Here is a 70,027-nt window from a genome sequence, read left to right as displayed (position 1 = left end):
TTAAAGTGCCAGAAACCCAGTCCGAAATTCCACAGAAACACTCTATTTCTCTCTCCTCGTGAAATAAGGCACTATAATGGTGAGTATAGCTGCCTTCCAAACAGTTAATTCCAACAGGTTTGAATCCCAGCACGCTGAATTCAGAAACACCAGGACTGGAACCAAATTTGATGATGTTCAGAGCGATAATGTTTCCAAACGCGTCTAATTTATATTTAAAAAATACTTCTAAAATTCATTTCTTCTCTCATAACGATGAATTTAACTCTGTTCCTTTGTATTGTTATTTGCCCTGATCTGTACGGTGGATACAGGACACAATTGCCCGGATTAGTGAAATTAATTGATTTTCTGAAGTTTTTCCCTCTGCCGATTCCCGTTCCTTATTTAAATTATGTCGGATTAACCTTTCTGATCTTTCGAAGGGTCATTGACCTGAACCGTTAACCCGAGCTTCCATGCTCCACAGATGCTGCCGGACCTGCTGAGTCTTTCCAGCATTTTCGGTTTTCATTTTTTTCTATATTTTATCCCTTTCACTTTTGACGGTCGCCATTGAAACTTCCAGATTTGCGCTCGGTTTTTATTTGTGTTTCAGTTCGGTTTATTTGAATTAATATAAATCGTGTCCTGAGAAATCAGACAGAAATATTGAGCAATGTGTACTGAAATATACTGGGGCAACTTTCAAACGATCAAAACAAAAACTTTATTATGAATCAATTGTCTAATTTTTCACTGACAAAATATGAAAAAATACGAGAGTAGAAGTTGCAGAGAGAAACTATTTCCTCACATTGCGCATTGTCCTGAATCTGTAACAACGAAGATAATGTGAATTTGTTCCACTCTGTTACAGTTCTCACTTATGGCCAGTAGATGTCAGACTGTATGAGAGTGTGGGATTAATTCTGTCTGTCAGTCAGCATTTGAGTGTGATATTCATTCTTTATCGGTCCGTCTCCAGTACAGTCTGTGAGTGCGGGATTCATTCTGTATCTGTCACTCTCTGGTGCTATCTGTGAGTGTGATATTAATTCTGTATCCGTCAGTCTCCAGTACAGTCTGTGAGTGTGGGATTAATTCTGTATCTGTCAGTCTCTGGTACTGTGTGTGAGTGTGGGATTCATTCTGTATCTGTCAGTCTCTGGTGCTGCATGTGAGTGTGGGTTTCATTCTGTATCTGTCAGACTCTGGTACTGTATGTGAGTGTGAGATTCATTCTGTATCTGTCATTCTCTGGTACTGTATGTGAGTGTGAGATTCATTCTGTATCTGTCACTCTCTGGTACTGTGTGTGAGTTTGGGATTCATTCTGTATCTGTCAGTCTCTGATACTGTCTGTGAATTTGAGATACATTCAGTATCTGTCAGTCACTGTTACATTGTGTGAGTGCTGGTTTCATTCTGTGTGTCACTCTCTGGCCCTCTATCTGAGTGTGAGATTCATTCCTTATCTGTATGTAATTTGTATCTCCGTTTACAGTATGGTGTTCAAAACTTTATCTTTAATACCTCAATGAATGCATATTTTTCCCAGTGTTTAATTGGTTGATAATGAAATGCTTTAGAATATATTCAGAGAATGTGGGCACTTTTTGGACTACTATTAAATCTGTATCGATGGGAACACAATTGTGAATTAGTTTATCTTCCAAACTGATATGGTGACATTTTTGAACTAGTATATGATGTGTAGCTCAGTCTGCATGAATGGAATACTGTATATTTCAGTCTGAATCTGCATCAGTTTTTGTAGTGGTATATAATGTGTAGATCAGTCTGCACTAATGGAATTGATACTGTATTTTTCAATCTGATACTTCTTGGACTGGTAAATAATGTTACTCAGCCTGCACTAATGTGTGATTCATTTTGTATCTCTCAGTATCTGGAACAGTTTGTCAGTGTCGGATTCATTCTGTATCTTGTCAGTAGTGTGTGTGAGTTTGCGATTTAATCTATATATGCAGTCTCTGATACTGTGAGTGTGGGGTTTATTCTGTGTCTTTCAGTCTCCAGTGTTGTATGTGGGTGTTGAATTCTTTCTGTATATGCAGCCTCTCAGACTGCATGTTGGTGTGGGATGCATTCTCTATCTGTCAGTCGCTGGTACTGTGTGTGAGTGTGTGATTCATTCTGTATCTCTCAGGCTCTGGTACTGTGTGAATGTGGGAGTCATTATCTTTCTGTCAGTCTCTAGTACTTTATGAGAGTGAGTAATTAACTAGATATCTATCAGCCCTTGGTACTGTATGCCAGTGTGGGATTCATTCGATATCTGTCATCTCTGGTACCATATGTGAGTGTAGGATTCGCTCTGTGTCTGTCAGTCTCTATTATTGTATGTGAGTTTGGGATTCCTTCTGCATCTGTCAGTCTCTGGTACTATATCTGAGTGTGAGATTCATTCTGTATCTGTATGTAATTATTCTCTCAGATTGCATTACGGCATAAAAAATTTTAGCTTTAATATCTTCATGTTTCGATCATATTTCTCATTATTTAATTGGTAAATGTGGATACACTTTAGGATTTGACACTGTAGGTTTTAATCAGATAATTTGTGTGCTTTTTGAACTACTATTAAATCTGTATCTCTGTGAGTACTATTGTGAAAGATAATGTATCTTTCAAATTGATATGGTGACACTTTTCAAATGGCGTATAATGTACAGCTCAGTCTGTACTAATAGAATTGATACTGTATCGTTACATCTCACAATATGAGTCCATTATAAACTGATATCTAATTTGTTTCTCAGATTACACTCTCACAGCATTTTTAATCTGATACTGTACATGAGTTTTGGACTCGTATGCAATTTGTATCACATGATACATGCAATATCCATTCGCATAGTGTATAAACTCACATGTGTGTGAGAGTTCTGGGCGAGTAATCAATTCGAATCTCAGGGTACATTATTGGGATTCATTCTGCACCTTTAAATCGGGTACCATGTGTGATTTCGATCTGGTATTTAATTCGTAGCTAATGTTGCCCTATTGTGAGATTGACACAGTGCCTTTCCATCTGATAGTGTGATCTTGGACTGGGATTTTTGTATCCACCTGTCAGCGGGACTCAGCTCGGGGGAAATGGAACAGTGTCTGCCTCACCTGCTCTGTTTGACTGTTGGATTGAAAATGTGTCTCTGGATCTTGGGATCAGTGTGGGACTGACGACTTCTGCTGTCTGAGACTGTGGAACTGATGACCTGTCTGTGTCTCTGTGCGCTGTGTGTGATAATGTACTCACTGTGTGAGAGAAGGAGCTGGCTGCACTGTTCCTTGTGCCTCGAGTGGAGGAAACATAACACTGATTCTGGGTCCATCAAGGATTTGCCTGCAGGAAGAAATTTATCTCTTGTAACTCAAGAACCAGTGAGGTAGAAAATACAAAAGTGTTCGAATTAATATCCATATCAATGATTATTTTGAATATCCACAAATGAGAACCAGTGATACAAACAGTGTCAGTGTCTGACTCCACTGCAGTACTGCAGCACTCAGCTTCTGCACACCAGGTGTGTTGGGCAATTTTACAACGATTTAGTGACATCCAGACACAACCCAACCTCTGCACTGATCCATGAATGGGACGACCCGATGGGGCGGGGACCTTTGCACACGTCAGGTTTCTAATCCCCTCTCCCATGGGACTAACCGTTCAACCGAAATCAAACAGCCGCTGTTTAAAATGTGCCCTTCACACTTCTCACCTGGTGCCTGCAATAGATGCTCTTTGTCTCACTCCCCACATCCTTACTGTCCGGCTCTGTTTCCACTCTTCACTGTCCAATAACAATAAACAGGGTGAGACTGGAACTAAACCAGGAACATTCACTACTGGTTTGGGGAGAGAAAGCAGCAATGATTTTAAATAGCAGGTTATTCCCATTCTGTCTCCCTTCCCCTGGACACACCCTGTACACACACAGCCCGAGAATGACCTCTCCCTTCCCCCGCTCACTCCATGTTCCGGGACCAGTTCCTGATCCACTCCGCCTCTTACAAACAGCCCTCGGACTCAATGCCGATCTCTGAGCCCATCTGCGGACACGGTCCCGAAGCGATGAGCTGCTGTAACGAGGCTGCTCTTTGCTCCCTTCCCCCGGGGGCCGTGATCTCTCCATTCCCGGCTGTTTTAAACCATCTTCTTCCGCTCACTGAGGGAATGGTGCCCACAGGCCCAGCTGGGGGAGGGGAGAGCGCATGCGCTCTTCCGCTCACCAACAACCAGCGCTGGGGGCGGGGCTGAGTCGCGCATGCGCAGAAATCTGGTTTAATTCTCAATACAAAAATCGATGGAAACTTTCCCCAATTGGAATTTTTCAGAGTCTGAGCAAAGGAAGTGGGTCTGGGGGAAAGGTCAGAGGGAATGGGGTCCACAGGCAGTGCAGGAACAGGCACCAGAATGGAAAACAAATGGGATTCCACCAGTGCCTAACGCTGGAATCCAGACTGACTTTACAATCTCTTACTATTAAACTAGATGTTTCCATCCCTGCTGTTTCTCTCGGTATCTTTTGATCGAAAAGAGTCTTTCAGAGATAAAGTGGGCGGCTGTGAAATGAGCCAATTGGTTCTGTTCATTCTTGGTCCCTTTACTGATAAAGAAACTTGTGACTCCGTAACTGGAGGCCGGATTCCTCGAACCAATTCTGGAGAAACATGGGAGGAAAGTGGGAGTCGGTGTATTTGCTGGGACCGTGTAGGATTAATATTTGACGGCTACAGTCCCAGTTTATTTCAATCGGAGTGAAACTCTCGGTCACTGAGAGAAATACAGAAGGGCCCTGAGCTGCAAAATTGCAGAGGGTACAACATTCAAGAGAGGGTTAAATGCGTGACCCTGTCACTGAGAGTGGGATTAATAATGTGTCTGTCTCTGAAATAATATCAGTGAGAGATGAGACTGCATCTTCCGTCACTCCAGCTTGGAATGGCAATTGGAATGGAGAATTTTCCAATTTGTTACTGGGTGAAAACGGGACATTGCAGGTCAGTTTCTCTCTCTCTTATGTACAACATATGAAGGTGGAATACTGCTGCTGAGCGTGATACAGAGAGACTGATGGGAAGCGTATGGCTGATACTCTGCCTGTCTGTATCTCTCTAGCGCTTTACACGAAGGTGGGATACTGTTTGCTGAGTGTGAAACGGACACACTGAGAGGAAGTGTGAGAATGATACTTTGTCTGTGTGCCTGTCTCTGTCTGTCTCTTTATCTGTCCGTCTGTATTTCTCTCCCTCCAGCGCTGTACATGAAAGCGGGATAGTGTTATTGAGCGTAATATGAACACCCTGTTGGAAGGTAAAGACTGATTCTGTGTCTGTGAACAGACCTCCGGTGCTGTTGATGAGACGGTCACTGTCCCTTCTATTATGTATGAGCCGGTCTGACGGTGCATTTATCAGTCTCCAGTCCAATAAGGAAAGGTGGGGAGAAACAGCCTGTAACGGCCTGACACTGGACTGCCTATGAATGTTGAATTTATTCAGCAACTGGCCGTCTCTGGGTGTTGAGAATGGGACGGATAGAACACCAGTTACTGTTTTCTGTCAGTCAGTTTAGGAGGAGGGAGAGAAAGACAGAGAGACTGGAGGAGCCCAGAGAGGAGAATTTGTATTATCGTCTCAACCAAACATATTGCTGAGTGTGAATAATATAATCATGTAAAACAAGATATGGATAATCACATCCACAGCTGTGATTGGCTGCTGCCCCTGAATCTGGGGACAAGACACTGTGAGGAGCGCCGGCCTCAGAGTGTTTAACAGTTACTGAGCTGGGAAACGACAACTCACCTCCGAGAATCTGCAGCACAGGCCGAGCGGGATGGAAAGCCTGTCACGGGAATTGTCAATCTGGCGAACACTTTGTCCTGTGAATGTGAAGATGTGAACATTGTGTCAGAGAGAGTGTGTTAAAGGGGCGGATGGGTTAGATTAATGTCACTGTGTTTGTGTGGCCGGTCTCATCGCCAGATTTCCGAGTCCCTTTTGAGTAAAATTTTAAAAAATCCCTGTCAAAGGATCGCCCTCCTCCCCTGCCGAGCTCCGAAGTGGAAATTTAAGGTAAAATTTCAGATCAATTCAAGATTTCAGGTGAAAAACGGAGATCATGTCAGCGATCGGGTGAGAGAGCGCGATCAGTGCAGCAATGAAACTGGTTTAAATCGAAACTGGAGCTTTTAATTCCGGTGAAAGTTTTTCGACAGCAAACATTCCGGTGTGAGATATAGGAAGGGGCTAGTCTGGGACTCTGGAGTGCCCGATTTGAATTGGAATCGGGGAGTTTAAGAGGAGAGAGAAACACAGAGAGGCTGGAGGGGCCGGGAGCTGACAGCAGGATGTCTCCGCCCCGTCCGCTCTGTGCCTTTAAGTTGCTCTGTGCCGCCGCCTCTCGTTTCATTTCTGACCCAGCTCTGACTGTCAGAGAGATTTTCGACAGAGTCCCGGACATGACAGACACTGCAGCCGCCGAAACGGCTCCTCCTGCCGACGCCGCCGCTCCACCCAAGGCTCCGAAGAAGAAGAAGGCGGTTCCCCGACCCAAGACCACCGGTCCCCCGTTGGGCGAACAGATCCTCAAGATTGTGGGGGATTGCAAGGATCGCAAGGGGATATCCCTGGCCGCGATAAAGAAGGTTCTGGCTGCCAAAGGCCTGGATGTGGAGAAGCACCGGTCCCAGATCAAATTAAGTATCAAGAGAAATGTGGAAAAAGGCTCCCTGGTGCAGATCAAGGGCACGGGCGCCTCGGGCTCCTTCAGAGTCGCTAAGAAGGAAACCCAGGCAAAAATGGTAAAGAAGGTGAAGAAACAAGTGACCAAGAAATCTCCCGAAAAGAAACCAGCGGCCAAAAAAACAGCCCTCAAGAAGTTAACGGCCAAGAAACCAGCGGTCAAGAAATCGACCACGAAAAAGGCGGCGAAATCACCAATTAAAAAGAAAGCGGCGGCTAAGAAGCCCAAGACCCCCAAGCCAGTTAAGGCGAAGGCGAAGAAGGTGGAAAAACCGAGGGCCAAGCCCAAGCCGAAGTCAGCAAAGCCTAAGAAAGCAGCGGGCAAAAAGAAGTAAAAAATCAAGTGCAACTTGTGACCATCTGAACCCAACGGCTCTTCTCAGAGCCACCCACGTCTCTCAGAAAAGAGCTGATCCCGGAATCAGATGATTCCTGTCCCGGGGCCGGGCTCAGATTTCAGATAGAAATCATTTCAAATAAACCCAGGGTCCTGGTGACTCGCTGACATTCGCTATCCCCGCCCGACCCCCAATGTCTGTAATAAAATAGAGAGAATGGGATATCCGGGCCGGGCCTCACTGGAACTGGCGTGTGTTCGGCTCCAGTCCCAGTTCATTTTTTCTCACAGATTCAGGGCGACAGTCCGTAACAGGGTAAAACTGGCGGAGATCGGCAGCGATCACAATTCAAACCCCAACACATGAGATTCTTCAAATCAGCTGGAATAAGGTGTTTATAAACTGCTGAACCCGTCTGGGAGGGAATGTGCGGGGAGATAGAATCGGGTCTGGGACTGAAATGGAAGGAGGCGGGTTGACTTGTTATGGAAGGGACTGTATTTTGGCAGGAATATTGCTGACTGTTAATTGTAATGGGGCTTATTGAAAAGCTCCGGGATTCTATGAAGCCCGAGTCTGTAAGGGTTTGTGCGGAGCGCTGTGTTTCGGTTCTATTATCGATAAACGGTTTGAAATTGGCGGGTGGAGAAAGCTGGAGGTGGAGCTGGAAGATCAGAAGCCGCTCTCCGCTTTGTCCGTCACTCTGACTGTCTCCTCCCCTCCCTGTTTAATATCACACTCTGTCTCCTCCCCTCCCTGTTTAATATCACACTCTGTCTCCTCCCCTCCCTGTTTAATATTTATCTCTATCTCCTCCCCTCCCTCTCTCACCCTGTGTGTGTTTCAGTCAGGTCAGGGCAGGCTGCATAAAAACGGAACCAACATCAGTTTGCTGTTCATTCAGCAGCGATTTGAGTGAAGAATAATCATGTCTGGCAGAGGTAAAGGAGGCAAAGGACTGGGGAAAGGCGGAGCCAAGCGGCACCGGAAAGTGCTTCGTGATAACATCCAGGGGATCACCAAACCAGCCATCCGCCGCCTGGCTCGGCGTGGCGGTGTCAAGCGGATCTCGGGTCTGATCTACGAGGAAACCCGCGGGGTGCTGAAGGTTTTCCTGGAGAATGTGATCAGGGACGCGGTCACCTACACTGAACACGCCAAGCGCAAGACGGTCACTGCCATGGATGTGGTGTACGCTCTGAAACGGCAGGGCCGCACTCTCTATGGATTCGGCGGCTGAACAATTCGACCCTTTCTAACCGGAAACAAAACAAAGGCTCTTCTAAGAGCCACCCACCGCCTCACAGAGAGAGCACTGACCTGGGAACGGGGAGAGGAAAGATCTCGGGGTGGGGAATCAGTTTCTGATATTTAATTAGTATGGGGAGATTCCCCAACACTCGGTACAGGGAGATCAGAAACAACGGCCGGGGTTCTCGGCCATCCCGAGAGAAGGAGCGGAATTCCCGGTTTCACGGTATAAATGAACAGGCGGTGATAGAGTCTTTCCCCAGACATTACATTCTCCGCTCAAATTAAAATCCCTCCTCACTCCCTCTGTCCTCTCTGCTCGGTGTTTATTTCCTGCCCTCATTCAATTATCAGTTCGATGTGAAGTTTCTGTTTGAGGAGCGGTTCACCGGGCTGGAACTGGCGGGATTTTTGAAATTGAAGCTGGACTTTGTCCCGTTACGTAAAGCAATGACCGGGAATTTATTCCCGCCCGTTTACAGACAGATCAGAGAATGAATCGGAATGTGAAACAGCCTGAGATTTGAGCTGAGGAGAAGGAAATAATGGAGATTATGAAGAGAGAGATTCTTAAATTGCTGGAGGGAAATTAGATTTTCTTGAAACTTATTTGATGCTCTGAAATTGGCGGGCTTTTTGAAATTGAAAATTAATTTCAGCTCAGCCAATTGGGACCCAATACCTCCCGCCGTTTTGGTCTGACTGACAGATCTCGGATCAAACCTGCCAATCGCAGTCCCTCCTTGTCTGGGGGTGAAACCTCAGCCAATCACAGGCCAGGGGCGGATACCCTGAGACGCTTTAAAAGGCGGCCCCAGAGCGCACTCCGTATTCACAGTCTCTGTGTCTCAGGTTGTGTTGAGATCTGTTCAGAAAATGGCCAGGACCAAGCAGACAGCGCGCAAATCGACCGGCGGGAAAGCTCCTCGCAAACAGTTGGCGACCAAAGCGGCCAGGAAGAGCGCTCCAGCCACGGGCGGAGTGAAGAAGCCTCATCGCTACAGACCCGGCACTGTGGCTCTGAGGGAGATCCGCCGCTACCAGAAATCCACCGAGCTGCTGATCCGCAAACTGCCCTTCCAGCGCCTGGTGCGAGAGATCGCTCAGGATTTCAAGACAGACCTGCGCTTCCAGAGCTCGGCCGTCATGGCCCTGCAGGAGGCCAGCGAGGCTTACCTGGTGGGGCTGTTTGAGGACACCAACCTGTGCGCCATCCACGCCAAGCGAGTCACCATCATGCCCAAAGACATCCAGCTGGCCCGCCGAATCCGCGGGGAACGCGCCTAAACCCGACCCGGCTTCAGCACCAAGTGCAACAAAGGCTCTTTTCAGAGCCACCAAATCGGCGATGGAAAGAGCTGTGATCTCCTGCGTTGAAATGGCAGGGTCGTGAGAAATTTGCTTAAATGGGAAACGTATAAAGGGGAGGGAGCAGATATCAGACGGACAGGGACAGAATAAATACCTCACTCACATCCAAACACAAATTTCACTCACATTCTTAATTCAGTAATCGCTGATACAATAACAGCACATCAGTCAGCATCCGTTGTACAAATCTGGGAAAAATAACACAGACTGAGCCAGTGTTGTCCGAGGATGGGACGGTAAATAATATTAAGCGTCCCTGGTATTTCTGTATCCCACCCGCCCAGTTGGCAATTCTAACGGTTCTGGTATTTTGTCTCATTCACCAGACAAACTGCAAATTATAATCGATTGGAGGTTGGCGACATCTGCGGTCCGGAAGCGATTACTGCAACAGACCGATATGGATGATTTGTGCATAACAAGTTATTGTTAGTTTCTCGAATCGGAATCAAGTCCTTTTGAAGTTAATACCTGAGCCCACAGACAGTGACCAGCCCTTTCATTGATACCGTGGGTGGCTCTGAAAAGAGCCTTTGGGTTATCAGGTTAAATCTTGGCCGATTTACTTGCTCTTGGTGCTCACACTGCTGGTTTTCTTCGGCAGCAGCACGGCCTGGATATTAGGCAGCACCCCGCCCTGAGCGATGGTCACCCGTCCCAGCAGCTTGTTGAGCTCCTCGTCGTTGCGGATGGCCAGCTGCAGGTGTCTGGGGATGATGCGGGTCTTCTTATTGTCGCGGGCCGCGTTGCCGGCCAGCTCGAGGATTTCAGCCGTCAGATACTCGAGCACAGCAGCCAGATAGACCGGTGCTCCGGCACCCACACGTTCAGCGTAGTTCCCCTTTCGCAGGAGCCTGTGAACACGGCCCACAGGGAACTGCAGTCCGGCCCGGGATGAGCGAGACTTGGCCTTGGCCCGAGCTTTACCGCCGGTTTTTCCTCTTCCAGACATTTCCACAATCTCACAAACACTTTCACAAAGAATGAATAAATCCTCCCGCACTCGCCCTTCTTATACCTTCTGGAGGAGTGCAGTGGGGGCACTTGTGATTGGTCCATCTGTTCTCAATCTCATTGCTTCAACGAACAGCCCATTCAGAGAGCTGTTTTATTCACCAATCAATAGCCGAATGAGAAAAGGACGGAAAATACCGAACTGAACCGTTTTTTTGAAATTTGAAAAGCCCGCCAATATATCTGTAACACAAGAAGCGGATTTAGTAAATAATGTCGCGAAAGACAAAAATTTAAATATCTCTCTCCTTTTACTCTGTTGTTCCACATTTCCCGTCACAACTTCCAGAACCTTATACATTCCGGTTAAAATCCGGCTTCATTAACCGTTCATTTTCAATCGGGCGGGAATAAAGACCCATTTTGTAACGAGACAGATTCCAGCTCAATCTTTGTGAAAGGAACAAACGACAGATTGTGGATTGATCCCTGTTCGCAGGAGCTGCATCGCGATCGAAACCGGAGCCGGGACTCCTGGTGTCAGGAGTCGAACAGTAACAGATCCTTTAGACTGTTCTGTACTCGGTGTGAAGTCTCTTTCAAGGCTGTTGCTTTACAAAGGATTGCGGTTCTGATAGCGATATTCCCGAATAATGAACAAACAAACGTGAAAAGGAGAAAGAAATGACTGAAGTCTAATCCACCCCCTTAAAACGGCTCTTAATGGGCAGTAGCGGCGGATGGGTCGGAATATGAACGAGAACGAGAGGATCAGTGACACGTTTTTGGTTATTGGGACTAAATAAAAAAAGCAACACACAGATTATAACCGGCAGTGATGACGAGAATCTACTAGATTTCAAGAGAAATTAGAAAAGCACAAGAGTTACAGAAAAACAGTTAGTATCAAACATTCTACAGTAAAATGATTCCATGCAGAGGGGTCGGTACAGCGTCTTCAGAGAGACTGTGGGTGGCTCTTAAAAGAGCCGTTGTGTTCATTTTTTTCAGTGCATTGTGGAGTTTTACTTCGAGCTGGTGTACTTGGTCACCGCCTTCGTCCCTTCCGATACGGCGTGTTTGGCCAGTTCCCCGGGCAGCAGCAGGCGCACGGCGGTCTGGATCTCCCGGGAGCTGATGGTCGCCCGCTTGTTGTAATGGGCCAGGCGGGAAGCCTCACCAGCGATGCGCTCGAAAATATCGTTCACAAAGGAGTTCATGATGCTCATGGCCTTGGAGGAGATGCCGGTGTCGGGGTGAACCTGCTTCATCACTTTGTAGATGTAGATGGAGTAACTCTCCTTCCTCGACTTTCTCCGCTTCTTGCCGCCCTTGGCTGGTGCTTTATTCAAGGTTTTCTTGGCGCCCTTCTTGGGAGCTGCTTTCTTGTCCTCAGGCATTTTCAAACTCAATTTCAGACCCAGAAATGACCCAAATCCGCTCCGAACTCGGATGAAATAGGCAGCCCCACAGCCCTATGCTAATGAGGGATGGAGGAAGGCAATGATTGTGATTGGGTCATTCGGAGTGATACAACGTCACCTTTTCCATTCACTCTCTGATTGGATATCTGAAGAAACCAATCAGATTTAATACCTGCCACCAACCACAAACACGCTCACACTGCACATTGTCCGGTTTGAGCAATTTGTTCCGAACTGTTGCAGTTCTGCTTTCGGCCAGTAGATGTCCCCAAACCCCGGGACATTGAAGTTTGCAGGTGAGAGAGGGACAGAAGATAAACTCATTCTTCACATTATGTTGCACGAGTGGGATTTAGAAAAACTGGGAATTGGAAACATTTGGTTGGACCAAATGTTGGTTGCATGCTGTATTAAATTCTTGTAATTAATTTAGGGTGTATAGTCTATACTGACGAAGAATCCAACAAAATACAAGAAGACTTTAATAAGCTTGATGAAAGGCGGTGGAAATGGCCATTGAATTTCAATATAGAAAGGTGTGAGATGGTGCATTTTGCTCGCAGGAATAAGAAGGCCTCATACTGCTTGGAAAATAAGAGTCTAAATGTGGTAGAAGAGCGAAGGGATTTCGGGGTACAGATTGACAAATCATTAAAAGTAGCAACACAGGTTGATGATGCCACAGAAAGCAAACACAGCACTGGGGTTTATTTCTAGAGGAATAGAATTGAAAAGCAGATAAGTTATGTTGAACTGTAATTTAAACTTTCAAACCTTCTGTCAAACTGTTAAACATTCCCTTTCTGAAATCCGTGCTGACTATTCTTTATTATATTTTCGGTTTCTAGATGTTTTTCGATTGCTTCATTGAGTAAAAGATTCCATGATCATTCCTACCACCGACCTTTTGTTAACTGGCCTATAGTTCCCTGGACTTGTTCTATCTCCTGTTTCAAAATATATGAATCACATTAACTATCATCCTGCCCTTTGGCACTATTCGTTTTTGTGATGATTTTTTTTCTATATATGTAACAGTGCCTCTGCTATCTCTTCCCTTGCTTCATTTAATATGTGCGGATGCAATCCATCTGGACCAGTTTAACCACCCTTTCTAACTTAAATGTCTTGATATCTTTATTGACCTCTTCCTCTATATCATATTTACCCTGTTAATCTCCCTGGTAAATACTGAGGCAAAGTAACAATTCAATATTTCTGCCATTTCGCTGACATTACCTGTGAGTTTATCTTGTGCATCCCTTAGTGGCACTCAAACTATTCTGGTTTTCCTTTTGTTATTTTTGTGTCTGTGGAATAATTTACTATTTCTTTTTATATTCCTTGATAATTTGATTTCGTAGTTCCTGTTTGCTTCCCTAATTGTTTTTGTGACTTCTTCCTAACCTCTTCCTATTCGCTTTTGCCATCCTCTTATTTAATATCTATGAATGAGAAATTCTACCAGCTTTTTGTGTCTGTTCAGGGGCTGATGTTTGGAAACTATTTATTGTCTATGATTAAAGTACCAGAAACCCCAAACCCAAACTCCACAGAAACACTCGATTTTTCCCTCCTAGTGAAATAAGGCGCTATAATGGTGAGCAGAGCTCCCTTCCAAACAGTTCATTCCAACAGGTTTGAATCCCAGCACGCTGAATTCAGAATCACCAAGACTGGAACCGAATTTGATGATGTTCAGAGGGATAGTGTTTCCAAAACACAAACGGGTCTTATTTATATTTTTAAAATACTTTGAAAGGTCATTTCTTTCCACCATAACTTTGAATTTAACTCTTTCCCTTTGTATTATTATTTACACTGATCTGTACAGTGGACACGGGAAACAATTGCCCGGATTCAGTGAAATTAATAGATTTTCTGAAGTTTTTTCTCTCTGCTGATTCCCGTCCCTTATTTAAACTATGCCGGATTAACCTTTCTGATCTATTGAAGGGTCATAGTCCTGAACCGTTAACCCGAGCTTCCCTTCTCCACATATGCTGCCGGACCTGCTGAGTCTTTCCAGCATTTTTGGTATTTTTTTCTCTCTATTTTATCCCTTTCACTTTTGACGGTCGCCATTAAAACTTCCAGCTTTGTGCTCAGTTTTTATTTGTGTTTTAGTTCGATTTATTTGAATTAATCTAATTCATGTCCTGAGAAATCAGACAGAAATATTGCGCAATGTACAGTGAAATATAATGGGGCAAATTCACAACTTTTGAATCAACAAAACAAAAACTTTATTATGGGTCAGTTGTCTTAATTTTTCACTGTCAAAATATTTTAAAAAAACAGAGTAGAAGTTAAAGAGAGAAACTATTTCCTCACATTGCACTTTGTCCTGTTTCTGTAACGACAGACAATGTGAATTTGTTCCACTCTGTTCGAGGTCTCGCTTACGGCCAGTCGATGTCAGACTGTATATTCATTCTGTATCTGTCAGCCTCCAGTACTGTCTGTGAGTGTGAGATTAATTCTCTATCTGTCATTCTCTGGTACTGTATGTGAGTGTTTGATTCATTCTGAATTTGTCAGTCTCTGGTACTTTGTGTGAGTGTGGGATCCATTCTGTATCTGTCAGTCTCTGGTACTTTGTGTGAGTGTGGGATTCGTTCTGTAGCTGTCAGTCTCTGGTACTTTGTGTGAGTGTGGGATTAATACTGAATTTGTCAGTCTCCGGTACTTTGTGTGAGTGTGGGATCAATTCTGAATTTGTCAGTCTCTGGTACTGTGTGTGAGTGTGGGATTCATTCTGTATCTGTCAGTCTCTGGTGCTGTCTGTGAGTGTTGGATTCATTCTGTGACTGGAAGTCTCTGGAATTTTATCTCAGTGTGGGATTCATTCTGTAACTCAGTCTCTGGGACAAAGTGCAAGTCTGGATTCGTTCTGTATTCTTATTTCAGGATACAGCATGTTACTTGAAACTGTATCTTTACTTCATTAATGTTTGCACGGTCCTTTGTCCAGCATTATTTTTTAAATATGGATACACTTCTGTATTTTGTTTCAATCAAACAATGTGTGAGGTTTGGTGTAGGATTACATCTTAATCTCTTGAAAGACTATTGCAAATGATAATGTATATTTCGATATTTTACCGTGAAATTATTGATCTGGTATTTATTGTGTAGCTCAGTCTGCGCTAATGGAATTGATACTTTATCTTTCAGGCTGACACTTTGTGCTATATTTGGACTGGTATGTCAGGAATAACTCAGTCCGCAATAATGGAATTGATGCCATACCTTTCAGCATGAGTTTGAAGTAATTATTGGAATCGTTTGCAATGTGTAGCTTCGTCTACACTAATAGGATTCAGACTGTATGTTTCAATATGATAATATGTATATACGAATTTTGGACTGCATACAATATGTAGCTGGGTCTGTACTAATGGAATTCGTACTGTGCCTTTCAGTCTAATACCGTGTAATATATTTTGATTGGTTTGTAAGGTGTGGCTCAGTCTGCAATACTGGGATTGATACTGTATCTTTCAGCATGACCCTGAATGTGATTTTTGGACTCTATGTAATGTGTAGCTCAGTCTGCACTAATGGAATTGATAATGCATCTTTCAATCTGATACTGTATGAGAATTTTGGACTGGTAACAAATGTGTACCTCAGTCTGCAGTAATGAAATTGATACTGTATCTTTCATTACGATACTGTATTCGAATTTTGGACCATATATAATGTGTCGCTCAATCTGCACTGTTGGAATTAATACTGTATCTTTCAACCTGTCACTGAGATTTTTAGACCAGTATATGATGTGTCGCTCAGTCTGCACTAATGGGATTGATACTGTATCTTTCAGTCTGATACTGTGTGAGATTTGTATACTGGCATGTAACGTGTGGGTCAGTCGATACGAGTCAAATCGACACTGTGTCTTTCAGTCTGACACTGAATGTGATTTCTGGACTGGCATCTACTGTGTACCTCAGTCTGCTGTAAAGGAATTGAAACTGTATATTTCAGTACGATACTGCATGTGAATTTTGCACTGGTATATAATGAGCAGCTCAATCTGTATTAATGGAATTGATATTGTATCTTTCAATCTGATACTGTATGAGAATTTTGGACTGGTATCTAATGTGTACCTCAGTCTGCAGTAAAGGAATTGACACTGTACATTTCATTCTGACACTATGAAGTCTGTGGACATATATGTGAGTCAAATATGGGTAACATCTGAACTGGTATCTAATTTGTATCTCAGTGTACACTATTGGCATGAATACTGCATCTTTAAACTCATAATGTGTGTGAGTTGTGGGCTGGTATTTAATTTGAATCTCGGGGTACACTATTGTGATTCATTCTGTATCTATCAATCGGTCCCATGTGTCAGTTCTAACTGGTATTTAATTTGTAGCTAAGGCTGAACTAATGTGAGATTAACACAATGCCTTTCAATCTGATACTGGGTGTGATTTTGGACTGGGAATTATTTATCTGCGGGTCAGCGGTACTGAGTTGTTTAGAAATGGAAATTCCGTCTGTCTCTCCTGCTCTGTTTGACTGTTGGATTGGGATCATTGTGGGACTGACTATTTCTGCTGTGTGAGAATGTGGAACTGATGACTTGACTGTGTCTCTGTGCTCTGTGAGTGATAATGTACATACTGTGTGTGAGAAGGAGCAGGCTGCACTGTTCCTTGCGGAGGAAACATCACACTGATTCTGGGTCCTTCAAGTATTTGCCTGTAGAAAGAGAAATTAAGTCTTGTAACTCAAGAACAGGTGAGGTAGAAAATACAAAAGTGATCAATTGAATCTCTCTGTTAATAATCATTGTAATATCCACAAATGAAAACCAGTGATACAAACAGTGTCAGTGTCTGACTCCACTGCAGTACTGCAGCACTCAGCTTCTGTACACCAGGTGTGTTGGGCTGTTTTACAACAATTTAGTGACATCCAGACACAATCCAACACCTTCGCTGATCCATGAATGGGACGACCCGATGGGGCGGGGACCTTTGCACAGGTCAGGCTTCTAATCCCCTCTCCATGATGGGGCTAACAGTTCAACCAAAACCACAGAGCCGCTGTTTAAAATGTGTCCTTCATATTTCTCACATGATGCCTGCAATAGATGCTCTTTGTATAACTCCCCACATCCTTACTGTCCGGCTCTGTTTACTGTTCAATCACAAACAGGGCAGGTAGAAAAAAAATCTGATTTAGTACCTGGCACCAATCACAAACACGCTCACACTGCACATTGTCCGGTTTCAGCAATTTGTTCCGAACTGTTGCAGTTCTGCTTCCGGCCAGTAGATGTTCCCAAATCCCGGATCATTGAAGTTTGCAGATGAGAGAGGGACAGAAGATCAACTCATTCTTCACATTATATTGCACGAGTGGGATTTAGAAAAACTGGGAATGGAGACGAGCTGTTGGACCAAACACTACTTGCAACGCTGTTTTAAATTCTTGTAATTAATTTCGGGTATATTGTCTATATCGAGGAAGACTACGACAAAATCAGCTTGCAGAACGGCCGTGTAAATGGCCATTGAATTTCAATATAGAAAGGTGTGAGCTGGTGCATTTTGCCAGGGGGATTAAGGAGGCCACATACTGCTTGGAAATTAAGAGTCTAAACGGGACAGAGGAGCAATGTAAATCATCCTGAGAAATTAGAGAGAAATACTGCACAATGTAAGTGAAAAATAATGGGTCAAATTCACAACTATCGAATGAGTAAAACAAAAAAATTATTATGAATCAATTGACTTCATTTTTCACTATCAAAATGTGCAAAAATACGAGAATAAAAGTTACAGACAGAAACTTTCCTCACATTGCACATTGTCCTGTTTCTGTAACCACGACAGGAAATGTGAATTGGTTCCGCTCTTTTACAGTTCTCGCTTACGTCCAGTAGAGGTCAGTCTCTGGTACTGTGTCTGGTGGGGTTTATTCTGTATCTGTCAGACTCTGTTTTTGAGTGTGAGCATGGGGTATATTCTGCATCTGTCAGTTTCAGGTACTGCATATAAGTGATGGGTTCATTCTGTATCAGTCAGTCTCTGGTACTATGTGTGAGTGTGGAATTAACTCTGCAACTGTCAATCTCTGGTGTTGTATCTGAGTGTGGGATACATTCTGTATCTGTAAATCTCTGCTGCTTTATCTCAGTTTGGGATTCATTCTGTAATTCAGTCTCTGAGACAATGTGCAAGTCTGGATTCATTCTGTATTCTTATTTCAGTTTACAGCATTGTATTTGAAACTGTATCTTTAACACTTTAAATGATATAGTTCTTCATCGTGTATTTAATCTGTAAATATTAATTTTCTTCAATCAAACAACGTGTGTGAGTTTTGGAGTGGGATCACATCTTAATCTCTGAACTCTATTGTGAATGATAATGTACCTTTCAATCTGTTCACAGTGAAATTATTGGACTGGTATGTAGTGTGCAGCTCAGTCTGCACTGATGGAATTAATTCTGTATCTGAGTCGAACACTGTATGAGATTTTTGAACTGGTATTAAATGTAGCTCATCCTGCACTAAAGGAGTGGATACTGTCTCTATCGGTCTGATACTGTATGAGATTTTTGGCCTGGAATGTGAGATGTAGCTCAGTCTGCACTAATGGAAGTGATACTGAATCTTTCAATGTGATATTCTATGAGATTTTTGGACTGGTGTGTCACATGTACCTCAGTCTGTGCTAATGGAATTGATATTGTATCTTTGAGTCTGATACTCTTTGAGATTCTTGGACTGCTATATCATGTGTGGTTCAGTCTGCACTAATGAAATTAATACTGTATCTTTCAGCCTAATATTGTATGAGATTTTCGGACTGATATGTAATGTGTAGTTCAGTCTGTGCTAATAGAATTGATACTGAATCTTCCAGTCATCATTTATGAGATTGTTGGACTGCCATGTAATCTGTGTCTCAGTCTGTGATAATAGAATTGAAACTACATCTTCCAGTCTGATCATTTATGAGGTTTTTGGACTTGTGTGTAACGTGTAGCTCAGTCTGTACCAATGGTATTGATACTGTATGTTTCAGTATAATACTGTATGAGTATTTTGCAATGTATATAAAATGTAGCTCAGTCTGCACTAATGGAATTGATACTGCATCTTTCAATCAGGCACTATGAGGTTTTTGGACTGGTATCTGATGTGCAACTCAGTCTGCAGTAACATGACTGTGAGATTAATTCTGTGTCTGTCAATCGGTGGTACTGTGTGTGAGTGTGTGATTAATTCTTTATCTCTCAGTCCCTGGTATTGTGTGTGAGTGTGGGATTCAGTCTGTATCTGTCAATCTCTGGTACTGTGTGTGGGTGTGGGGTTCATTCTGTATCTGTCAGTCTCTGGTTCTGTGTTTGAGTGTGGGATTCATTCTGTATCTGTCAGTCTCTGGTACTGTGTGCGAGTGTGGGATTCATTCTGTATCTCTCAATCACTGGTACTGTATGTGAGTGTGGGATTAATTGTGTTCCTATCGGTCTCTGGTTGTGTGTGTGTGTGTGTGTGTGTGTGTGCGCGCGCGCGCGCGTGTATGAGTGATTCATTCTGTTTCTGTTTGTATCTGGTGCTGTAAGTGAGTGAGATATTCATTCCATACCTCTTAATTTCTGATACAGTATGTGAGTGATATAAATTCTGTATCTGTCAGTCTGTACCACAGTGTGTGAGTGCGGCATTCACTCTGGATCTGCCAGTCACTGGTACATTGAGTGAGCATGGGATTCATTGTACATGTCAGTCTCTGGCACTGTATCTGAGTGTGAGATTCATTCATTATATTTAAGTAAATTGTATCTCCGTTTATTGTACGGCATTCAAAACTGTACTTTAATAACTTAATGTATGAATATGTTCCCCAATCTGTTATTGGTAGATACTGATACACTTCAAAATGTAATGTTGCAGGTTATAATCAGAGAATGTGGGCACTTTTTGGAATTCTATTAAATCTGTATCGATGGAAACACAATTGTGATTTGGTGTGTCTTCCAAACTGATATGGTGACATTTTTGAACTTGTATATAATGTGTAGCTCAGTCTGTGTGAATGGAATACTGTATATTTCAGTCTGAATCTGTGTCAGTTTTTTTGTAGTGATATGTAATGTGTAGATCAGTCTGCACCAATGGAATTGATAATGTATCTTTCAATCTGACATTATGAGATATTTGGTCTGGTATGTTAAGTGTAAATCAGCCTGTACTAATGTAGGTGACTGTGAGATTCATTTGGGATCTCTCAGTCTCTGGTACTGTGTGTGATTGTGGGATAGATTCTGTATCTGTCACACTCTGGTACTCTATGTGAGTGCGGGATTCACTCTGTATATACCTTCTCTAGTACTGTGAGTGGGATTCATTCTGTATATACCTTCTCTAGTACTGTGTGTGGGATTCACTCTGTATATACCTTCTCTAGTACTGTGTGTGGGATTCATGCTGTATATACCTTCTCGAGTAATGTGTGTGGGATTCACTTTGTATATACCTTCTCCAGTACTGTGTGTGGGATTCACTCTGTATATACCTTCTCTAGTACTGTGAGTGGGATTCACTCTGTATATACCTTCTCTAGTACTGTGTGTGGGATTCACTCTGTATATACCTTCTCTAGTACTGTGTGTGGGATTCATTCTGTATATACCTTCTCTAGTACTGTGTGTGGGATTCACTCTGTATATACCTTCTCTGGTACTGTGTGTGGCATTCAGTCTGTATACACCTTCTCTGGTACTGTGTGTGGAAATTATACTGTATATACCTTCTCTGGTACTGTGTGCAGGATTCACTCTGTATATACCTTCTCTGGTACTATGTGTGGCATTCATTCTGTACATACCTATTCTATTACTGTGTGTGGCATTCACTCTGTATTATCCTTCTCTATTACTGTGTGTGGGATTCAATCTGTATATACCTTCTCTATTACTGTGTGTGGGATTCACTCTGTATATACCTTCTCCAGTACTGTGTGTGGGATTCACTCTGTATATACCTTCTCCAGTAATGTGTGTGGGATTCACTCTGTATATACCTTCTCCAGTACTGTGTGTGGGATTCATTCTGTATATACCTTCTCTTGTGCTGTGTGTGGGATTCATTCTGTATATACCTTCTCTAGTGCTGTGTGTGGGATTCATTCTGTATACACCTTCTCTAGTGCTGTGTGTGGGATTCATTCTGTATACACCTTCTCTCGTGCTGTCTGTGTAATTCACTCTGTATATACCTTCTCCAGTACTGTGTGTGGGATTCACTCTGTATATACCTTCTCCAGTAATGTGTGTGGGATTCACTCTGTATATACCTTCTCCAGTACTGTGTGTGGGATTCATTCTGTATATACCTTCTCTTGTGCTGTGTGTGGGATTCATTCTGTATATACCTTCTCTAGTGCTGTGTGTGGGATTCATTCTGTATACACCTTCTCTTGTGCTGTGTGTGGGATTCATTCTGTATACACCTTCTCTCGTGCTGTCTGTGGGATTTACTCTGTATATACCATCTCTAGAACTGTGTGTGGGATTCACTCTGTATATACCTTCTCTGGTACTGTGTGTGGGATTCACTCTGTATATACCTTCTCTGGTACTGTGTGTGGGTTTCTGTCTGTATATACCTTCTCTAGTGCTGTGTGTGTGTGTTGTATTATTTCCACATATGCAGTTTCTCATACTGTAGGTTAGTTTGGGATTCTTTCTGTATCTCAGTCTCAGGTAGCTTGTGTGAGTGTGGGATTCATACTTTACCTGTCAGTCTCTGGTGCTGTGTGTGAGTGTGGGATTCACTTTTAGTATCTGTCAGTCTCTGGTATTGTATGTGAGTTTGAGATTCCTTCTGCATGTCTCAGTCTCTGGTACGGTTTGCGAGTGTGGGATTCATTCTGTGTCTGTAAAATTATTCTCTCTGTTTGTATTATAGCGTTCAATAATTTAGCTTTAATATCTTAATGTTTAAATAGTTTTTCTCATTATTTAATTTGTAAATATGGATGCACTTTCGGATAAGATGCTGGAGGTTTTTAATCAGATAATTTGTGTGCTTTTTGGACTATGATTAAATCTGTATCTCTGAACACAAATTTGAATGATAATGTATCTTTCAAACTGATATGATTACATTTTTGGACTGCTGTGTAATGTGTATCTCAGTCTGCACTAATAGAATTGATACTGTATCTTTAAATCTCATACCATGATTGCATTATAAACTGATATCTAATTTGTTTCTCATGTTACGCTGTCACAGCATTTCTCAATCTGACACTGGATGAGAGTTTTGGACCAGTATGCAATTTGTATCTCATGCTACACTATTCGAATGGATACGACATGTATTAAACTCACATGTGTGTGAGAGTTCTGGTCAAGTATTCAATTTGAATCTCGGGTTAAATTATTGCAATTCATTCCGTACCTTTCAATCGGGCACCATGTGTGATTACTATCTGGTATTTAATTCGTAGCTACTGTTAACCTACTGTGGGATTGACAATCTTAAAGCATGATTTTGGACTGGGATTTTTGTATCTACCTGTCAGTGGTACTGAGTTAGGGGGAAATGGAAACAGCGTCTGCCTCACCTGCTCTGTTTCCGTGTTGGATTGAAAATGTGCCTCCGGATATTGGGATCAGTTTGTGACTGACTGCTTCTGCTGTCTGAGACTGTGGAACTGATGACCTGTCTGTGTCTCCGTGAATGATAACGTACCTACTGTGTGTGAGGAGGAGCTGGCTGCACTGTTCCTTGTGCCTAGGATGGAGGAAGCATCACATTTATTCTTGGCCCTTCAAATATTTTTCTGTCAGAAGAAAAAAGTAACTGTTGTAACTCCAGAACCAGTGAGGTAGAAAATACAAAAGTGATAAGTTTAATAGCTCTGTTAATGATAATTATGTAAATCAGCGATACAAAGAGTGTCAGTGTCTGACTCCACTGCAGTACTGCAGCACTCAGCTTCTGCACACCAGGTGTGTTGGGCTGTTTTACAACAATTTAGTGACATCCAGACTCAACCCAACCCCTGCACTGATCCATGAATGGGACTACCCGATGGGGCGGGGACTTTGTACAGGTCAGGTTTCTAATTCCCGCTCCCAGGAGAATAACCTTTCAACAGAAATATAACAGCAGTTGTTTAAATTGTGTCCTTCACACTTCTCACCTGGTGCCTTCAATAGATGCTCTTTGTATAAGTCCACACATCCTTACTGTCCGACTCTGTTTCCAATCTTCACTCTCCAAAAACAACAAACAGGGTGAGACTGGAACTAAACCTGGAACATTCACTACTGGTCTGGGGAGAGAAAGCAGCAATGATTTTAAATAGCAGTTTCTTCCCATTCTGTCTCCCTTCCCCTGGACACACCCTGTACACCCAAAGCCCGAGAATGACCTCTCCCTTCCCCCTCTCACTCCATGTTCCGGGACAAGTTCCTGATCCACTCCGCCTCTTATGAAAAGCCCCCGGACTTCCCCTGACGTTCCCCCGGACTCAATACCGATCTCTGAGTCCATCTGCGGACACGGTCCCGAAGCGATGAGCTGCTGTAACGAGGCTGCTCTTTGCTCCCTTCCCCCGGGGGCCGTGATCACTCCATTCTCGGCTGTTTTAAACCATCTTCTGCCGCTCACTGAGGGAATGGCCCCAATAGGCCGAGCAGGGGGAGGGGATCGCGCATGCGCTCTTCCGCTCACCAACAAGCAGCACGGGGGGCGGCGCTGAGTCACGCATGCGCAGATATCTGGTTTAATTCCCAATACAAAAATCGATGGAAACTTTCCCCAATTGGAATTTTTCAGAGTCTGAGCAAAGAAAGTGGGACTGGGGGAAAGGTCAGAGGGAATGGGTCCACAGGCAGTGCAGGAACAGGCACCAGAATGGGAAAGAGATGGGATTCCACCAGTGCCTCACGCTGGAATCCAGACTGACTTTACAATCTCTAACTATGAAACTAGATGTTTCCATCCCTGCTGTTTCTCTCGGTATCTTTTGATGGTAATAGTCTTTCATAGATAAAGTGGGACGTTTTGAAAAGAGCCAATGGATTCTGTTCATTCTTGGCCCCATTAACCATTAATTAACGTGTGACTCCGAAACTGGATGCAGGATTTCTCAAACCAATCCTGGAGAAAAAAGGGATGAAAGTCGGAGTCCGTGTATTTGCTGGGAGCGTGTAGGATTAATATCTGACAGCAACAGTCCCATATTAATATAATCAGATTGAAACTCTCGGTAACTGAGAGTAATAGCGAACGGCCCTGATCTGCAAAACCGAATGTAGTACAACAGGCAAGAGAGGGTTAAATTCGGCCCACATTGTTTTGGTCACTCTCTGCACTGTCCCTGAGTGTGGGATTAATAGTGTGTCCGTCTCTGGTATATCAGTGAGAGACAAGACTGCATCTTCTGTCTCTACAACGGGAATTTCTGGATAAAAAGCAACTTTACAAGTCAGTCTGGAACTGATACTGTTGCACTGTGCCTCTCCGCTCGTTCTGTCACAGTATCTGTCTCCCTTTCTCTCTCACTCTCCGGTGCTGTATATGAAGGTTGGATACTGCTATTAACCGTGTTATGAACATACTGATAGGAAGTGTAAGACTGACAGTGTGTGTCTCGCTTTCTCTCTCGAGTGCTGTTTTTGAAGGTTGAATACTGTCTGAAAAAAACAGAGAGAATGGGGTGTCCAGGCCACACCGTAACTGGGGATATGTTCGGCTCCAGTCCCAGTTCATGGTCATAACCTTTTCACAGATTCAGGGTGAGAGTCTCTGTGAGACGGTAAAACTGGCGGAGAAAATCCGCTTCACAATTCAAACCCCAACACATGAGATTCTACAAATCAGCTGGAATAAGATTTTTGTAAACTGCTGAATGAGAGTGGATTTTCCGCTTTGGCGGTGGAGTAAGTCGGCGATAGCGGATTGGGACCCCATTGTTCACTACGCCTGATTTTACTATCCATTGACACCAATGAGTTCACTGAAGTAACTGATATCAATCCAATACTTCAAATAAATTTGGAAATACCAGACAGGAATTATATTTTATCCAACAAATGCTTTTTGAGAAATAATACAAGATTTGATTCTAACATGAAATGGTTTGCTGTTCTTAGTCGGGAAATAATATGATTTCAATATTAAATGTTTAATCCTGTAATGAATAAAATCAAATACTCCTTTTCGGTTGATGATTATTTCCCATCACACACACTGCCCGGTGGGATGGACTGAGGGTGAGCTGTCAGGGTCAGACAGCGTCCTGTTTATTGGGACATTTGTTTTGACCAGAACAGAATAATAATGGACCAACACCCGGACCGTTACTAACTGGTAAAATATTAATGTAATTTCTAACTCCAGTGGGGAGTTCCGGAGATCGTTTCCTCTCTGAGCTGTTGTGCAGCAATGTTGACTCACAACAGGGAGTTTAATGGGACATGAGGCTGGACCTGGTTACAGAGATCTATAAGGAAACCTCCTGATACATTTCTGAGACGATCAGGGGGCGGGAGATTTCACACGGCTACAGCAGGCCATGGGAAAGCTCTCCTGCTCCTCCTTGGCCCACAAAATATCTGTTAAAAAGAAACTTCTCAGTGTTCTGGACCACTCAATGCCCATCTAAAGGGCGGCTCCTCCCCCCATTTTTAACCAACATTAAATGGTTTCCCCTGTACGTCATAATAATCTGATTTACATATTACACGTGGCCTGACCGGAAACAGGTGGGTGTTGCTCGGGCCGCTCTTCCCAGGACATGACCCAACGATGGCGGAGCCAGGAACGCCAGTGTTAAAGGGGCGGTAAGTAACCTGATATCATTTACAAGCCTCGACCACCCCATTTCCGCCAGGCGAGGATACTTAAAATCGGCCACACCTTTCCTAACCTCCGCCCTAGTATCAATCTTCGAAGCCCACAAGCTGGTCCATTTTCTCAAATTGCATCGGTTCATAACACGTGGAGGGAAATTTTCACCATCACTGGGAACTGAACTGGTAGAGCGATTCACCCGCCCCTTGCAGAACCGGCCCGATTTTAATTTTTGCTCCGTCAGTTTACCGCCCAAGATGTGAATGTGAAATTACCCCCTACGTCTCTGACCGCAAGGTTCGACAGGTGTGTGAAAGACATCAGACAGTGTTTGCCAAACACTAACATGAATGTGGACGAATGGATCCGTGTATTCAGGTAAAAGCTGAAAACCCCCTCCACGGAGACTGAACCCCTATACCGTGGTGTCGAAGAGGAGTTTATCCCCAACAGCTCGGTAACACAGGTCGCTGTCCTCTATGGGCAGTTGTCCAAGATGCACAACGAGACAGATATCAACAGCTGCTGGAAGACCATCAATTCGGTCAAGGAGGCCTTTTGTTCCCCCGAAACCTGCAGGTCTTCCAGCCGAGGGAACTCTCCGCGGCCAAGTGTTGGCCACTGGCACAATCCAAGGTCCAGTATTTCATGCTGAGGTGCACACTGAAGCGAGGTGCGGCCTACACAAAGGCTTTATGGGGAAAGGCAACCGTGTAAGGCTATCCCACCTTGTATTGTACAGCATGTGTTAGAAGAAATTTAATGTGTTTTGACTTGTAATAATGGAATCGTATGATGTGTATTGTATTTGTTTTGAATTGTAATTGTAATATTTACATTGCACTGTGTCTATTCATGAATTTTATGAGATAAAGTATTTTTTGAAATATTAAAAAAAAAGTTCCAGTTCTTATCGTAAAGATGTTGGAAGTTATACAAATATCATTTATTGCAGGCATCAGGTTTGAAATAGGGAGTATTTTCTTAAGGGTGAGAAACGAGGGACTGTGGAGGAGCAGAGGGGTTTGCGTGTCCAGGTACAGCAATCAATAAAAATAAGTGCACAAGTGTAAAAAATGAATGAAAGATCCCAATTTCTAGGCTGTCATATCCCAAGGTACCGCTATCAGGTACTTTCCCAACTCTGGAATTTGCTGATACAATCAGGCCCCACTGCCTCCCTTGCTGGTCCATTCCATACATCCAGCCCCCTCTGCATTAAAAAATATATATTCAAGCATTCTGCTCATTCTGTGCCCCAGGTAGAGAAGATTGAGAGTGACAGGAGGACCCAGACCATTAGCCTTATGTGAGTTTGGACATTATCCACTTTTTTGTACATTTCTATTTTTATTTTTGAACAAATTCTCCAAACCCTGTGCGCAGTGAGTGCTGACTCCGGGCCCTTTGATTGACAGCCCTCACCTCCGCCCGCCTGCGTCCTGGGCTGACTCCTCCTATCACGTGACACGCGGTACCGTCTCTCACCTTTGCGCGCTGACATCGCGATGCGGACATGCATCTCCGGCCCGAGGGACGCCGCGCGGTCCCTGTGCCGCGTTGCTTTAGCAACAGGCGCGTCCCGGGAGGATTATGATGGCGGCCTCGGGTCGGCGGTCGGAGGGCCGCTGCTGTGGGCGGGGTCGAGACCGACAGAGGGAGGGTCCGCATCTGGAAATGGCCTGGGCTCCGGAGCCTTGGAATGGCGCAGTGAGGCCGGTCCGGTCAACAGCTCCTCCGACTTCAGGCACGATTGGCGTTCATGGGGTCGCAAACCTCGGGACGGAGGGACCGAGACCCCGGGACGGTGGGACCGAGACCCCGTGATGGAGGGACCGAGACCCCGGGATGGAGGGACCGAGACCCTGGAACGGTGGGATTGAGACCCCGGGACGGAGGGACCGCGACCCCGGGATGGTGGGACCGAGACCCCGGGATGCAGGGACCGAGACACTGGAACGGTGGGACTGAGACCCCGGGACGGAGGGACCGCGACCCCGGGACGGTGGGACCGAGACCCCGGGATGGAGGGACCGCGAACCCGGGACGGTGGGACCGAGACCCCGGGATGGAGGGACCGAGACCCTGGAACGGTGGGACTGAGACCCGGGGATGGAGGGACCGCGACCCCGGGATGGTGGGACCGCGATCCTGGGACAGCGGGGCGTCGACCCCGGGATGGAGGAACTGCGACCCCAGGGATGGGGGGACTGTGACCCCGCGGACGGAGGGACCGCGACACCGGGAGGGAGGGGCCGTGAACCCGGGATGGAGGGACCGTGACCCCAGGGACGGGGGGACCACGACCCCAGGGACGGAGGGACCGCAACCCCGGGATGGTGTGACCACGAACCCGCGATGGAGGTATCGTGACCCCTGGAGGGAGGTGGTCCTTGAGACCGTCCATGCTCTGTTGTGAGACCTCTGTGTGTGTCTTGCTCTGTTCGTGTTCTATTACATTGGCTCCCGGTGTGGCAATGCCTCGATTTTAAAATTCTCATTCTCGTCTTCAAATCCCTCTATGGCCCTCACCCCCTCCCTATCTCTGCAACCTCTTCCAGCCCTACAATCCTCGTGTTCAAATCCCTCCATGGCCCTCACCCCCACCCTATCTCTGTAATCCCCTGCAACCGATTTAATCTCCACCGACAACCGCATGTCTCGCCACCCTCAGTGCTCGGACTCTCAGTCCTGTATAACACACAGTCAGTGCTTGGACACTCAGTCCTGTTATATACAGAGTCAGTGTTAAGACACTCAGTCCTGTTATATACAGAGTCAGTGCTAAGACACTCAGTCCTGTTATGGACACAGTCAGTGCTGGGACATTCAGTCCTGTTATAGACACAGTCAGTGCTGGGACATTCAGTCCTGTTATACACACACTCAGTGCTGGGACATTCAGTCCTGTTATACACAGTCAGATCAATAAATAACTGCAAACTAAGAATGAAATCTCCAGGACCTGACGGTTTCCACCCCAGAGTTTTAAAGGAAACAGGTGGGGAAATTGCAGATGCATTCATCATAATTTCCCAAAGCTCTCCAGACTCAGGAATTGTGCCTTTGGATATGAATGTTGAACATGTCACTCCGTTTATTTAAGAAAGGAGGGAGGGAGAAACCAGGACAATACAGACTTGTCATTTTAACGTCGGTTGTGGGGAACTTACTTAAACCTATCATGAGAGACAAAATGAGCTGGTCAAAGAGAGTCAACTTGGATTCGTGAAGGGCAGGTCATGTCTGTCTAATTTAGTTGGATTTGTTGAGGAATCTAACAAGGTGGACAGAGGAGTGTCTATGAAGGTTTTCTATATGGACTTACAGAAAGCATTTGAAAAGGTTCAGCACAAGAGATTAATAGAATAAATAAAAGGCACAAAATTGAAAGTGACCTTGTGACTTGGGTTGGAATTGGTTGGGAGGTCGGAGAAAAGAGTAAGGAGAAAGGGAATGTTCTTTCATTGGCGGGATATGACTGGTGGTGTCCCCAGGGATCTGTACTGGGGCCTCAGCTTTCCACCATATTTATCAATAACTTGGATGAATCAATAGAGAGTAATAGGTCCAAGTTTCCAGATGACACTTAGTTATGAAGTGCAGTAAGTTGTGTAGATGGAAGCAGGAAGTTACAAAGGGAAAGTTTAAGCGAATGGACAAACTGTGGCAGATGGAGTTCAATGTGGGGAAGTGTGAGATCATTCAATATGGAAGCAAAAAGGAAACATTGGAGTATTTTCTGAAAGTGAGAGACTGGGAATGGTGAAGGAGCAAAGGGATTTGGGTGTCCATGGACACAAATCACTAAAGGCTAGTGCACAGATGCAAAAAGCAACCACAGACAAATGGCATTTATCTCCAGTGTTGGAATTACAAAGGGAAGGAAGTGATGCTTCAGTTCTACAGAGCCTTGGTCAGAGCCCATCTGGAGTACTGATCCTCACCAAGGATATGTTGGCCTTGGAGGGAGGACAGTGCAGATTCACCAGAATGATACTGGGCATTGAAGTGTTCAATTATGAGGACCGGTTGCATAAACTTGGTTTTGCATTCCCTTGAGTTTAGATGTATGAGGAGTGATCTGATCCAGGGATATAAAATAATAAAGGGATTCGATAGGGTAGAAAAAGAAACTATTTTCTCTGGTGGAGGAATCCAGAACAAGAGGGCATAGCCTTAAATTTAGAGCTAGGGCGTCTAGGATTGAAATCAGGAAGCTCTTTTTCACACAAGGAGAGTGGAAACCTGCTCAGGTTGATTGAAGTGGACCCTGTGATATAATAGAATTTTATGTCCTGTCAGACTTGGACATCTTGTAGATCCATCTTTTAAAAAGGTGGAGGAGCTCAGTTCTAAGACGTATTGCACTCACGTCGTCATAAGTCCTCAAACTGTTTCTTTTATCAACGAGATATGAAGGTCAAAAACACTGTGTTTAAAAGAAAGCTGATTTATTTGACAGTGGTACAGAATACTAAACTCCAGCCCAGTAAAAGGGGGTCATTAACATCAGAAACAAACTCCAACTGTCAGAATGAACATGGTTTAGTCCTGGATACAGCAATAACAGCAGAATCCAATCCCTGCAGTCACATGTGAACTCGCTGGTGACTCAGCAGGTATGATGACTGAGTGAATCGCATTCCACACACGGAACAGGTGATCGTCCTCTCCCCGGTGTGAATACGTTCATGTCTCATCAGATCCCATGTTCTTTTAAAGCTCTTCTCACAGTTAGAACATTTAAAGGGTCTCTTATCAGTGTGAACAAGTTGGTGTTCAATCAGGCCGGATGAACAAGTGAATTCCTTCCCACACACAGAGCAGGTGAATGGCCTCTCCCCACTGTGAACTCGTTGGTGTGTTAGCAGGGTGGATGACTGAGTGAAGCTCTTCCCACACACGGAGCAGGTGAACGGCCTCTCCCCAGTGTGAACTCGCTGGTGTGTCAGCAGGGTGGATGACTGAGCGAATCCCTTCCCGCACAGGGAGCAGGTGAATGGCCTCTCCCCGATGTGAACTTGCTGATGTCTCAGGAGGTGGGATGATCGAGTGAATCGCTTCCCAAACACAGAGCAGGTGAACGGCATCTCCCCAGTGTGGACTCGCTGGTGTGTCAGTGGGCTGGATGACCGAGTAAATCCCTTCCCACACACGGAGCAGATGAACGGCCTCTCCCCAGTGTGAGTACGTTGGTGTGTCAGCAGATCACTTTTTCTTTTGAAGTTCTTCTCACAGACAGAACATTTAAAAAGTCTCTTATCAGTGTGAACAAGTTGATGTTCAATAAGGTGGGATGACTGAGTGAATCCCTTCCCACACATGGAGCAGGTGAACGGCCTCTCCCCAGTGTGAATTCGCTGGTGTGTCAGTAGGTTGGATGACTGAATGAATCCCTTCCCACACACGGAGCAGGTGAACGGCCTCTCCCCACTGTGAATGCGTTGGTGTGTCAGCAGATCACTTTTTCTTTTGAAGTTCTTCTCACAGACAGAACATTTTAAAAGTCTCTTATCAGTGTGAACAAGTTGATGTTCAATGAGGTGGGATGACTGAGTGAATCCCTTCCCACAAACGGAGCAGGTGAACGGCCTCTCCCCGGTGTGTCTGTGTCGATGAGTTTCCAGCCGGGACGAGTAACTGAATCCCCTCCCACAGTCCCCACATTTCCACGGTTTCTCCATGGTGCAGGCGTCCTCGTGTCTCTCCAGGTTGGACGATCAGTACAAGTCTCGTCTGCACAGAGAACATTTGTCTGGTTTCTCCCCACTGTGAATGGTACGATGTTTTTTCAGGCTGTGTAACTGGTTAAAATTCTTTCCACAGTCAGTGCACTGGAACACTCTCACTCGGGTGTGTGTGTCTCGCTGCTATTCCAGCCACAGTGATGTTTGAAATCTTTTCCCACAGATGGAACAGATCAACATTTCTCCTGTATTTTAAGGCCGATAATCTTCAGGTGCTGGTGAATAGAGTCAGATCTTGACGTGATGTTTGGTTTGCGTTTCTCGTCTGCAAATCCTCCCCTTCTAATACCCTGTAAAAGGAGATAACAAAAGTCCTCACTGTGAATACGGAATAGAAATTCAGAACAGGTAATTCTAGTTTCTATGAAACATTCTACTCGCTCATTCCCCCTGACTGTAAATCCCCGTCCCGCACACTCACCCTCCTCTGACTGCTAAAACGCAAACCCATCGCACAACTTGCAACAATTTTCCTTCTCTTTAATTTTTCTGTCTTGAAGATCCCGACTCGTACTGGTTTCAGTTCTACACTCACTGGTTCCATTCCCTCTCCTCCACTGAAGGTGCTTGCTCTGGCTAGGTTCAGTTCTACACTCACTGCTCCCCCACCCTCTCTTCCCCTGAAGGTGCTGACTCTGGCTGGATTCAGTTCTAAACTCACTGGTTCCCCTCCCTCTCCTCCCCTGAAGGTGGTGACTCTGGTTGGATTCAGTTCGACACTCACTGGTTCCCCTCTCCTCTCCTGAAGATGCTCACTCTTGCTGTGTGTATCTGGTCTGCCCCTCATTTCGACACTATGTCCCTCCCTATAGCTGCCTGTAAGCAGTCCATATGTAATATCTCCCAAATTTGGCGACGGAATCTCCCTGACCAGTCAACATTTCTCCTTCATTTACAGACACTCCCTGACCAAACACCACTTCTCCTTCATTTATAGACGCTCCCTGAACCTTCGCCATTTCTCCTTCATTTACAAACTCTTTCTCACCAGTCAGCATTTTCCTTCATTATTAGACGCTCCCTGGCCCATCACTATTTCTTCTTCATTTGTAGACATTACCTGACCTCTCAACATTTCTCCTGCATTCACAGACACTCCCGGACCAAACACCGTTCCTCCTTCATTGACAGACACTCCTTGACCAGTTACTATTTCTCCGTCATTTACAAACGCTGCCTGACAAGTCACCATTTCTCCATCATTTACAGACTCTGCCTGAACTTGCACCATTTCTCCGTCATTTATAGATACTCCCTATCCCGTCACCGTTTCTCCTTCATTTACAGACACTCCCTGACCTGTCACCATGTCCTCTCCCATTTATAGATACTCCCTTAACAGATGCCATTTCACCTGCATTTGTAAACACGCCCTGACCCGTCACCATTCCTCCTTCATTTATAGACACGCCCTGACCTGTCACCATTTCGATTTCATTTATAGACACTCCCTAACCAGACACTATTTTTCCATCATTTACAGACACTCCATAATCAGACAATTTTTCCTTCATTTGCAGACACTCCCTGACTGATCACCATTTCTTCTTCATTTACAGACATTCACTGACCCATCCCCATTTCTCTTTCATTTATCGACACTCCCTGACCCTTCACCGTTTCTCATTCACATGTCGACACTTACTCACCCGGCAACATTTATCGTTCATTTAGAGACAATCCCTGTCCAGTCACCATTTTTCCTTCATTTACAGACACTCCCTAACTAGTCAGCATTTTTCCTTCATTTAAAGACACTCCCTGGCCGTCCCCATTCCTCCTTCATTTATAGACACTCCCTGACCTGTCACCAGTTCTCCTTCATTTACAGACACTCCATGACCAGTCACCATTTATCCTTCATTTACGGACACTCCATGACCAGTCACAATTTCTCCTTCATTGACAGACGCTCCCTGAACGTCCCCATTTCTACTTCATTCAGAGACACGTCCTAACCAATCACCATTTCTCCTTCATTGACAGACGCTCCCTGACCGTCCCCATTCTACTTTATTTACAGACACTCCCTGACCTGTCACATTTCTACTTCATTTGCAGACACTCCCTGACCGTTTATCATTTCTGCTTCATTTGCAGACACTCACTGACCAGTCACCTCCTCTCACCGCATCTCCTTCCAGATGTCCGTTCACTTGTGAGCAAGGCCCTTGCCATCCACAATCTTATTGCGGATGGCTGCATTTCGGAACATCGGAACAGGAGTTGGCCATTCAGCCCCACGAGCCTGTTCCGCCATTCAATTAGATCATGGCTGATTTACATCTTAACTCTATCTAACCTCCTTGGTATAATAATCCTTAATACTTTGGCCGAACAAAAATCTATCAATCTCAATTTTCAAATTTACAATTGACCCACAGCCTCAACAGCTTTTTGGAGTGAAGAGAGTTCCAGATTTCCACTACCCTTTAAGAACATAAGAACATAAGAAATAGGAGCAGGAGTCGGCCAATCGGCCCCTCGAGCCTGCTCCGCCATTCAATAAGATCATGGCTGATCTGATCTGATCCTAACCTCAAATCTAAATTCATGTCCAATTTCCTGCCCGCTCCCCGTAACCCCTAATTCCCTTTTCTTCGAGGAAACTGTCCATTTCTGTTTTAAATTTATTTAATGATGTAGCTTCCACAGCTTCCTGGGGCAGCAAATTCCACAGACCTACTACCCTCTGAGTGAAGAAGTTTCTCCTCATCTCAGTTTTGAAAGAGCAGCCCCTTATTCTAAGATTATGCCCCCTAGTTCTAGTTTCACCCATCTTTGGGAACATCCTTACTGCATCCACCCGATCAAGACCCTTCACAATCTTATATGATTCAATAAGATCGCCTCTCATTCTTCTGAACTCCAATGAGTAGAGTCCCAATCTACTCAACCTTTCCTCATATGTCCGCCCCCTCATCCCCGGGATTAACCGAGTGAACCTTCTTTGTACTGCCTCGAGAGCAAGTATGTCTTTTCTTAAGTATGGAGACCAAAAATGTATGCAGTATTCCAGGTGCGGTCTCACCAATACCTTATATAACTGCAGCAATACCTCCCTGTTTTTATATTCTATCCCCCTAACAAGAAAAGCCAACATTCCGTTGGCCTTCTTGATCACCTGCTGTACCTGCAGACTAACTTTTTGATGTTCTTGCACTGGGACCGGCAAATCCCTTTGTACTTCAGTACTTTCCAATTTCTCGCCATTAAGATAATAACTTGCTCTCCGATTTTTCCTGCCAAAGTGCATAACCTCACATTTTCCAATATTGTATTGCATCTGACATATCTCACCCAGCCTGTCTCTCTCCACTTGTAGGTTTTTTATGTCCTCCTCACACTCTACTTTCCCTCCCATCTTTGTATCATCTGCAAACTTTGATATGTTACACTCGGCCCCCTCCTCCAAATCGTTAATATCGATTGTAAAGAGTTGGGGACCCAGCACCTACCCCTGCGGAACACCACTGGCTACAGGTTGCCAGTCCGAGAATGCACCATTTATCCCAACTCTCTGCTTCCTGTTACATAACCTATCCTCCACCCATGCCAGAATATTACCCCCAATCCAGTGATTCTTTATCTTGAGCAATAATCTTTTATGTGGCACCTTGTCGAATGCCTTCTGGAAGTCCAAATACACTCCGTCCACTGGTTCCTCTTTATCCACCCTGTACGTTATATCCTCAAAGAACTCAAGCATATTCGTCAGACGTGACTTCCCCTTCGTAAAGCCATGCTGACTTTGTCCTATTAAATTATGTTTATCCAAATGTTCCGCTACTGTCTCCTTAATAATGGACTCCAAAATTTTAACCACCACAGATGTTAGGCTAACTGGTCTATAATTTCCAGCCTTCTACCTAATACCCTTTTTAAATAAGGGTGTTACATTAGCAGTTTTCCAATCTGCCGGGACCTTTGCCGAGTCCAGAGAATTTTGTAAAATTATTACCAAAGCATCCACAATCCCTACTGCCACTTCCCTCAAGACCCTTGGATGTAAGCCATCAGGTCCAGGGGATTTATCCGCCTTGAGTCCCATTAATTTACTGAGTACCAATTCCTTAGTGATTTTAATCGTATTTAGCTCCTCCCCCCCGAGAGCCCCCTGTTTGTCCAGTGTTGGGATATTCTTAGTGTCCTCTACCGTAAAGACTGAAACAAAATATGTATTCAGCATTTTTGCCATCTCCATGTTTCCCGGTCTCATCCTCTAAAGGACCTCTGTTTGCCTTCGCCACCCTTTTTCTTTTTATATAAGTGTAGAAACTCTTGCTATCTGTTTTTATATTTTTTGCTAATTTATTTTCATAATCTATCTTCCCTTTCTTAATCAATCCTTTCGTTACTTTTTGCTGTCTTTTGAAGACTTCCCAATCTTCTATCCTCCACTTAGTTTGGCTACCTTATATGTCCTTGTTTTTAGTCGGATACTATCCTTAATTTCTTTACTTAGCCACGCATGGCTGTCATTTCTTTTACACCCTTTTTTCCTCAGTGGAATATATATTTTTTGAAAGTTGTAAAATAACTCCTGAAATGAACACCACTGTTCATGTATCGTCTTACCCTTTAAACCATTTTCCCAGTCCACTTTAATCAATTCCGCTCTCATACCATCATGGTCTCCTTTATTCAAGCCCAGTACGCTTGTTTGAGAACCAACCTTCTCAACCTCTAATTGCGTATGGAATGTAACCATGTTGTGGTCACTCATTCCAAGGGGATCCTTAACGAGGACATTATTAAGTAATCCTGTCTCATTACACAGGACCAGGTCCAAGGTTGCTTGCCCCCTTGTAGGTTCAGTTACATACTGCTCAACATATCCATCCCGAATACACTCAATAAACTCTTCCTCAAGGCTACCCTGCCCAAATTGATTTGTCCAGTTAATATGATAGTTAAAATCCCCCATAATTATAGCTGTTCCCTTGTTACATGCCCTTCTTCCAGCAGAGTTGCAACTATTAGGAGGCCTATATATCGCGCCCACGAGTGTTTTTTTCGCCTTATTATTCCTTATCTCTCCCCAAACTGTTTCATTATCCTGATCCTTTGTCCCAATATCTTTTCTCTGTATTACAGTGATTCCTTCCCTTATTAACATAGCCACCCCACCTCCCCTTCCTTCCTGCTGTCCTTCCTAATTGTTAAATACCCTGGCATATTTAATTCCCAGTCGTTGTCACCCTGCAGCCATGTTTCTGTAATGGCCACAAGATCATACCCATACGTCGTTATTCGTGCCTTTAACTCGTCCATTTTGTTACGAATGCTACGTGCATTCAGATAAAAAACTTCCAAATATGTTTTGTGACACTTAGTTCCTGCTTTTTCCTTTTTTAACACTTTAGCTTTTACTCCATACCTTCTGTCGCTTCCTGATACGCTTTCCTCTGTCTCCCTGCTCAGGTTCCCAACCCCCTGCCACAGCTTTGATGCTGGGTTAATCGCCTTACGCCTTCTAGTTTTCATTTTATCTGTCGTGCCTAAAGTGCCTAAAGTACACTTTCTTTCCGCTGCTGTATGCTTTTGCCTTTCACTTGTTCTTGAACAACTGTTTGTACTATTTGTATTGTAGATTTCCCCTGGGTCTTCCCCTCTCTTGCTGCTCTCTTCTTTATTCCCTTCTGACTCCCCGCTGAGGTTCCCATCCCCCTGCCACTCAAGTTTAAACCTTCCACAACACCACTAGCAAACACCCCCGCGAGGACATTGGTCCCGGTCCTGCTCGGGTGTAACCCGTCACGCTTGTACAGGTCCCACCTTCCCCAGAACCGGTCCCAATGTTCCAGGAATCTAAATCCCTCCCTCCTACACCTTCCCTGCAGCCACGCATTCATCCTGTCTATTCTCCTGTTCCTATACTCACTAGCACGTGGCACCGGTAGTAATCCTGAGATCACTACCTTTGAAGTCCTGCTTTTTAATTTATCTCCTAACTCCTTAAATTCACCCTGCAGGACCTCATCCCTTTTTTTTTACCAATGTCGTTGGTACCAATATGGACCACGACTATTGGCTGTTCACCCTTCCCCTCCAGAATGCCCTGTAGCCGCTCGGTGACATCCTTGACCCTAGCACCAGGGAGGCAACATACCATCCTGGAGTCACGTTTGCGGCCGCAGAAACGCCTATCTGTTCCACTTACAATTGAATCCCCTATCACAAAAGCCCTGCCACTCTTCTTCCTCCCCTCCTGTGCAGCAGAGCCACCCGTGGTGCCCCGAACCTGGCTCTTGCTGCTTTCCCCTGATAAGCCATCTCCCTCAACAGTATCCAAAGCAGAATATCTGTTTGAGAGGGAGACGGCCCCAGGGGACTCCGGCTCTACCTGCCTAGTCCTTTTACTCTGCCTGGCGGTCACCCATTTCCTTTCTGCCTGCGTTTTCTTTACCTGCGGTGTGACCACCTCACTGAACGTGCTATCCACGATAGTCTCAGCATCGCGGATGCTCCAAAGTGAATCCACCCGCAGCTCCAGCTCCGAAAGACGGTTAGCCAGTAGCTGCAGCTGGACACACTTCCAGCACACATGGTCGCCAGGGACATTGGTAGTGTCCATGACTTCCCACATAGTGCAGGAGGAGCATATAACGGGTGCGAGCTGTGCTGCCATGACGTGCCTTCGACTCTTAGACTCTCTTCCCGCTCTAGGTCTCCCCTTTTATACTCGGCTCACCTCTCGGACTCTCCTGCCTCACCTGTGATGTCGCACAGTAGTTGTCTCTTGTTGCAGGTCTGCTGCTGCTTTTATTCCACAATCTCAGTCTTCTACTCTCAGGTCCACTGCCGCTCTGCGGGAAAAGTTCAGAAGACTTGCTTCCGGCCATCACCCCTCAATGGCCGAGCTCTAATTTTCAGATGATTCACCCTTGTTCTGGACTCTCCCACCAGAGGAAATAGTTTATCTCCATCTATTCTATCAAAACCTCTAATCATCTTAAACACCTCAATTAGATCAGTCCTTAATCTTGTTTATTCAAGAGAATACAAGCCTAGTCGACGCATCTGTGCACATCATTTACATAATTCATCACCATAAATACAGGATAGAAATTCAGAACACACAGTTCTCGTTTCTCTGGAACATTCTTTTCTCCCTTGCCCATCATAAGCTGTGAATGCCCCGTCCCAGACACTCTCCCTCCTTGCCCCTATTAAGCTGTAAATCCCCCGTCCCACACTCTCCCTCCTTGCTCCTATTAAGCTGTAAATCCCCCGTCCCACACTCTCCCTCCTTGCCCCTGATGAGCTGTAAATCCCCCGTCCCACACACTATCCATTCTTGCCCCTATTAAGCTGTAAATCACCCGACCTACACTCTCCCTCCTTGCCATAATTAAGCTGTAAAACCCCTGTCCCACACTCTCCCTCCTTGCCCCAATTAAGCTTAAATCCCCCGTCCCACACACTCTCCCTCCTTGCCCCTATTAAGCTATGAATTCCCCCGTCCCACACACTCTGCCTCCGTGACATGTCCTCGCTATTTGAAATCCAGATTCATCGCAGGATCTATTTTTCCTCCTTTTCGCTCCTGAAGGTTCTGCGTGATGTTGGGTTTCGGCCCCAGTCACTGTTTGCCCTCCAGTACCCGGCCAAATGGTAATTCTGCACTTGTGAGCCTGTACAGCGAGCTGCCGGCATTTCAACCATGGAGAGCAGCACAGTCACCGTCCCTGGCTGATTCTGTCCGGCAAAGCTGAGGCCAAAGGAAAGCAGATCAACAACCTGCATTTACACTGAGCGGAGTCTCAGCAACATCGAGTGCGGATCAGGCCCTGAATCAGAGTCGGGGGTCCCGGGGGATCGGGCGGGCGGGGGTCCCCGGACTCCATTACACCCATCATCCAGCGCCTACCCCGTCCTACCCGCCACTTCCCGGTTTCTTCTCCCGTTTCCACCGAGTCCGACTCGGGAACAAAGGAAAGGAGCGATGCGTTCCCAGAATGCACGGCGGGCCACGGGAGCATGCGCAGTCCGAGCGGAAAAAATCAGCATCTAGGATAGATAGAGGGGTTTCTCGGCCGCGGGGGATTGTGGGGCCTCCGGCCGCCATTAGTCGCAGTGCGTCGGTCACCGTTTGTATTGCCCGCGTCGCGCACAGAACCATTTCTCGAAATACAGACTGAGAAATTCAGAGCCGGTTTGCTGAACAGACACTGACCGTACAATGAAGATCAGTGTTTTTCAAACTTTTTTCCTCGTGACCCAGTGGAAGAAAAACTCTTCCCCCAGGGACCCAAAACAATAATACCTTCTGACTGGAGTTTTCACCAAATCCCAATAAAGGTCAATACATGCTCGCTCTTCACTTCACTTCAAGTAATAACTAAAATTAGACATCGACGTTCCTTGAAAATCATTTTAAATACAGTTTAAGTACAATAATAAAACGGTCAGTTTGAGTTTCACTTATTTAATGTGGCGGATGGGTCCGCCGGTTGTTCACGATCTCGTTCCAATCTGGATCACAAGATGAAAGCGCTCCACGCATATCAGGTGCTCTGTTGAGTGGGTTTCTTTCTCTTGTTTTTAACCTTGTCAGAGTCGAAAATCCCAGTTCGGAGATGTAGGTTGTTTTGAACGGCAGCAAAAACAGAACACTAATCTAACTTAACAGAGGATATTCTTTGAAAACACTGATCGAAAAAGATGACAAACTGAATGACTTGTGGCGTGTTTTCAGTGTGCTCACAGGTGAGTCGCATCAGCTCGTTTTCTTGCTCAAGCATCAAGTTTAGCTTCATTATTGATTCAGGATTTTCGAAAGCAAAAGGATCTTTCATCCAACGCTTCTCCATCAAATTTTCAAATCCCTCTGCAGGGAAGTAGTGATCAAAATGTTCAGACAGAGCAGCGAGATGTAACTGTATGACACATTTCACTTCATTCCCTTTATCTTTATTGATGCTGTTTTCTCCACCCCAGAGGTTGTGGATGTTCAGTCGTTTAGTGTATTCAAGATTGAGTTTGATAGATTTTTGGACAAGGAAATCAAGGGATATGGGGATCGGGCAGTAAAGTGGTGTGGAGGTACAAAATCAGCCATGATCTATTGAATGGCGGAGCAGGCTCGAGGGGCCGTAAGGCCTACTGCGGCTCATATTTCATCTGTTCTTATCCTGCCAGAGGTGCGGTGCCCTGAACTGAATACATTACTTTAAATGAGGTCTAACCAGAGCTCTGTATAACTGTGACATAACTTCCACTCCTTTTTATTCCGGATCCCTTGAGATAAAAATCAAAATTCCATTACCATTTTAACTTTTTTTTGCATTTTTAGTGAATTCTGTACATGTTCCCCAAATCTCTCTCCTCCCTCACAGTTCCTAGATTTTCCGCATTTAGAAAATACTCTGATCTATCTTTTTATGGTCCAAAGTGGATGATCTCACACTTCCCACGTTGAACTCCATCTGCCACAGTTTCACCCACTCACTGAATCTATCAATGTCCCTTTGCAACTTTCTGCTCCTATCTACAATGTTAATTATGCCACCTAACTTAGTGTCATTAGCACACTTGGATATAAGGCTCTCTACATAAGAACGTATGAAATAGGAGCAGGTGTCGGCCATACGGCCCCAGGAGCCCACTCCGCCATTCAATCAGATCAGGGCTGATCTTCGACCTCAACTCCACTTTCCCTCCCGATCCCCATATCCCTTGATTCCCCTCGGGTCCAAAAATCTATCGATCTCAGCTTTGAATATGCTCAACAACTGAGCATCCACAGCCCTCTGGGGTAGAGAATTCCAAAGATTCACAACCCTTTGAGTGCAGAAATTTTTCTCATGTCGGTCCTAAATGGCCGACCCCTTATCTTGTGACTGAGTTCCAGTTCTTGACTCTCCAGCCAGGGGATTCAGACTCTCAGCATCTACCCTGTCAAGCCGTCTAAGAATGTTACACATTTCAATGAGATCACCTCTCATTCTTCTAAACTCCACAGAATACAGGCCAATTTTGCACAATATTTTCTCATACTGAAATTGCAGCAAGACCTCCTTAATCTTATATTCCAAAACCCTTACAATAAAGGCTACCATATCATTTGCCTTCCTAACTCTCATTGGACCCTTTACAGCTCACTATTTCCGGCATGTTTTTCCTCTATTCCTTCTATAGGGAAAATAAATGAAGGCTGAAATCATTTTACTATAACTACACTCGTTGATGTTTTGGAAACAATATCCAACTGAACTGCATCAAATTCAATTGCAAACTTAAGAGTTTCTGAACGAAATAAAGTAATGAGAACACTTAATTGCGATGGCCGGGAATCGAACCCGAATCAATTTCTTGGAAGGCAACTATGCTCACCTATATACCACCATCGCTGACCATCCATCATCATAAAATAGTTGATAAACATCAGACCCTGAACAGACACTGCAAGCTGTTGGATTTTGTTCTTTATTTGAACCGGTTTCTGACTGACCATTTCTCGCTCTTTTGCAGTTCACGTCTCCGCCCAGTAGATGTCGCAAACCCCCCAACCAATGGAAGTGACACACTATCCAGTAATCCTTCACGTTTTTCGGCCGCATCACCCATTTCGTGAGGTTGAATAATTACATTAAATGATTACGGAGACCGGACTACCAACTGGGCACGACTGGCTGCTTAATATTCAAGTCTATAAGATCTTTAGAAAGGACAGAGAAGTAGGGAAAGGAGGGAGAGCAGCAATATTGATAAAGGACAATATTACAGCAGTTGAAAGATAGAATATCAGTGAGGGTGAGCGGACAGTGTAAACACTCTGAGAGAGACCCACTACAAATGCCCCCACTGTACTCCTCCAGAAGGTATAAGAAGGGCGAGAGCAGGAGACTTCTTTATTCTGCATGAACTTATTTGTGAGATTGTGGAAATGTCTGGAAGAGGAAAAACCGGCGTTAAAGCTCGGGCCAAGGCCAAGCCTCGCTCATCCCGGGCCGGTACTGTCGTTCCCTGTGGACCGTGTTCACATGCTCCTGCGAAAGGAGAAATACGCTGAATGTGCGTGCCGGAGCCCCGGTCTATCTGGCTGCTGTGCTCGAGTATCTGACGGCTGAAATCCTCGAGCTGGCCGCCAACATCGCCCGCGACAACAAGAAGACCCGCATCATCCCCAGACACCTGCAGCTGGCCATCCGCAACGACGAGGAGCTCAACAAGCTGCTGGGACGGGTGACCATCGCTCAGGGTATCGCCAGATATCCAGGCCGTGCTGCTGCCGAAGAAAACCAGCATTATCAGCGTTAAGAGCAAGTAAAGCGGCCAAGATTTAAACTGATAACAGAAAGGACAGGACCAACCTTATTGAAATCTTTGAAGAAGGAACAGAAAGTGAATAAAAGTTTAAAGCAGTAGATTGAATATATTTGGATTTTCCGAAGGCCTTCGATAAGGTACCGCATTGTAAACTCATGACTAATTTCAGAGGACGTGGAGTCAGGGGACAGGTGGTAGAATGGATAGTCAGCTGGCTACAAAGCAGAAAACCGAGAATAGAGGTGAAGGGTCGCTACTCAGATTGGCAAAAGGTGGGAAGTGGTGTTCCGGTTGCTGGGACCATTGTTCTTCACAATTTACATCAACAATTTGGATACGGGAATCGGAAGTACAATTTCAAAATTTGTGGACGACACCTAATTGGGGGATGTATTTGATACAAATGAAGAATGTAGCAAATTGCAAGAGGACATTAATAAACTTGCAGAATGAAGAATAAGGAGGTCACACACTGATTTGGTAATAGGAGTCACAACGGGATAGAGTGGCAAATGGATCTAGGGGTACAGATATAAAAATTACAAGAAGTAGCGACGCAGCTCAATAAGGTCATAAAAGACAAATCAAACACTAAGATTCATTTCGAGAGGGATAGATTTGAAAACAAAGAAGTTATGTTAAATTGTATGGGACCTTGGTTAGACCACACTTGGAGTATCATGCACAGTTCTGGTCTCCATGTTATAGAAAGGACGTAGAGGGATCGGAGAAGGTGCAAAAAAGATTCAAAAAGATGATACCAGAAATGAGAGGATATTCTTATCAGGAAATGTTGAACAGGCTGGGGCTCATTTCACTGGAAAAGAGAAGGCTGAGGGTTGACCTGATAGAAGTCTTTAAGATAATGATAAGGTTTGAAAGGGGAGACGCAGGGAAAATGATTCCACTTGTGGGGAGTCCAACACTTCAGGTAATAAATATAAAATAGTCGCTAATAAATCCAATAGGGAATTCAGGAGAAACTGCTTTACCCAAAGATTGGGAAGAATGTGGAACTCGCTACCCAAGGAGTCGTTGAGGAAAATAACATAGGGGCATTTAAGGGGAAGATAGACAAGGACATGAGGGAGAAAGGAATAGAAGGGTGTTGTGATAGAGTTAGATGAAGTAAGGAAGGAGGAGGCTCACGTGGAGCATGAACACCGTCACAGACCAATTCGGCCGAATGGCCTGTTTCTGTACCTTGGTTTCGATGTAACTCGATGTAAAGGCTCATGTTCAGATCCACCCACTGAATGTGTAAAAAGACTGGTTACTGACTGAAGGAGACGCTGATATCATGCGACCAGTGTTACTTTGAGCTTCTTTTGTCTCGGTGTAGACGAGATGGGGTATTAATGGGACTGGAGTCGGGGAACCGACCACAGTCCGGTACTTTAAAGGGTGACTTATGAACCCCAGCCCACACATCACCAGATTTCTTGTATTTATTTCAAATAGTTGCCATGCTGGGCTCGTAAGGCATCACCAGAACTGTTCGACTAACCTTTCTACATCTGTGGGATTCAGCGCTTCGCTCCGTTTCTGTTATATTTTGTTGGATTATTTAAATAAGGCATCAAACACACTGGGGAATCACTGAAATGTAACTCTGTACAGAAACAAATGACAGTGAATTACCTGATGCCCAGGAGATCAGAAACATTACTCGCCTATCGTCTTGTTGACTTGTCAACCGTGTTTAGAGTCCAACTACCCGCGTTGCTTCCATGTAAGGGATTAAACAGAGAGGGCGGGAGTGGAGGAGAAAGAGTGACAGACAGAGCAGAGAGCGGCCTCTGATCTTCCAGCTCCACCTCCAGCTTTCTCCACCCGCCAATTTCAAACCGTTTATCGATAATAGAACCGAAACACAGCGCTCTGGACAAACCCTTACAGACTCGGACTTCATACTCAAGGATTTCCAGAAACCCGGAGCTTTTAAATAAGCCCCGTTACAATTAACAGTCAGTCATATTCCTGCCTAAATACAGTCCCTTCTATTACAAGTCAACCCGCCTCCTTCCATTTCAGTCCCAGAGTCCCCCGATTCTATCTCGCCACACATCCCCTCCCGGACGGGTTCAGCAGTTTACAAACACTTCATTCTAGCTGATTTCGAGAATCTCATGTGTTGGGGTTTGAGTTGAGACGCGATGTTTCTCCGCGAGTGGTACCGTCTCACAGAGACTCTCACCCTGAATCTGTGAAAAAGAAATGACCATGAACTGGGACTGAAGACGAACACATCCCCGGTTACACTGCGGCCCGGCCCGGACAACCCATTCTCTCTGTTTTATGTCAGACAGTATCCCACCTTCATGTCCAGCACAACAGAGAGACAAACACACACTGACAGTCGTACACTTCCTATCAGTGTGTTCATATCAAGCTCAATAACAGCATCCCACATTCATATACAGCACCAGAGAGAGACAGAGAGAGGGAGACAGGGAGACAGACACGGTGAGAGAGAACACGGAGAGACAAAGTGCCACAGTATCAGTTGCAGACTAACCTGTAAAGTTTCGTTTTATCCAGAAAGATCCCATTGGAGAGACAAAAGATGCATTCTCATCTCTCACTGATATTGCACCAGAGGCAGACACACTATTAATCCCACACTCAGTTCAGAGAGTGACAAAAACAATGGGCCACATTTAACCCTCTCTTGCCTGTTGTACTTTATTCTGTTTTGCAGCTCAGGGACGTTCAGTATTACTCTCAGTAATCGAGAGTTGCATTCTGATTAAATTAATCTGGGACCAGTGCTGTCAGATATTAATCCTACACGATCCCAACAAACACATCGACTCACTCTTTCCTCCTTTTTTCTCCAGGATTGGTTTGAGAAATCCTCCCCAAGCCCCAGTTTCTTCCTCACGCTTCAGTTTTATCAGTAAAGAGTGCAAGAATTAATCAAAGCCATTTATCACCCGCCCACTTTATCTATGAAAGGCTCTTTACCATCAAAAGATACCGAGAGAAACAGCAGGGATGGAAACATCTAGTTTCATAGTTAGAGATTGTAAAGTCAGTCTGGATTCCAGCGTGAGGCACTGGTGGAATCCCATCTCTTTCCCATTCTGGTGCCTGTTCCTGCACTGCCTGTGGACCCCATTCCCTCTGACCTTTCCCCCAGCCCCACTTCCTTTGCTCAGACTCTGAAAAATTCAAATTGGGGAAAGTTTCCATCGATTTGTGCATTGGGAATTAAACCAGATATCTGCGCATGCGCGGCTCAGCCTCGCCCCCAGGGCTGGTTGTTGGTGAGCAGAAGAGCGCATGCGCGTTCCCTCCCCCAGCTCGGCCTGTGGGCGCCATTCACTCAGTGAGCGGAAGAAGATCGTTCAAAACAGCCGGGAATGGAGAGATCACGGCCCCCGGGGGAAGGGAGCAAAGAGCAGCCTCGTTACAGCAGCTCATCGCTTCGGGACCGTGTCCGCAGATGGGCTCAGAGATCGGCATTGAGTCCGGAGGAAGGGCAGGGGATGTCAAGGGGCTGTTTGTAAGAGGCGGAGTGGATCAGGAACTGGTCCCGGAACATGGAGTGAGCGGGGGAAGGGAGAGGTCATTCTCGGGCTGTGTGTGTACAGGATGTGTCCAGGGTAAGGGAGACAGAATGGGAAGAACCTGCTATTTAGAATCATTGCTGCTTTCTCTCCCCAAACCAGTAGTGAATGTTCCTGGTTTCGTTCCAGTCTCACCCTGTTTATTGTTATTGGACAGTGAAGAGTGGAACCAGAGCCGGACAGTAAGGATGTGGGGAGTTATACAAAGAGCATCTATTGCAGGCATCAGGTGAGAAGTGTGAAGGACACATTTTAAACAACGGCTGTTTGCTTTCACTTGAACGGTTAGTCCCATGGGAGAGGGGATTAGAAAACTGACCTGTACAAAGGTCCCTGCCCCATCGGGTTGTCCCATTCATGGATCAGTGCAGGGGTTGTGTTGTGTCTGGATGTCACTAAATCGTTGTAAAATTGCCCAACACACCTGGTGTGCAGAAGCTGAGTGCTGCAGTACTGCAGTGGAGTCAGACACTGACACTGTTTGTATCACTGGTTCTCATTTGTGGATATTCAAAATAATCATTGATATGGATATTAATTCGAATACTTTTGTATTTTCTGCCTCACTGGTTCTTGAGTTACAAGAGATAAATTTCTTCCTACAGGCAAATCCTTCAAGGACCCAGAATCAGTGTTATGTTTCCTCCACTTGAGGCACAAGGAACAGTGCAGCCAGCTCCTTCTCCTACACAGTAAGTATATTATCACACACAGCGCACAGAGACACGGACAGGTCATCAGTTCCACAGTCTCAGACAGTAGAAGTCGTCAGTCCCACACTGATCCCAAGTTTCACAGGCACATTTTCAATCCAACATTCAAACAGAGCAGGTGAGGCAGACGCTGATCCATTTCCCCCGAGCTGAGTCCCGCTGACAGGCAGATACAAAAATCCCAGTCCAAGTTCACACTATCAGATTGAAAGGGACTGTGTCAATCTCACAATAGGGCAACATTAGGTACGAATTAAATCACAGATCGAAATCACACATGGCAACCGATTGGAAGGTACATAATCTATCCCAATAATGTACCCTGAGATTCCAATTGAATACTGGCTCAGAACTCACACACACATTTGAGTTTAATACACTATCCGAATGGATATTGCATGTATCATGTGATACAAATTCCATACCAGTCCAAAACTCATGTACAGTATCAGATTGAGAAATGCTGTGACAGTGTAACCTGAGAAACAAATTAGATATCAGTTTATAATACACTCATAGTCTGAGATTTAAAGATACAGTATCAATTCTATTAGTACAGACTGAGCTACACATTATATACCATTTGAAAAGTGTCACCATATCAATTTGAAATATACATTATCATTCACATTTGTACTTACAGAGATACAGATTTAATAGTAGTTCAAAAAGCAGACAAATTATCTAATTAAAACCTACAGCGTCAAATCCTAAAGTGTACCCATATTTACCAGTTAAATAATGAGAGATATGACCTAAACATGAAGATATTAAAGCTACCATTTTGAACGCAATAATGCAATCTGAGAGAATAATTACATACAAATACAGAATGAATCTCACACTCAGATACAGTACCAGAGACTGAAAGATGCAGAAGGAAACCTAAAATCACATACAATGCTAGAGACTGACAGACACAGAGCGAATCCTACACTCACATATGGTACCAGAGATGACAGATACTGAATGAATCCCACACTGGCATACAGTACCAAGGACTGATAGATATCTGGTTAATTACTCACTCTCATAAAATACTAGAGGCTGACAGATAAATAATGACACCCACATTCACACAGTACCAGAGACTGACAGATAGTGAATGCATCCCACACCAACACGCAGTCTGAGAGGCTGCATATTTAGAATGAATTCAACACCCACATACAAGACTGGAGACTGAAAGACACAGAATAAATCCCACACTCACAGTATCAGAGACTGCATATATAGAATAAATCACAAACTCACACACACGACTGACAAGATACAGAATGAATCTCACACTCACACACTGTTCCAGAGACTGGGAGATACAAAATGAATCACACATTAGTGCAGGCTGAGTAACACATTACTTACCAGTCCAAGAAGTATCAGATTGAAAGACACAATATCATTTCCATTAGTGCAGACAGATCTACACATTATAAACCACGACAAAAAACTGATGCAAATTCACTCTGAAATATACAGTTTTCCATTCATGCAGAGTGAGCTACACATCATGTTCAAGTTCAAAAATGTCACCATATCAGTTTAGAAGATAAACTAATGCACAATTGTGTTCACATCGATACAGATTTAATAGTAGTCTGAAAAGTGCCCACATTCTCTGACTATATTCTGCAGAATTTCATTATCAGCCAATTAAACACTGGGAAAATATATGCATACATTGAGGTATTAAAGATACAGTTTTGAACACCATACTGTAAATGGAGATACAAATTACACAGAGATAAGGAATGAATCTCAAACTCAGATAGAGGGCCAGAGACTGACAAACAGAATGAAAGCAGCACTCACACATTGTAACAGTGACTGACAGATACTGAATGAATCCTACAGTCACACAGAGTACAAGGGACTGACAGATATAGAATGAATCACACACTCCCACAGTACCAGAGACTGACAGATACAGAATGAATCACACATTCACAGACAGTACCAGAGCCTGACAGATACAGAATGAATCACACATTCACAGACAGTACTAGGGACTGACAGATACAGAATGAATCCCACACTCACAGACAGTAATAGGGACTGACAGATACAGAATGAATCTCACAGTCACACACATTAATGCAGTCTGAGTTACACAGTACTTATCAGTCCAAAAATCTCATAGTGTCAGATTGAAAGATACAGTATCAATTCCATTAGTGCAGACTGATCTCCACATTATAAACCACTACAAAAAACTGATAAAGATTCAGACTGAAATATGCAGTATTCCATTCATGCAGACTGACCTATATATTATATACAAGTTCAAAAATGTCACCATATCATTTTGGAAGATAAACTAATTCACAATTGTTTTCCCATCGATACAGATTTAATAGAAGTCCAAAAAGTGCCCACATTCTCTGATTATAACCTAAAACATTACATTTTAAAATGTATCATTATCTACCAATTAAACACTGGGAAAAATATTGATACATTGAGGTGTTAAAGATAGTTTTGAACACCATAGTGTAAACGGAGATGCAAATTACATACAGATAAAGAATGAATTTCAAACTCAGATAGAGGGCCAGATACTGACATGCAGATTGAAACCAGCACTCACACAATGTAACAGTGACTGACAGATACCGAATGAATCCTGCACTCACACACAGTACAAGGGACTGACAGACATAGAATGAATCACACACTCCCACATTACCAGAGACTGACAAATAGAATGAAACCCACACTCGCACAATATACCAGTGACTGACAGATACAGAATGAATCCTACACTCTCACACTGTAGCACAGACTGACAGAGACAACAGTTAAATCACTCACAAACAGTACTAGAAATTGATAGATGCAGAATGAATGACTCCCTCACATATAGCGTCTGACACTGAGGGGAACAGAATGAAACCCTCATTCACACACAATACCAGGGACTAACAGATATTGAATGAATCCCACACTCACAGACTGTACCAGAGACTGACAGATACAGAATGAATCCCACACTCACATACAGATCGAGAGACTGACAAACACAGAATGAATCCCACCCCACATACAGCACCAGAGACTGACAGATACAAAATTAAGCTCACTCACACACAGTAACAGAAATTAACAGGAACACAATGAATCCCACACTCACAGACAGTACTCACAGACATTATTGCAGATCTGAGCTACACATTACATACCAGTCCAATAATTTCACCATGAACAGATTGAAAGGTACATTATCATTCACATATGAGTTCAGAGATTAAGATGTAATGCTACTCCAAAACCCACACACATGGTTTGATCAAAGAAAATCGAAAAATATATCCATATTTACAAATTAAACACTTGACAAAAAACTGCATATACTTTAAAGTATTAAAGATACAGTTTCAAGTTAAATACTGGGAACTGAAATAAGAATACAGAATTAATTCAGATTTGCACTTTGTCTCAGGGACTGAATGACAGAATGAATGCCACACTTAGATAAAGTAGCAGATAATGGCAGATGCAGAATGAATCCCACACTCACAGATAGCACCAGAGACTGACAGTAACAGAGTTAATTCCACACTTATACACAGTACCTGAGACTGGCAGAAACAGAATTAATCCCACTCTCATGTACAGTGAAAGAGACTGGCAGATACAGAATGATCCCAAACTCATATGTCGTGCCAGAGACTGAGAGATACAGAATAAACACTATGCTCACACTCAGTACCAGAGAATGACAGATGCAGAATGAATCCCAAACACACACAGGATCAGAGATTGACAGATGCACATTGAACCCCGCTCTCATACACAGTACTAGAGACTGACCTCTACTGGACGTAGGTGAGAACTGTAAAAGAGCGGAACAAATTCACATCATCTGTCGTGGTGACAGACACAGGACAATGTGCAATGTGAGGAAAGTTTCTGTCTGTCACTTCTACTCTAGTAATTTTGCACGTTTTGTGATTGGAAAATGAAGGCAATTGATTCAAAATAAAGTTTTTGTTTCAATCATTCGATAGTTGTGAATTTACCCCGTTATTTTTCACTGACATTGCACAGTATTTCTCTCTGATTTCTCAGGACACGATTTACATTGTTCCTCTACCCCATTTAAGCTCATATTTTCCAGGCAGTATGTGGCCTCCTTATTCCCCTAACAAATTGCACCAGCTCACATCTTTCTATATTGAAATTCAATACACATTTACACGGCCGTTCTGCAAGTATTGTCTATAATCCCAAAATCAATTACAAGAATTTAACACAGCATTAAAACGAATGTGTGGTATAACAAAATGTATTTGCATCTCGTCTCCATTCCCAGTTTTTCTTAATCCCACTCTTGCAATATAATGTGAAGAATGAGTTTATCTGCTGTCCCTCTCTCATCTGCAAACTTCAATGTCCCGGGGTTTGGGGACATCTACAGGCTGGAAGCAAAACTGCAACAGTTCGGAACAAATTGCTGAAACCGGACAATGTGCAGCGTGAGCGAGTTTGTGATTGGTGGCAGGTGCTAAATCTGATTGGTTTCTTCAGGTATCCAATCAGAGAGTTACAGTGAATAATTATTGTGACACTCCTCCCAGTGACCCAATCATAATCATTGCCTTCCCCCATCCTTCATTAGCATAAGGCTGTGGGGCTGCCTATTTAATCCGAGCTCAGAGCAAATTTGGGTCATTTCTGTGTCTGAGATTGAGTTTGAAAATGCCTGAGAACAAGAAAGTAGCTTCCAAGAAGGGCGCCAAGAAAACCTTGAGGAAAGCAGCGGCCAAGGGCGGCAAGAAGCGGAGAAAGTCGAGGAAGGAGAGTTATTCCATCTACGTTTACAAAGTGATGAAGCAGGTTCACCCCGACACCGGCATCTCCTCCAAGGCCATGAGCATCATGAACTCCTTTGTGAACGATATTTTCGAGCGCATCGCGGGTGAGGCTTCCCGCCTGGTCCATTATAATAAACGGCGCACCATCAGCTCCCGGGAGATCCAGACCGCCGTGCGCCAGCTGCTGCACGCGGAACTGGCCAAACACGCCGTGTCGGAAAGGACAAAGGCGGTGACCAAGTACACCAGTTCCAAGTTAAACTCCACAATGAACTGAAAGAAAAACAACTGCTCTTTTAAGAGCCACCCACAACCTCTCTGAAAGAGCTGCATTTCCTATATATTTGCTTAGTATCTTTTTAATACCGCGATATTATTCCAATGCAAAACTGATACTGTAACTGCACCGTTGAAATTTCTGACCCATAATCTGATCGCGAGTGGCTGATCCGCTCCTTCCCATTCGCTTTGTTCTTAAAGCGTTACTATTCCGCCCACGAACACAGCCTGAATGACCCCCGGAGCAATGCCATTATCTCTATGAATTCAATCTCAGAAATGTTTACTGTCTGAGATGAAAATCCCCATATTAAAAGCAACCCCACCCCTTGCAGTAACACAGCGGAATAGGGGCAGAATGAGAGCGCCGTCCGGGTTCCTCGTTTCATGGAAGCACTCCCGGCTCTGTGAGAAAGGACCAATCTATAACGTGTCACTTTCATAAAGACTGAATTGAAACGTGTCCCTTCACGGAATGCTGTGAATGGGGCTTTAGTCCCGTCCGGTACAGTTTGAAAGCGATGATATAATGAGCCATAATTTAAGGCAGATTTTAAAACAGCGCCAGCGATTGGTGACGGGTAGCACTGAATAAAATAAGATAAAAAGAATGGGTTTAAAATCTTGTGCTCAGGGCGACATTGATCTAAATCCTGTCCTTTACTACACTGAAATTGGCGGGCTTTTTGAAATTCATAAAATTCCTGGTCTGACCCTTGAGGCCGTTATATGCCGCCGTCTTCTAATTTCCAGCTATCTGATTGGTTATTGAAATAGGCAAATGAGGTGTAATAATGCAAACCAATCAGATGACCTTTCAGTCTCTTAGAGGGGTTAATACGGAAGTCATTCTTCATTCTTTGTGAACGTGTTTGTGAGATTGTGGAAATGTCTGGAAGAGGAAAAACCGGCGGTAAAGCTCGGGCCAAGGCCAAGACTCGCTCATCCCGGGCCGGACTGCAGTTCCCTGTGGGCCGTGTTCACAGGCACCTGCGAAAGGGGAACTATGCTGAACGTGTGGGTGCCGGAGCTCCGGTCTATCTGGCTGCTGTGCTCGAGTATCTGACGGCTGAAATCCTCGAGCTGGCCGGCAACGCGGCCCGCGACAACAAGAAGACCCGCATCATCCCCAGACACCTCCAGCTGGCGATCCGCAACGACGAGGAGCTCAACAAGCTGCTGGGACGGGTGACCATCGCTCAGGGCGGGGTGCTGCCTAATATCCAGGCCGTGCTGCTGCCGAAGAAATCCAGCAGTGTGAGCACCAAGAGCAAGTAAACCGGTCAAGATTTAATCTGATAACCCAAAGGCTCTTTTCAGAGCCACCCACTGTATCTATGAAAGGGCTGAAGCGAGTCAGAGCTTAATTTAATAATAAATCGCTTAGTTAGAAACTAACGATATGTTGTTGAATACAAATAATCTGTTCAATACTCGCTTCTGGACAGTAGATGTCGCCAACCTCCAATAGGTTGAAATTTGTGGATTGTGCAGGAAATGAGACGCAAAATAATCAGTTCATTAAACTGGGAGGGTGGAATACAGAAATAACAGGTGAGTTTGATCATCGGCAACAAGAGGCACTCTATTGTGTTCCGGCCATTGTAAGTGTTATTTACAGTCTCATCCTCCCAGAACACTTACTCGGTCTGACTTCCAATATCCAGATTTGTCCGCCAGAAGGTGACGGATGTGTTGATTATTGTGTCAGCGATTGCTGAATCAGTGAATGAAATTTGTCTGTTATTGGCTGAGTGAGGGATTTATTCTGTCCCTGTCAGTCTGTTCCTGTATCAGTGACGAGTACCGCAGTGAATGTGACACTAAGTTTTACACTGCTTCTGATTCCAGAGCTGAGAGAAAACACTTTGGTTCTATTAGTGCGAGTTGCAGTGAAACAGCCTCTGTCACAATAACTGGAGAGGGAAAATAGACAAACTTTATTTGATCCCAGTCTGGTTCATTAGAGATGAAAATATTTCCAACAGAGCCAAGCTGATACTATATCGGAAATTAAAACTTGCATCTCTTGTACTTTGCACGCGTGCCCGAGCCTCTCCCTGTATAGATGTCCGAGTTACATTGACACTGGGGGTGTAGATGCCTCACGTGAAAGTGTAGGATCGGAATCAGACCAATCTGTACCTGTTTGCCAGTAATTTCCCTGTCCAAATGTGGCATTGGATGTGATGATGGGTTAACAGTTATTAAACTGATCATTTTTGTATTTTCTACCTCACCTGTTCTTGAGTTACAAGAGATACGTTTCTTTCTACAGGCAAACCCTTGAAGGAGGCAGAGTGAATGTGACGTTTCCTCCAACCGAGGCAAAGGAACAGTGCAGCCAGCGCCTTCTCACACACAGTAGGTATATTATCACTCTCAGAGCACAGAGACACAGACAGGTCATCAGTTCCACAGTCTCAGACAGCAGAAGTAGTCAGTCCCACACTGATCCCAAGTTCTAGAGACACATTTTCAATCCAACAGTAAAGCAGAGCAGGTGAGGCAGACACTGTTCCATTTCTCCCGAACTCAGTCCCGCTGACAGGTAGATACAAAAATCCCAGTCCAAAGTCTCGCTTTCAGATTGTCAATTTCACAAAAGGGCAATATTAGCCGTGAATTAAATACCAGATACCCCGAGATTCAAATTTAATACTCGCCCAGAACTCTCACACACACGTGAGTTCAATATCTGCAGTATTCATTCGAATAGTGCATCATTCGAATACAAATTGCAAGTCCGAAACTCATGTACAATATCAGATTGAGAAATGCTGTGACACTATAACCTGAGAAACACATTAGATACCAGTTTATAATATACTCATATTAAGAGATTTAAGGATACAGTATCACAGACTGAGATACACATTACACACAAGTCCAAAAATCTTACAAAATACAAATTTAAGATGCAATATAAATTCATTTAGTGCAGACTGATCTACACATTATGTACCAATTCAAAAATGTTACCATATCAGTTTGAAAGATACATTATCATTCACAATATTACTCACAGAGATACAGATTTAATAGTAGTCCAAAAGCACACACATTATCTGATTAAAATCTCCAGCATCAAATCCTAAAGTGTATCCATATTAAATAATGAGAAAAACTATTTAAATATTAAGTTATTAAAGCTACAATATTGAACACCATAATGTAATCTGAGAGACTAATTATAGACACAGAATGAATCTCACACTCAGATACAGTGCAGAGACTGACATGCAGAAGGAATCCCAAACTCACATACAGTACGAGAGGTTGTCAGACACAGAGTGAATCCCACATTCACACACAGTACCAGAGACTGACAGATACAGAATTAATCCCACACTCACACACAGTAGCAGAGACTGACAGATACAGAATGAATCCCACACTCACACACAGTACTCGAGACTGACAGATACAGATTGAATGCCACACAAACATACATTATGAGAAACTGCATATATGGAAATAATTCAACACCCACACACAGTATTAGAGAATGTATATACAGAATGAATCCCACAGAGAAATAGAGTAGCAGACACTGACAGATACAAAGTGAATCTCACAGTCACCTACATTAGTGCAGGCTGAGTTGCACATTACATACCAGAGCAAAAATCTCACAGTCGCAGATTGAAAGATACAGTATCGATTCCATCAATGCTGGCTTAGTTTACACATTACGTGCCAGTCCAAAAATCTCATAGTGTCAGTTTGAAAGATACAGTATCAATTCCATTAGTGCAGACTGAGCTATACATTAGAAACCACTACAAAAAAACTGATAGAGATTCAGACTGAAATATACAGTATTCTATTCATGCAGATTGAGCTCCCCATTATATACAAGTTCAACAATATCACCATATCAGTTGGAAGATGCACAAATTCACAATTTTGTTCCCATCGATATTGATTTAATAGAAGTCCAAAAATAGATGCCCACATTATCTTATTACATTTTAAAATATATCATTATCTAATAATTAAGGACTGGGAAAAAATATTCATCCATTAATGTATTAAAGATACAGATTTGAACGCCATCCTGTAAACGAAGATACAAATTAGATACAGATAAAGAATGAAACTCTCACTCCGATAGAGTGCCAGAGACTGACATATAGAATGAATCCCAAACTCATACAATGTACCAGAGACTGACAGATAAAGAATGAATCCTGCACTCACACACTGTAGCACCGACTGACAGATACAGAATTTATATCACTCACATACAGCGTCAGAAATTGATAGATACAGAATGAATGTCTCACTCACATACAGCACGAGAGACTGACAGGAACAGAACGAATCGCACACACACTCAATATCAGAGACTGTCAGATATGGAACACACAGTACCAGGGGCTGGCAGATACAGAATGAATCTCACAGTCACACTACTGCAGACTGAGTTACATTTTACATGCCAGTTCAAAGATATCATCGTGTCAGATTGAAAGATACAGTATAAATTCCATTAGTGCAGACTGAGCTACATACTAGATAAATTAGTAAATACTCATAGAGTATTATACTGAAATAAACAGCATCAATACCATTGGTACAGACTGAGCTACACATTAAATACTAGTCCAAAAACATCATAAATGATCAGACTGAAAGATACAGTTTCAATTCAATTAGCAATGCCTGACCTGTACATTACATACCAGATTGAAAATCACATACAATATTAGACTGAAAGATACAGTATCAATTCCATTAGTGAATACTGAGCCACACATTATATAGCAGTGCAAGAATCCCATACCTTATCAGACTCAATGATAAAATATCAATTCCATCACACGTACTGAGCTACATGTTACTCACCAGTCCAAAAATCTCATGAAGTATCAGATTGAAAGATTCAGTATCACTTCGATTAATGAAGACTGAGCTACACATCACAAAGCTCATACAGTATCAGACTGATAGAGACAGTATCAATTCCTTTACTGCAGGCTGAACTACATATTACACACCAGTCCAAAAATCTCATACAATATTAGATTGAGATACAGAATTAATCCCATTATTGCAGACTGAGCTACACATTACATACCAATCCAATAATTTCACTGTGAACAGATTGAAAGGTACATTATCATTCACAATAGAATTCAGAGGTTAAGATGTAATACCACTCTAAAACTCTCACACATTGTTTGATTAAAGAAAATCCGAAAGTAATCCATATTTACAAATTAAACACTCGACGACGAAATGTCTATAATTTAAAGTATTAAAGATACAATTTCAAACACGATACTGTAAACTGAAATAAGAATACAGAATTAATCCAGACTTGTACATTGTCTCAGAGACTGAATTACAGAATGAATCCCACACTGAGATAATGTAGCAGAGAATGGCAGAGACAGAATGAATTTCCATACTCACATATAGTACCAGAGACTGACAGATACAGGATGAATCCCACACTCACACACAGTACCAGAGACCTGCAGATACAGAATGAATCCCACACTCACACACAGTACCAGAGACTGACAGATGCAGATTGAATCCCACACTCACAGACTGTACTGGAGACTACAGATATAGAATGAATGTCACAGTCACATTACTGAAGACTGAGTGACAATTTACAGACCAGTCCAAAGATCTCATAGTGGCAGATTGAAAGATACAGTTTAAATTCTATTGCTGCAGACTGAGCTACATATTAGATATATTGGTAAATACTCGTGTTATACTGAAATAAACATTGTCAATACCATTGGTACAGACTGAGCTATACATTACATATGAGTCCAAAAATCACAAACAATCAGACTGGAAGATATAATTTAAATTCTATTAGCACCGCCTGAGCTCAACATTATATATCAGTCCAACAATCTCATTATATATTAGACTGAAAGATACAGAATTGATTCTATTAGTTCAGACTGAGCCACACATTATATAGCAGTCCAAGAATCTCATACCTTATCAGACTCAAAGATACAATATCAATTCCATTAGCACAGACTGATCTGTATGTTACTCACCAGTCCAAAAATCTCATACAGTATCACATTGAAAGATTCAGTATCAATTCCATTCGTTCAGACTGAGCTGTACATTGCATTCCAGTCCATCAATTTGATACAGTATCAGACTGATAGATACATTATGAATTCCAGCATAAGCTACATATTACATACCAGTCCAAAAATCTCATACAGTGTTAGGCTCAGATACAGAATTAATTCCATTATTGAAGACTGAGCTACACATTACATGCCAATCCAATAATTTCACTGTGAACAGATTGAAAGGTATATTATCGTTCACAATAGAGTTCAGAGATTAAGATGTAACACTACTCCAAAACTCACACACGTCGTTTGAGTAAAGAAAATCGAAAATGTATCCACATTAACAAATTAAATAATCGATGAAGAACTGTAAATACTTTAAAGTGCTAAAGATAGTTTCAAATACGATACTCTGAACTGAAATAAGAATACAGAATGAATCCAGACTTGCACATTGTCACAGAGATTGAATTATAGAATGAATCCCACACTGAGATAAAGTAGCAGAGAATGGCAGATACAGAATGTATCCCACTCTCACATACAGTGCCAGAGACTGACAGCTACAGAATGAATGCATCACTTATATATCGTATCTGAGACTGACAGATGCAGAATATACCCCATGCTCACACACCGTACCAGAGACTGACAGATACAGAATAAACCCCACTCTCGTACAGAGTACCAGACATACAGAAACAGAATAAATCCCAGTCTCATGTACAGTACCACAGACTGACGTCTGCGGTAAGCGACAACTATAATGAGGGAACAAATTCACATTATCTGTAATGGTTACAGAAAAAGGATAATGTGCAATGTGAGGGAAGTTTCTGTCTGTAACTTTTACTCTCGTATTTTTGCACTTTTTGGCGGTGAAAAATTAAGACAATTAAATCACAATCAAGTTTTTGTTTCACTCATTCGATAGTTGTGAATTTGCCCCATTATATTTCACTGTACATTGCGCAGTGTTTCTGTCTGATTTCTCAGGATGATTTACATTACTCCTCTACCCCATTTAGACTCTTATTTTCCATGCAGTATGTGGCCTCCTTATTCCCCTTAGCGAAATGCACCACCTCACACTTTTCTATATTGAAATTCAATGGCCATTTGCACGGCCGTTCTGCAAGTTTATTTTGTTCCAGTCATCCTCAATATAGAGAATACCCCGTAAATCGATTACACGAATTTAATACAGCATTACACGTAGTGTTTGGTCTAACAAAATGTACTTGCAGCTCGTCTCCATTCCCAGTTCCTCTAAATGCCACTCGTGCAATATAATGTGAAGAATGAGTTTATCTTCTGTCCCTCTCTCATCTGCAAACTTCAATGACCCGGGGTTTGGGGACATCTACTGGCCGGAAGCAGAACTGCAACAGTTCGGAACAATTTGCTGAAAACGGACAATGTGCACTGTGAGCGTGTTTGTGATTGGTGGCAGGTAATAAATCTGACTTTGTAAACCTGACCATTAACCTTTAGTGTTTGTTATTGAACAGTAAATAGAGCCGGACAGTAAGGATGTGGGGATTTATACAAAGAGCATCTATTGAAGGCATCAGGTGAGAAGTTTGAAGGACACATTTTAAACAGTGGCTGTTTTGTTTCGGTTGAATGGTTAGTCCCATGGGAGAGGGGATTAGAAATCTGATATGTGCAAAGTCCCCACCCCATCGGGTAGACCCATTCATGGATCAGTGCAGGGGTTGGGTTGTGTCTGGATGTCACTAAATTCTTGTAAAACAGCCCAACACACCTGGTGTGCAGAAGCTGAGTGCTGCAGTATTGCAGTGGAGTCAGACACTGACACTGTTTGTATCGCTGGTTTTCATTTGTGGTTATTACAATGATTATTAACAGAGAGATTCAATTGTTCACTTTTGAATTTTCAACTTCACCTGTTGTTGTTACAACAGATACTTTTTCTTCCTGCAGTCAAATTCTTGAAGGACCCAGAATCAATGTGATGTTTACTTCACCCGAGGCACATGGAGCAGTCAGTGCAGTCAGCTGCTTCTCACACACAATTAGGTACATTAACACTCACAGAGCACAGAGACACAGACAGGTCACCAGTCCCACAATCTCAGACAGCAGAAATAGTCAGTCCCATACTGATCCCAATCCAACAGTCAAACAGAGCAGGAGAGACAGACGGAATTTCCATTTCACAATGACTCAGTACCGCTGACTGGCAGATAAATAATTCCCAGTCCAAAATCACACCCAGTATCAGATTGAAAGGCACTGTGTCAATCTCATATTATTTCAGCCTTAGCAAGGAATTAAATCCCAGATAGAACTGACTCATGGTCCTGATTCATAGGTACAGAATCAATCACAATAGTGTTCCCCGAGATTTCAATTAAATACCAGCCCACAACTCTCACACATTATGAGCTTAAAGATGCAGTATTCATGTCAATATTGTACAATGAGATACAAATTAGATACCAGTTCAGATGTTACCCATATTTGACTCATAGTGTCAGAATGAAATGTACAGTTTCAATTCCTTTACTGCAGACTGAGGTACACATTAGATACCAGTCCAAAATTCTCAGACAGTAAGAGACTGAAAGATACAATATCAATTGCATTCGTGCAGACTGAGTAACACATCACATACCAGTCCAAAAATCTCAGTGTCAGGTTGAAAGATACAGGATCAATTCCATTAGTGCAGATTGAGCTACACATTATATACCAGTCCAGAATTCGGATTAAGTATCGTACTGGAATATACAATATCAATCCCATTAGTGCAGACTGAGGTACACATTAGTTATCTGTCCAAAAATCACACTGTGTCTACCTGAAAGGCAGAGTATCAATTCCTTTCCTGCAGGCAGAGGTTCACATTAGATACCTGTCCAAAAATCACGTACAGTGTCATACTGCAATATATAGCATCGATTTGATTAGTTCAGACTGATCGACACACTACATACCAGTACACAAATCTCACACAGTATCAGACTGGAAGATACAGTATCAAACCCATTAGTGCAGACTGAGGTATACATTAGATAGCAGTCCAAAAGTCACATTCAGTGTCAAACTGAAAGATACAGTATGAATCCTATTAGTGTCGACTAAGCTACACGTTACAAACCGGTCCAAAAATCTCTCGCAGTGTCTGACTGAAAGTTAGAGTGCCAATTCCATTAGTACAGACAGAACCACAGAATACATACCAGTCTAAAAATCTCATACAGTGTCAGACTGAAAGATACAATAGCAATTCCATCAGCCCAGACTGAGCTACGCAATAAATACGAGTCCAATAATTTCACAGTAGAAGATTGAAATGTACATTATCTTCAGAGATTAAGATGTAATCCTACAACAAAACTCACACACGCTGTTAGATTGAAACAAAATCCCAAAGTGTATCCATAATTACAAATTAATGCTCGACGAAAGATTTGCATATATTAATGAATTAAAGATACAGTTTCAAGCACTATACTTTAATCTGAAATAGGAATACAGAACAAAATAAGACTACAGAACTTGCACTTTGCCCAGAGACTGAATAACAGAATTAATCCCACGCTGAGGTAAAATACCAGAGACTGACAGATACAGAATGAATCTCACACTCACATACAGTACCAGAGACTGACAGATACAGAATGAATCCCACACTCACACACAGCACCAGAGACTGACAGATACAGAATGAATCCCACACTCACACACAGTACCAGAGACTGACAGATACAGTATGAATCCCACACTCACAGATAGTGCCAGAGATTGACAGATACAGAATGAATCCCACATTCACAGACTGTACTGGAGACTGACGGATACAGAATGAATATCACACTCACATGCTGACTGAAAGACATAGAATTAATCCCATACACTCATACAGTGTGAGATCTACTGGACATAAGTGAGAACTGTAACAGAGTGGAACAAATTCACATTATCGTCGTCGTTCCAGATTCAGGACAATGTGCAATGTGAGGCAATAGTTTCTCCCTGTAACTTCTACTCACGTATTTTTTCATATTTTTTCAGTGAAAAGTTAGACAATTGATTCATAATAAAGTTTTTGTTTTGCTCATTCGAAAATTACCCCATTATATTAATTCAAATAAACCGAACTGAAACACAAATACAAACTGAGCACAAATCTGGACGTTTCAATGGCGACCGTCAAAAGTGAAAGGGATAAAATATAGAAAAAAATAAAACCGAAAATGCTGGAAAGACCCAGCAGGTCCGGCAGCATCTGTGGAGAAGGGAAGCTCGGGTTAACGGTTCAGGACAATGACGCTTCGATAGATCAGAAAGGTTAATCCGACATAATTTAAATAAGGAACGGGAATCAGCAGAGGGAAAAACTTCAGAAAATCAATTAATTTCAATGAATCCGGGCAATTGTGTCGTGTATGCACCGTACAGATCAGGGGAAATAATAATACAAAGGAACAGAGATAAATTCAACGTTATGGCGGAAGAAATGAATTTTAAAAGTATTTTTTATATAAATTAGAAGCGTTTTGAAACATTATCGCTCTGAACATCATCAAATTCGGTTCCAGTCTTGGTGTTTCTGAATTCAGCGTGCTGGGATTCAAACCTGTTGGAATTAACTGTTTGGAAGGCAGCTATACTCACCATTATAGTGCCTTATTTCACTAGGAGAGAGAAATAGATTGTTTCTGTGGAATTTCGTACTGAATTGCTCCCTTTGGGTTTCTGGTACTTTAATCACAGACAATAAATCGTTCCAAAACATCAGCCCCTGAACAGACCCAACAAGCTGGTGGAATTTCTCATTCATAGATATTAAATAAGGGGATGGCAAAAGCGAATAGCAAGAGGTTAGGAAGAAGTCACAAAAACAATTAGGGAAGAAAACAGGAACCACGAAATCAAATTATCAAGGAATATAAAAAGTAACAGTAAATTATTCGACAGACACAAAAATAACAAAAGGAAAATCAGAATATCTTGAGGGCCACTAAGGGATTCACAAGATAAACTCACAGGTAACGTCAGCGAAATGCCACAAATATTGAATTATTACTTTCCCTCAGCATTTACCCGGGAAATTAACAGGGTGAATATGATATTAGAGAAAGAGGTCAATAAAGATATCAAGGCATTTAAGTTAGAAAGGGTGGTAGAACTCCTGGTCCAGATGGATTGCATCCGCACATATTAAATGAAACAAGGGAAGAGATAGCAGAGGCACTGTTACATATATCGGAAAAATCATTACAGAAAGAAATAGTGCCAGAGGACTGGATGACAGTTAATGTGATTCTTATATTTTAAGACAGGAGGTAGATCAAATCCAGGCAACTAAAGACCAGTTAACTAAAGGTCGGTGGTAGGAATGATCATGGAATCTTTTACTCAATGATGCAATAGAAAAACATCGAGAAACCAAAAATATCATAAAGAAGAGTCAGCACGGATTTCAGAAAGGAAAGGTTTAATCGTTTGGCAGAAGGTTTGACAGTTTAAATTACAGTACAACATAACTTATCTACTTTTCAATTATTCCTCTTGAATGTGCTGTGTTTGCTTTCTATGGCCTTATCAACCTGTGTTGCTACTTTTAATGATTTGTCAATCTGTACCCCTAAATCCCGTTGCTCTTCCACCCCATTTAGACTGTTATTTTCCAAGCAGTATGTGGCCTCCTTATTCCCCCGAGCAAAACGCACCACCTCACACCTTTCAATATGGAAATTCAATGCCCATTGACACGGCATTTCAGCAAGCTTATTAAACTCTTTTTTAATTTTTTGTATTTTTCCTCAGTATAAGCTGCACCCCCGAAATTAATTACAAACATTTAATACAGCATTACAACTACTGCTTTGTCCAATAAAATGATTTCCATTCCCCGTTTATCTTCTGTCCCTCTCTCATCTGCAAACTTCATTGACCCGGGTATTGGGGACATCTACTGGCCGGAAGCAGAACTGCAACAGTTCGGAACAAATTGCTGAAACCGGACAATATGCAGTCTGAGCGTGTTTGTGATTGGTGGCAAGTATTAAATCTGATTGGTTTCTTCAGTTATCCAATCATATCGATAAAGGCAAAATATTGTGATACCAGTCCCAATCAGAATCATTGCCTTCCCTCATCCCTCATTAGCATAGGGCTGTGGGGCTGCCTATTTAATCTGAGCTCGGAGACGATTTGGTTCATTTCTGAGTCTGAAATTGATTTTCAAAATGCCTGAGGACAAGAAAGCAGCTCCCAAGAAGGGCGCCAAGAAAACCTTGAGTAAAGCACCAGCCAAGGGCGGCAAGAAGCGGAGAAAGGCGAGGAAGGAGAGTTACTCCATCTACGTCTACAAAGTCATGAAGCAGGTTCACCCCGACACAGGCATCTCCTCCAAGGCCATGAGCATCATGAACTCCTTTGTGAATGATATTTTCGAGCGCATCGCGGGTGAGGCTTCCCGCCTGGCCCATTATAATAAACGCCGCACCATCAGCTCTCGGGAGATCCAGACCGCCGTGCGCCTGCTGCTGCCCGGGGAACTGGCCAAGCACGCCGTGTCGGAAGGGACAAAGGCGGTGACCAAATACACCAGCTCCAAGTAAAACTCCACAATGGACTGAAAAAAATAAACACAAAGGCTCTTTTAAGAGCCACCCACAGTCTCTCTGAAGACGCTGTACCCACACCTCTGCATGGAATCATTTTACGGTCGGTAGTTTGACACTAACTGTCTCTCTATAACTTGTCCTCTTGTGATTTCTCTTGATATCGGGAAGATTCTCATAATAACTGCCGGGTATAATCTGTGTGTCGATGTTCAATTTACAGCCAATAAACAAAAACGTGTCCCTGAAACTCTCATTTCAGTTCATTTTCCGCCCCTTCCCCCGCGTCTGACCCTTCAGAGCCGTTAAAAGACGGTCGATTCGAGTGCGGTCATTTCTTTCTCCTTCTCACGTTTGTTTGTTAATTATTCGGGACAAAACGAGGCTTTATTCCCGCCCGATTGAAAGGGAACGGAGAATGAAGCGGGTTGCAACAGATTCTGGAAGTTGTGACGAGAAATATGGAATAACAGAGTAAAAGATTAGATGTTTAAATATTTGTTTTTACGCGACATTATTTACTAAATCCGCTTCTTGTGTTACAAATATATTGGCGGGCTTTTCAAATTTCAAAAAAACGGTTCTGGTCGGTATTTTCCGCCCTTTTCTCATTGCCGGCTATTGAGTGGTGAATAAAACAACCCCCTCTCATTGGTTTAACGAACAGCTCAATTAGGGTGAGAACACATGGACCAATCACAAGTGCCCCCACTGCAGTCCTCCAGAAGGTATAAGAAGGGCGAGTGCGGGAGGATTTCTTCATTCTTTGTGAAAGTGTTTGTGAGATTGTGGAAATGTCTGGAAGAGGAAAAACCGGCGGGAAAGCTCGGGCCAAGGCCAAGTCTCGCTCATCCCGGGCCGGACTGCAGTTCCCTGTGGGCCGTGTTCACAGGCACCTGCGGAAGGGGAACTATGCTGAACGTGTGGGTGCCGGAGCCCCGGTCCATCTGGCTGCTGTGCTCGAGTATCTGACGGCTGAAATCCTCGAGCTGGCCGGCAACGCCGCCCGCGACAACAAGAAGACCCGCATCATCCCCAGACACCTGCAGCTGGCCATCCGCAACGACGAGGAGCTCAACAAGCTGCTGGGAGGGGTGACCATCGCCCAGGGTGGGGTGCTGCCTAATATCCAGGCCGTGCTGCTGCCGAAGAAAACCAGCAATGTGAGCGCCAAGAGCAAGTGAAGCGGCCACGATTTGATCTGATAACCCAAAGGCTCTTTTCAAAGCCACCCACTGTATCGGTGAAAGGGCTGGTCACTGTCGAAGCGAGTCAGGAATCAATTTAATGGGGACTTGATTCCGATCCCAGAAACTAACAATAACTTGTTCAATACATATGATCCAGATCGGTCTGTTGCAGTACTCGCTTCCGGACAGCAGATGTCGCCAATCTCCCATAGATTGATCATTGCAGATTGGATGGTGAATGAGACAAAAAATAACAAAATCGTCAGAATTGTCAATTGGGCGGGTGGGATACAGAAATACCAGGGACGCGTATGATTATTTTCTGTCTCATTCTCGGACAACACTGGCTCAGTCTGAGTTATTTTGCCCAGATTTGAACAGATGCTGACTGATATGCTGATTATTGTGTCAGGGATTGCTGAATTAAGAATGTGAGTGCAATTTCTTTTTGGATGTGAGTGAGGGAATTATTCTGTCCCTGTCCGTCCCACATCTGCTCCCTCCCTTTTATGCATTTCCCATTCAAACAAGTTTCTCACGACCCTGCCATTTCAACCCAGGAGATCACAGCTCTTTCCATCGCCGATTTGGTGGCTCTGAAAAGAGCCTTTGTTGCACTTGGTGCTGAAGCCGGGTCGGGTTTAGGCGCGCTCCCCGCGGATGCGGCGGGCCAGCTGGATGTCTTTGGGCATGATGGTGACTCGCTTGGCGTGGATGGCGCACAGGTTGGTGTCCTCAAACAGCCCCACCAGGTAAGCCTCGCTGGCCTCCTGCAGGGCCATGACGGCGGAGCTCTGGAAGCGCAGGTCTGTCTTGAAATCCTGAGCGATCTCTCGCACCAGGCGCTGGAAGGGCAGTTTGCGGATCAGCAGCTCGGTGGATTTCTGGTAGCGGCGGATCTCCCTCAGAGCCACAGTGCCGGGTCTGTAGCGATGAGGCTTCTTCACTCCGCCCGTGGCTGGAGCGCTCTTCCTGGCCGCTTTGGTAGCCAACTGTTTGCGAGGAGCTTTCCCGCCAGTCGATTTGCGCGCTGTCTGTTTGGTCCTGGCCATTTTCTCAACAAATCTCAAAACAACCTGAGACCCAGAGAGTGTTAATACGGAGTCAGCTCTGGGGCCGCCTTTTAAAGGGTCTAATTTGATCCGCCCCTGGCATGTGATTGGCTGAAGTCCCACACCCTGTCAGGGAGCGACCGCCCCGGGACTGTGATTGGCAGATTTGAACCGAGCTCTGTCAGTCAGACCGAAACGGCGGGAGGTATTGTGCCCCAATTGGCTGAGCTGAAATTAATCATGAATTTCAAAAAGCCCGCCAATTTCAGAGCATCAAATAACAGTTTCAAGAAAATCTCATTTCCCTCAAGCAATTTATGAATCCCTCTCTGTATAATCTCCATTATTTCCAACTCCTCAGCTCACATCTCAAGCTGTTTCACATTCCGGTTCATTCTCTGATCTGTCTGTAAACGGGCGGGAATTAAGCCCCGGTCATTGTTTTCCGTAACAGGACAAAGTCCAGCTTCAATTTCAAAAATCCCGCCATTTCCAGCCCGGTGAACCGCTCCTCAAACAGAAACTTCACATCGACCTGATAATTGAATGAAACACCGAGCAGAGAGGACACAGCGGGAGAGGTTGTGAGGCGGGATTTTAATCTGAACGGAGAATGCAATGTCTGCGGAAAGACTCTGTATCACCACCTGTTCATTTATACCGTGAAACCGGTAATTCCGCTTTCTCTCGGGATGGCTGATCTCCCTTTACTGAATGTTGGGGAATCTCCCCATCGTAATTAAATATCGGAAACTGCTTCCCCACTCCTAAATCTTTCCTCTCCCCGTTCCCAGGTCAGTGCTCTCTCTGTGAGGCGGTGGGTGGCTCTTAGAAGAGCCTTTGTTTTGTGTTCGGTTAGAAAGGGTCCAGTTGTTCAGCCGCCGAATCCATAGAGAGTGCGGCCCTGCCGTTTCAGAGCGTACACCACATCCATGGCAGTGACCGTCTTGCGCTTGGCGTGTTCAGTGTAGGTGACCGCGTCCCTGATCACATTCTCCAGGAAAACCTTCAGCACCCCGCGGGTTTCCTCGTAGATCAGACCCGAGATCCGCTTGACACCGCCACGGCGAGCCAGGCGGCGGATGGCTGGTTTGGTGATCCCCTGGATGTTATCACGGAGCACTTTCCGGTGCCGCTTGGCTCCGCCTTTGCCCAGTCCTTTGCCTCCTTTACCTCTGCCAGACATGATGATTCTTCACTGAGATCGCTGCTGAATGAACAGCGAACTTATGCTGGTTCCCTTTTTATGCAGCCTGTCCCGACCTGACTGAAACATTCACAGGATGATAGAGGGAGGGGAGGAGACAAAGTGAGACATTGAACAAAGAGGGGAGGAGACAGAGTGAGATATTAAACAGAGAGGGGAGGAGAGAGTCAGAGTAACGGACAGAGCAGAGAGCGGCCTCTGATCTTCCAGCTCCACCTCCAGCTTTCTCCACCCGCCAATTTCAAACCGTTTATCGATAACTGAACCGAAACACAGCGCTCCGCACATACCCTTATCGACTCGGGCTTCATATTCAAGGATTTCCAGAAACTCGGAGCTTTTAAATAAGCCCCATTACAATTAAGAGTCAGTGATATTCCTGCCCAAATACAGTCCCTTCTATAACATATCTACCCGTCTCCTTCCATTTCAGTGGCAGACCCGATTCTATCTCCCCACACATCCCCTCCCAGACCGGTTCAGCAGTTTACAAACACTTATTCCAGCTGATTTGGAGAATCTCATGTGTTGGGGTTTGAATTGTGATAGCGGCGGATCTCCGCCAGTTTTACCCTGTCACGGACTCTCGCCCTGAATCTGTGAGAAAACTGAACTGGGACTGGAGCCGAACACACGCCAGTTCGAGTGAGGCCCGGCCCGGACATATCGGAAACTGCTTCCCCAGCCCGAGATCTTTCCTCTCCCCGTTCCCAGGTCTGTGAGGCGGTGGGTGGCTCTTGGAAGAGCCTTTGTTTTGTGTTCTCTCTATTTTATTTCAGACAGTGGGGGTGGGGCGGCGGTAGTGAGTCACCAGGACCCTGGATTTATTTTCAATGATTTCCATCTGAAATCTGAGCCCGGCCCCGGGACAGGAATCATCTGATTCCGGGGTCAGCTCTTGTCTGAGAGACGTGGGTGGCTCTGAGAAGAGCCGTTGGGTTCAGATGTTCACAAGTTGCACTTGATTTTTTACTTCTTTTTGCCCGCTGCTTTCTTGGGCTTTGCTGACTTCGGCTTGGGCTTGGCCCTCGCTTTTTCTACCTTCTTCGCCTTCACCGGCTTGGGGGTCTTGGGCTTCTTAGCCGCCGCTTTCTTCTTAATTGGTGATTTCGCCGCCTTTTTCGTGATCGATTTCTTGGCAACAGGTTTCTTGACCGCTGATTTCTTGGCGGCCGGTTTCTTGGCCGTTAATTTCTTGACGGCTGTTTTTTTGTTCGCTGGTTTCTTTCCGGGAGATTTCTTGGTCACTTGTTTGTTCACCTTCTTTCCCACTTTTGCCTGGGTTTCCTTCTTAGCGACTCTGAAGGAGCCCGAGGCGCCCGTGCCCTTGATCTGCACCAGGGAGCATTTTTCCACATTTCTCTTGATACTTAATTTAATCTGGGACCGGTGCTTCTCCACATCCAGGCCTTTGGCAGCCAGAACTTTCTTTAACGCGGCCAGAGATATCCCCTTGCGATCCTTGCAATCCGCCACAATCTTGAGGATCTGTTCGCCCAACGGGGGACCGGTGGGTCGGGGAACCGCCTTCTTCTTATTCGGAGCATTGGTTCGAGCGGCGGCGACGGCA

At 44.0% G+C, this 70,027-nt stretch overlaps 6 protein-coding genes, 1 long non-coding RNA gene and 1 pseudogene across 11 annotated transcripts in view; 5 read left to right on the top strand and 3 right to left on the bottom strand.

The window, feature by feature from the left end:
* The first annotated feature begins 6,470 nt into the window (after positions 1-6,470).
* LOC137317971 (histone H1-like) lies at positions 6,471-7,088 on the top strand. The gene has a single exon (XM_067980964.1). It carries the CDS (start codon positions 6,471-6,473, stop codon positions 7,086-7,088), a length of 618 nt encoding a protein of 205 aa, XP_067837065.1.
* Positions 7,089-10,251: 3,163 nt separating this feature from the next.
* Positions 10,252-10,665, bottom strand: LOC137318015 (histone H2A.J). Its single transcript, XM_067981000.1, has one exon. The coding sequence runs from the start codon at positions 10,663-10,665 to the stop codon at positions 10,276-10,278; it is 390 nt and encodes a 129-aa protein (XP_067837101.1). The 3' UTR covers positions 10,252-10,275.
* A 19,711-nt stretch (positions 10,666-30,376) lies between these two features.
* LOC137318043 (zinc finger protein 271-like) lies at positions 30,377-39,654 on the bottom strand. 5 transcript variants are annotated; one of them, XM_067981028.1, is made up of 2 exons: positions 39,573-39,654; positions 30,377-31,979 (listed from the first exon to the last, which is right to left on the bottom strand). In XM_067981028.1, exon 2 carries the CDS (start codon positions 31,624-31,626, stop codon positions 30,532-30,534), a length of 1,095 nt encoding a protein of 364 aa, XP_067837129.1. In that variant the 5' UTR covers positions 31,627-31,979; positions 39,573-39,654; the 3' UTR covers positions 30,377-30,531. The 5 variants fall into 5 exon arrangements, with proteins under 5 accessions (XP_067837129.1, XP_067837123.1, XP_067837124.1 ...); XM_067981022.1 differs by having other exon boundaries at positions 39,165-39,647; XM_067981023.1 differs by having other exon boundaries at positions 39,433-39,647.
* A 2,926-nt stretch (positions 39,655-42,580) lies between these two features.
* Positions 42,581-43,366, top strand: LOC137317905 (histone H2A.J-like; annotated as a pseudogene).
* Positions 43,367-47,145: 3,779 nt separating this feature from the next.
* Positions 47,146-60,316, top strand: LOC137318003 (uncharacterized). Its single transcript, XR_010961792.1, has 3 exons — positions 47,146-47,227; positions 54,620-54,705; positions 59,654-60,316. It is a non-coding gene; the product is annotated as an uncharacterized lncRNA (long non-coding RNA).
* On the top strand, positions 53,230-53,739 carry LOC137318032 (histone H2A.J-like). Its single transcript, XM_067981015.1, has one exon. The coding sequence runs from the start codon at positions 53,230-53,232 to the stop codon at positions 53,617-53,619; it is 390 nt and encodes a 129-aa protein (XP_067837116.1). The 3' UTR covers positions 53,620-53,739.
* Positions 60,317-65,802: 5,486 nt separating the features above from the next.
* LOC137318002 (histone H2A-like) lies at positions 65,803-66,712 on the top strand. Its single transcript, XM_067980989.1, has one exon. It carries the CDS (start codon positions 65,803-65,805, stop codon positions 66,190-66,192), a length of 390 nt encoding a protein of 129 aa, XP_067837090.1. The 3' UTR covers positions 66,193-66,712.
* A 2,622-nt stretch (positions 66,713-69,334) lies between these two features.
* LOC137318017 (histone H1-like) overlaps positions 69,335-70,027 on the bottom strand; it is a 753-nt gene continuing 60 nt past the window's right edge. Inside the window, exon 1 of the mRNA XM_067981002.1 lies at positions 69,335-70,027. This exon is cut by the window's right edge and continues 60 nt beyond it. Coding sequence (XP_067837103.1) covers positions 69,427-70,027 — 601 coding nt within the window. The 3' untranslated portion in view covers positions 69,335-69,426.

Source organism: Heptranchias perlo, unplaced genomic scaffold (assembly GCF_035084215.1).
Source record: "Heptranchias perlo isolate sHepPer1 unplaced genomic scaffold, sHepPer1.hap1 HAP1_SCAFFOLD_64, whole genome shotgun sequence".
In the NCBI taxonomy this organism is placed as follows: domain Eukaryota; kingdom Metazoa; phylum Chordata; class Chondrichthyes; order Hexanchiformes; family Hexanchidae; genus Heptranchias; species Heptranchias perlo.
Note: the sequence above shows the minus strand (reverse complement) of the source record. Positions and strands in the feature narration are given on the sequence as shown.

Coding starts and splice junctions, on each gene's coding strand:
- LOC137317971 (XM_067980964.1), top strand. CDS start 6,471: ATGACAGACACTGCAGCCGCCGAAACGGCTCCTCCTGCCGACGCCGCC.
- LOC137318015 (XM_067981000.1), bottom strand. CDS start 10,665: ATGTCTGGAAGAGGAAAAACCGGCGGTAAAGCTCGGGCCAAGGCCAAG.
- LOC137318043 (XM_067981028.1), bottom strand. CDS start 31,626: ATGGAGAAACCGTGGAAATGTGGGGACTGTGGGAGGGGATTCAGTTAC.
- LOC137318032 (XM_067981015.1), top strand. CDS start 53,230: ATGTCTGGAAGAGGAAAAACCGGCGGTAAAGCTCGGGCCAAGGCCAAG.
- LOC137318002 (XM_067980989.1), top strand. CDS start 65,803: ATGTCTGGAAGAGGAAAAACCGGCGGGAAAGCTCGGGCCAAGGCCAAG.